The sequence below is a fragment of the Mustela lutreola genome, chromosome 1 (genome assembly GCF_030435805.1).
Source record: "Mustela lutreola isolate mMusLut2 chromosome 1, mMusLut2.pri, whole genome shotgun sequence".
Lineage (NCBI taxonomy): Eukaryota > Metazoa > Chordata > Mammalia > Carnivora > Mustelidae > Mustela > Mustela lutreola.
Window position 1 is genome coordinate 154743909 of NC_081290.1, and position 72089 is coordinate 154815997.

At 39.1% G+C, this 72089-nt stretch overlaps 2 protein-coding genes, 1 non-coding gene and 1 pseudogene across 3 annotated transcripts; 3 read left to right on the forward strand and 1 right to left on the reverse strand.

Annotated features, from left to right (window-relative positions):
* The first annotated feature begins 3091 nt into the window (after window positions 1-3091).
* On the forward strand, window positions 3092-3223 carry LOC131823003 (small nucleolar RNA SNORA72). The gene has a single exon (XR_009350454.1). It is a non-coding gene; the product is annotated as a small nucleolar RNA SNORA72 (small nucleolar RNA).
* Window positions 3224-18871: 15648 nt separating this feature from the next.
* Window positions 18872-19031, forward strand: LOC131822792 (U4 spliceosomal RNA; annotated as a pseudogene).
* A 21909-nt stretch (window positions 19032-40940) lies between these two features.
* DEFB135 (defensin beta 135) lies at window positions 40941-42709 on the forward strand. Its single transcript, XM_059155506.1, has 2 exons — window positions 40941-40998; window positions 42540-42709. The coding sequence occupies exons 1-2, from the start codon at window positions 40941-40943 to the stop codon at window positions 42707-42709; spliced, it is 228 nt and encodes a 75-aa protein (XP_059011489.1).
* Window positions 42710-66296: 23587 nt separating this feature from the next.
* DEFB134 (defensin beta 134) lies at window positions 66297-69492 on the reverse strand. Its single transcript, XM_059155517.1, has 2 exons — window positions 69435-69492; window positions 66297-66439 (listed from the first exon to the last, which is right to left on the reverse strand). Exons 1-2 carry the CDS (start codon window positions 69490-69492, stop codon window positions 66297-66299), a joined length of 201 nt encoding a protein of 66 aa, XP_059011500.1.
* Window positions 69493-72089: the final 2597 nt, after the last annotated feature.

Below are 72089 nucleotides of genomic sequence, written 5' to 3' on the forward strand. Positions count from 1 at the left end.
AAAAACGGGAGGAAAAGTGCCTATTTTCTTACTACTTTGTTTCTCCTTTCCTTTGGAGTCCCACTGAGAACACAGGAGACCAGAGAAGTGATGTTATAAACATGGGCTTAATTTAAGATCAGAAAGGCTGTGAACAAGAACTTGCCAAACAAAGGGTCCCAAGGTGTCAACAGTTGGTCTGCCCAAGAGTTAGGTAGGGGCTCAGCCATAGCAGAGAAGAGTGGCCTTCTCTTTGGGCAGCAGATTTTTTCACCTGGCTAGAGGAAGATGGTACAGGGAATCTGTCACCAAAAAAAATTCACTATGGGGCTTCATTTTCTAAATGACTAGTATGAAATGTTGCCTAGTATTTGGAAACTTTGGGGGTTCTGGTAAAGGTACTCATCTTGGAATGGGTGGGTTGGAACTCTCTTCTGGTCTTTCACAGGAAGAGCCAGATCAGCACGGTGTTCAAGGGTGGATCCCCAGTGTTCAGAGTAGAGCAGGACACCACTTTTCTGGAGCAATAGGGACATAGCTCTGGGGAAGATTCGTTAGGTCGGTCTTCCCTGGAGTGGTGGGTGGAGGACCGGAAGTTCAAGAGACACTTAACTTTAGTTATATTCTTGCTCTTTGAGGAAGGCTTGTACCCAAGTAGCCCACGACTACAGGATTGAGTTTGTAAAGTGTCAGTAGAGCATAATTGGTTATACTCCATTTTGCAGTCATATACCCTTGGATAAATTATTTAGCATCTCTGAGCTTGAACTTCCTCTTCTCAAAAGGGTATTATAAAGGAGTTTTCTGATGGTGACAAATTACAAAGTGCATTGCACTCATTCTGGTAGAAATTAGGTTATTCATTTCCTTCTCTTCTTCCCCCCACGCCCCCTCACCTAAGACCACCACCTGCTCCTCCTTCCCCCTTTCCTCCTCCTCCTCCATTATTAAATTCCACCATTATAGCTGTGTTTCTTTCTTTTTTTGCACACTCTCTCCAAAAGATCTCTTAGCGAATGCATAAAACAGCCGGGCAAGTTTTATTCTGGGTTCCAACAATGTGTGTTGCTGGGAGCATGGAGTGGGGAAGAGAAGGGGTGCTAGTGGACTAGAAATAAGTAGTTCAGTACTAGATCAGGGGCTGTAGGTTCCCTTTCATGGCGCTGTGGAAGACTCCCAGGAGACTCTGCACAGGGCATACAATTCCTGCCACAGAATGCAAGCCACAGGCTGACCATCTGCTGCCAAGACACAGCACAGACTCAGTGGTACCTTCTCATTCTTTCAGAGATGGAGGCCACAGGGCTTGAATGGGTGAATGGGTGAATGGGCTTGCACAAGAAAAGAAGCAAGTGGTGAGCTGTGCTGGCATAAAATATTCAGCTCTTTTGATTCTCAGTTCAGACTCTGTCCTTCTCCATGTATTTTAAATTGATAAATCGTGCATTTGGAAATTTGGAAAGAATGGACCTAACATTTTGCAAATACTTCTGAACCTCTCCTATATCCGTTTCTGGAAAAGCAAATCTACAATGCATTTGGAGATTAGCATGTGCACAGGATGGACCCTTTCCTCTCCATCTGTTCGTGTCCTGATTAAATCACATCCCAACCTCTGGGCAGGAGCTTTTCCTAACTGTGCTGAGTGTTCCCACCTCCTGCCTGAGGTCTTGTTGGGGAAAAGTGCCAGGGAAACACAAACAACTTTATTGTTTGCCCTGTTGGTACTTTCTTCCTTTTTTAGTTTCCTAGAATTTTTGTGCTCTCTGTATCATGTCTGACTTCAAAAAAAAAAAAAAAAAAAAAAAAGAAAAAAAGAGAGAGAGAGAAAACCAAACACAATGACTACACAATTTATGCTACATTAATAGATTAACCTATTGAAGGAGAAAACCTCTTTCCCAGCTGCCTCATTCACTAGTCAGTTCTTCAGTGAATTACTTCACTGCATTTTTTTCTCTATGTAAAAGTTTATGTTTTACCCATTGCTCTTATTTTTAAATTTTAAAAACAGGCCACTGTTAAATGATGAAATTTAATACACATAAGGAAAAATAAGCAAATCACATCCATAGCTTAGTGATAGAATATACAGCAAACACTGTAGCCAGCACGTAGATCAAGAAAACATACCTTTTCCAGCATCACAGAATGTCCCAGGGAACCCTTAAGTGACCACAGCCCACTATGTACCTTCACAAGGCACTGGTGCTCTGACTTGGATAATCAACAATTTCTTGCTTTGTTTTGTGGTTTTCCCTTCAGTAAGCATCACTAAATAGGGTGGTTTTTTTTTTTTTCAAGATTTTATCTATTCATTAGAAAGAGAGGGAGAGAGAGAGTGCAGAAATGGGCAGAAGGGCAGAGGGAGAAGCAGACTCCCCTCTGACTGGGAAGCATGATGTGGGACTTGATCCCAGGACCCTGAAATCATGACAGAGCCAAGGCAGAGGCTTAACTGACTGAGCCACCCAGGTGCCCCAAACAGGGTGGTTTCATTTGCTTCTTTTTGACCTATTTATAAATGGCAGCACAAAAGTTTTATTTGTGGCTGATTTCCTTCTTTATTTTGTTTTTAAGATTTGTCTGTATTTCTCGAGCAGCATTAGTGTTTACCTCAGTGTATTGGCTACTTAATGTATTTATGACTGCTGACAAGCATTTGAGTTGTTTCCATGGGTTATAAAGAGCGCTGCTGTGGACATTTTTATTACTTACATTCTGTGCACCCAGGCTTGCTTTTTAGAGAAGAGATAACTTGGAGTGAAATTGCTAAGTCACAGGGTTTGCATAACATCATTGTATCCTAAATGCCTAAATTGTTTACTAAAGTCCTTTTTACTAACTTGTACATCCACCAGCCATGTATAAGGATTTTGGTTATTCCACATCCTTAGCACTACTTGGTACTGTCAGACCTTACACTTTAGACGACTTGATGGTTATCTAGTGGTTCCTCATGGCGGATTAATACAATTTCTCTGATCACAACTAAGTTGGGGTATCTTTTCATATGTTTATTAGGTATTTGGATTTTCTCTTTTGTTAAGAGTCTAGTTAAGTCATTTGTCCTTTTTTCCCTATTAGTTTGTTCACTAATAATAATTTATACGGGTGACCATTCTTGCTATTCTGATTTCTTAATAATCAGGGCAGGCTCAGCATTCACTATATTAAGACCATGCATGTGTCCCCAGGCCTAGTTCTTTCCCTAGGTCTGGTTTTATAAATTCTGGTGATAAATCAAATCTGATTTATATGATGCATCTTATATGGGAAATGTCTGTGACTCTAGGTGTTTGCTCATACAAAAAATGATGAAAATGATGGCATAGCTAGTGTAAAAACTTCTGAAGATAACCATTGCTAATTTGATGATTACCAGCTGTCATTGAATGAATTGTAAAACTACTGTGTTTTATTTTCTAGGAAAAAGAAGAATAACTTGTAAATTATGCAGTGGTTCAAGATGGCAGCTAGAAAGATCCTAACTCACCTCCTTCTACAGACGTATCAAATCTACAATAACATATAGAATAATTCCTGTTGAAAACTGAAAACTAGCTGAAACTTGGGATATCTTCACAAGGGATGAAAGGACCACATCTAGATTGGGAAGGAGAAGCAGAGACACAGTCTCACCAAAATCCGGTCTCTGGCTCTGTGACACACAATAGGGAAGGACCTCACTCCCAAGACTTTCCCTGAGAAGTGAGGGATTTGTGCCCCACTCTGGGCATCCCAGTCCTTGAGACCTGCGCCAGAAAGACCATACCCTCAAAATGTCTGTCTTTGAAAACCAGTGGGGTTTATATCCAGGGAGCCTGTAAACTATGGGATCTGAGATACTTCTTTTGAGAGCTAGTGCATGGACTCACATGTCTCAGGAACCAGTGCAAAGGCAGCAGATTGAGAGGATTTTATGTGATGCTGATTCAGTTGGTCATATTAAAGAGTGCTGGAGGGGCAGGGGTTTGTTAAGATTTGTCTTGGGATGGAAGTGTTGGAGTGTGCCTTCTTTTGTGCTCTTCTCTACCTTGCTAGCGGAGGTGGGCACGTGAAGACACAACCTCCTTAAAGCCAAGGGCATGGCCCACACCCCGTGCTCATTCATTTATTTGTAACTTCTTTTCCTTCATTTCTTATTTATTTCAGTCTTCTCTCCTTTTTTTACCCCCTGATGAGTGTGGCTAAAACCTTATCAATTTTGTTTATCTTTTCAAGGAACGAGTTCTTAGTTTCCTTCGTTTTTTTCTATTGCTATTGTGTTTTTTCTTTTTTTTAATTGTTTTGTTTTGTTTTTAGTTTCTCTATCATTTATTTCTGCTCTGATCTTTTTTTTTTTTTACATTTAATTTTTTATTTTTTATAAACATATATTTTTATCCCCAGGGGTACAGGTCTGTGAATCACCAGGTTTACACACTTCACAGCACTCACCAAAGCACATACCCTCCCCAATGTCCATAATCCCACCCCCTTCTCCCAAACCCCCTCCCCCCAGCAACCCTCAGTTTGTTTTGTGAGATTAAGAGTCACTTATGGTTTGTCTCCCTCCCAATCCCATCTTGTTTCATTGATTCTTCTCGTACCCACTTAAGCCCCCATGTTGCATCACCACTTCCTCATATCAGGGAGATCATATGATAGTTGTCTTTCGCTGCTTGACTTATTTCGCTAAGCATGATACGCTCTAGTTCCATCCATGTTGTCCCAAATGGCAAGATTTCATTTCTTTTGATGGCTGCATAGTATTCCATTGTGTATATATACCACATCTTCTTGATCCGTTCATCTGTTGATGGACATCTAGGTTCTTTCTTTGTTTGGCTATTGTGGACATTGCTGCTATAAACATTCGGGTGCACGTGCCCCTTTGGATCACTACGTTTGTATCTTTAGGGTAAATACCCAGTAGTGCAATTGCTGGGTCATAGGGCAGTTCTATTTTCAACATTTTGAGGAACCTCCATGCTGTTTTCCAGAGTGGCTGCACCAGCTTGCATTCCCACCAACAGTGTAGGAGGGTTCCCCTATTTCTGCTCTGATCTTTTTTATTTCCTTCCTTCCACTAACTCTGGGCTTTGTTCTTTTTTAGTTCCTTCAGGTGTAAGGTTAGATCATTTATTTGAGGGTTTTTTTGTTTTGTTTTGTTTTGTTTCTTGAGTGAAGCCCGTATGGCTGTAATTCTCTCTTAGAACTGCTTTTGCTGCATCTCAGAGATATTGAACTGTTGTGTTTCCATTTTCATTTGTCTCCATGTATTTTTTTTTTAAAGATTTTGTTTATTTATTTGACAGACAGAAATCACAACTAGGCAGAGAGGCAGGCAGAGAGAGGGGGAAGGCAGACTTCCCACTGAGGACAGAGCCTGATGCAGGGCTTGATCCCAGGACCCTGAGATCATGACCTGAGCTGAAGACAGAGGCTTTAACCCATTGAGCCACCCAGGTGCTCCTCTCTATGTATTTTTTGATTTCTCTTGAAATTCTTTGTTGACTTTTGTTGTTTAATAGCATCTTGCTTAGCCTACATGTGGTTTTTTTTTTTTTCTCCATTTTTTTCCCCTTGTAGAGGATTTCTAGTTTACACTGTTGTGATCAGAAAAGATACCTGAGGGGTACCTGGTTGGTTCAGTTGGTAGAGCATGCAACTCTTGATCTCAGGGTCATGAGTTCAAGACCTATGTGTGGCATAGAGTTTACTTAAAAAAAAAAAAATAAGATAAAATCTCTTAAAAAAAAGAAACAAAAGATATTGATATGATTTCAATCTTAAATTTATTGAGATTTGCCCAACATATGATGTGTCCTAGAGAATGTTCCATGTGCACTTGAAAAGAATGTATTTTTGAGGTTTTTAGATGGAACGTTCTCTATATATCTGTTAAGTTCATTTTGTCTAATGTGTTGTTCAAAACCACTGTTTCCTTATTAATTTCCTGTCTGGATTATCTATCTACTGATGTAAATAAGGTGTTAAAGTCCCCTACTATTATTGTATTGCTTTCAAGTTCTCCCTTCATGTCTGGTAATATTTGCTTTATATATTTAAGTGCTATTGTGTTGAGTGCATAGATATTTACAATTGTTTTATCCTCTTTGTTGGATTGATTCCTTTATCATTATGTAATACTCTTCTTTATTTCTTATTACAGTCTTTATTTTAAAGTCTATTTTGTCTTATGTAATTATTGTTATCCTAAATGTCTTTCTGTTTCCATTTGCATGAAATATTTTTTTCCATTCCTTCACTTTTAGTCCTTGTGTGTCTTGAGATTTGAACGGAGGCTCTTGTAGGGAGCATGTATTGTTTCTTGTTTTGTGTTGTTTTAACTATTCATCTACCCTTGTCTTTTGATTAAAGCATTTGGTTAAGTTATGTTAAAATAATTATTGAGAGATATGTACTTATTGCCATTTTGTTAATTGTCTTCTGATTATTTTTGTAGTTCTTCTCTGCTCCTTTGTTCTTCTCTTGCTCTCTTCCCTTGTGACTTTTGAAATTTTTTAGTGTTATATTTTATTTTTTATGTACCTAATATATGTTTTTAGTTTGTGATTACCATGAGGTACATATATAATATTCTACCTATGTAGCAATCAATACCGAGTTGATGGTCACTTAAGTTTGAACACATTGTGAAAGCACTATATTTTTATTTCTTCTTCCATGTTTTATGTTTATTATATCATATTGTATGTCCCCTCATGGCAGGAGTCTCTCTGGAGAGATACCAGAGGTCATGCAGTGGGAGCTTCTTTGGAGGGGAGCCTGTTGGGGTGAGCGGGTTGGATGGGGCAAGTGGTGCTAGCAATGTAGATGGAAAGTGTCAGAACTGGTTCCTGCAGCTAGACTAAATGAGGACTCACCACCACTTCTGTTCCCAGGGAAAGTTCCTGCAGATTCCTGCCCCTTTGGCATATGTCCTGAAATTGATCAATTAATCTCCTTCACATATACCCAGGCCCTTTAAAAAATATTGCTTCAATGCTAAGTATCATGCTGAATGATACAGTTTGCTGGCCTTTCAAGGGTAGAGATGGTTTCCTACAGTCCTTTGGCTCTTCCAGAGTTAAGCCCCAAAGATGTTCAAAGGGAGATGTTATGGGAGCTTGTTTTCCTGGTGCAGATCTCCAGGACTGGGCTTGCCTCTGTGGGTTGATCTCCCCACTCCTTCATGCCTGTGGTATTGTCCTGATTCTAGGTCACTGTGTGGAGGACTGCGTTCCCAACTGCATCTCTGTCCTTCCTATCCCCCTCCTCCTCTTTCCTTTTTTAAAGGACTTTATTTGTTTATTTGACAGAAGAGAGAGAAAGAGAGAGAGAGAGAGAGGAATAGCACAAGCAAGGGGAACTGCAGGCAGAGTGAGAGGAAGAAAGCAGGTCCCCCACCTAGCAGAGAATCTGACACAGGGTTGGATCCCAGGACCCTGGGACCATGACCTGAGCTGAAGACAGAGGCTTAACTGATTGAGCCACCCAGATACACCACCACCACCACTACTACTACTACTACTACTACTACTTCTTCTTCTTTAAAAGATTATTTATTTATTTATATGACAGAGAAAGGGAGAAAGTACACAAGTAGGGGAGAGGAAGAGAGAGAGAGAGAGAGGGAGGGAGGGAGGGAAAAGCAGGCTCCCCACTGAGCAGGCAGCCCAGCATGGGGCTCCATTCCAGTACCTTGAGATCATGCCTGAGCCAAAGGCAGAGACTCAATAACTGAGCCACCCATGTGCCCCAGTACTCTCCTTGATGTGGCTTTCTCTCTATGTCTTTAGCTCTACCAATCTTCCAGTTGTTTTCAGAGTGAGTTGCATTACACGTAGCTGTTGCCTTGGTGTCTGTGGAAGAAGGTGGACTCAGAATCCTTCTACTTCATCAACCATTTCCCCTGCTTCTTTCAGCAGTTTGAATATATTATCTCATTTTCTTCTGGCTTTTAAAGTTTCTGTTGAGAAATTTGGTGATGTTCTTATGGGGGCTCCTTTATACGTGACAATCTCTTGCTGCTTTCAAAATTCTTTATTATTGACTTATGACAACATGATTATAATATGTCTTGTTTGGACTTTGGATTCTTCCTTCTTGGGTTCTATTAGGCTCCAGTAATCTGGAAATTCATTTATTTTCCTCAGATTTGGGAAGTTTTAGCCATTGTTTCTTCAAATAAGCAATCTGTTTCTTTCTTTCCCTGTTTGTCTGAGACTCCAATAATGCTTATATTGTCTGGCTTTATAGTGTCCTATAATTCCTTTTCTTTCTTTCTTTCTTTCCTTCCTTCTTTCCTTTCCCCCTTCCTCTCTTTCTCTCCTTCCTTCCTCTTTATTCCTTCCTTCCTTCCTTCCTTCCTCTCTTCCTTCCTTCCTCTCTTTTTCTCTTTCTTTTTTTCTTCCTTCCTTCCTTCCTTCCTCCCTCCCTTCCTCCTTCCTGTCATTTCTCTCTCTCTCTTTCTTTTCTTCCTCTCCCTTCCTCTTTTTCTTTCTTCCTTTCTCATTGATTTTTATTTTTCCTCCTCTGACTGGATAATTTCAAATGGCCTAGTCTTACATTTGCTGATTCTTTCTAATTCTTAATCCAGTCTCCTTTCTAACTTCTCTATTTAATTTTTCTTTTCTTTCTTTCTTTTTTTTTTTTAAAGATTTTATTTATTTGACAGAGAGAGATCACAAGTAGGCAGAGAGGCAGGCAGAGAGAGAGGAGGAAGCAGGCACCCTGCTGAGCAGAGAGCCCGATGTGGGACTCGATCCCAGGACCCTGAGATCATGACCTGAGCCGAAGGCAGCGGCTTAACCCACTGAGCCACCCATGTGACCCTCTATTTAATTTTTCTATTCAGTTGTTTTGTTCTAAAATTTTGTTCTAAAATTTCACTTTGTTCCTTTTTTTTTCTTTTAAAAGATTTTATCTATTTATTTGACAGAGAGAGACACAGCAAGAGAGGAAACACAAGCAGGGAGAGTGGAAGATGCAGAAGTAGGCTTCCCGCCGAGCAGGGTGCCTGATTTGGCACTCGTACGCAGGACCCTGGGATCACGACCTAAGCTAAAGACAGATGCTTAATGACTGAGCCACCCAGGTGCTCCCAGTTTTGTTCTTTTGACATATTTTCTAGATCGTTGTTGATAGTCTCATTTGTTAATGGACTGTTTCCTGTACTCACTGTCCATCTTTATGGTAGTTTGTATTCTTTGTGAGATAAGTCATATACCTCTGTTTCATTAGGGCTGTTTTCTGGAGATTTGTTTTGTTTCTTTGATTGAATCATGTTTTCCTGTTTTTTCGTGTAGTTTGTAACTTTGTTTCAGGTCTGCATGTTTGAAAAATGACCACCTCTTCCAGTCTACCTAGACCAGCTTTATACAGGAAAATATCTTTTCAAACAGCCTTGCTAGAGATTCTCGGGACTCCTGATCCTTTTCTGTGGATACATCTTCTGTTGACCTGCACAGTCAGATTTACAGTTAAACATATTTGCTGACATCTTTTTTCAGGAGCTTTACATTTTTTGGTCCCTGTGGTTTTTATCTGCAGCACTGCAGATTCTTTGGGGCTACCACAAATTGCCTAGCTCTCTGTTTTCAGTAACCTCCAGGCTTCTAGAGGATGCCAGATTCTATTAACTTTCTGTGTTAGGTAAGACAAAAACAACTCCCATGTGAAGTAGAATGTTGGATGCATGCTCTACCATTCTTCCCCCATTGAGGAAGAGGTTGCTGAGCTGTACAGGCCTCTGTCTGCTTTACCTTGAGTCTCCTGGACCAGCATTAAGACTCCTAGCTCTCTTGTTCTCAGTAACACCTAGCTATCTGGAATTTGTGGGTCCCTTTCAGTGATCTGAGACAAATAAGACAGAATCCAGTCCTTCAGGCATCCCCCAGAAAGGTCAGAACATTGGATGCATGCTTCAACTCTTTTCCTACCCGGGAAGAAATTGGGAGTTGGGAATTTTCTCTCACTTATCCAGTGCTGAGTTGGGAAGAGGGACTGTGTTGAATGAGTGCTCTAAATCATTGCCTTTGTTCTCAGTGACTCCTAACCTGGCACCTTTTCCGTTCAGTGCTTAGATCAGACAAGACAAAAGCTAGTTCCTTGGGTAGTCCCCCCAAATTTTGAACATTGGATGTGTGTTTCAGCTTTCTCTTTCCTTCATCAGAGAGAAGCCAGGATCTGGGAGTTTCCCCCCTGATTGTGCCATGCTAGACTGTGGGAAGGGAAAATGTTGACTGAGTTTTACAAATTTTCTAGCAGGTTTGATGCAGCTATTTTCATGCTCACCTGGGTTGCAGGAGGCTTTTAACTGGTTTCTGGATTTATCATGAAGGGAACTGGTTTGTGTATTATTGTTGAGTCAGAGTCTCTGTGGGGGCAGGAGGGTCTGGAGATTCCTATGCCATCATTTGTTGATGTCACTTCCCAAGAAAGATCATTATGGTTACAAAGAATTAGACATCAAATTGGTTAAGCAGGTACAATTTTATAGAAACCAACAAGTGACCATCAATGACGTAGTGAGTTGTTTTCAACTGTAAATCCTAAAAGTAAAATATCATAGTTGGTTAAAACTTGGTCTTAAGGAAGCACTTTCTGTGCTGAAAACAACTTAGCAGTAAAAATTCTACTTCTAAATGATTTATGCCACATTAGGAAAGCTGGAGTTCTGGAACAGGGGCACAAAGTGCCTGATGGGAAGATCACAACAGTAGCTAATTGTCAACTTACATGGAAGTATTTCAGCATTCTAGCAGTCAGGTGGATGTTGGCTGAATATCAGGCCTTTGGCTGCAAATTCTTGAGGGAAAATGGAAGAGATAGACAAATATCTTATTGGCTGCTTTTGCTACATGGATCTCCCCAACACCTCTGTCCTAAGCTTGCCCTGAGGGTATAAACTCTGGGTGTTCCAACTCTATCAAGTGTTTTAGCATCAGTTCTTCCACTTTGCTAAGACCCAAAGCTTAGTCTCCTGTCCTTCCTCAACTGGTGTTACTACTCAAAGCTGTTGGTTCCTGACATCAGCATTTGGCACCAAGGCAATCTCAGCGTCCGTGTTTATTTGTCACTCTAGATCTAATTTATTCATTCTTCCTTATTTTATTTTTGTTTTAATTGCTCGTTGGTAATTTCCATTATTTTCTTTCTATGAGGGTAATATGCATTTAAATATTATTTGTGTAATTAATGAAGCATCTAATTTATTTTGTCTGTGGATAGGGAATATTTCAGAATAATTGGTTCACCATATTCCAGAAGTGGAGATTTCTATTTAAGTATTCTTTGTAATACGCTATGTTTTCTACACTTGGAGTCTTAGTGGGCTTTAACTAAAATCTTGGTAAAAAGTCATCCATCATTGATGCTGGTATCAATGTTGTTAGTAGTATTCCTTACAAAGTCTTCCCAGAGGAGCAGAGACCTCTTATTACTTTCCTAGTATGGTACAAAATAAAAGCTAAGTGAATTTTGTTGAAAGGCATTCCTGATTGTATTCTTTTATGTCATGCCTTTCAGTGCTCCCAAGATATACCCTTACTTTTAGACAAGAGACTTAGTTTCTCCAGGGACACAGTAGAACTTTTCTATCACATCTTTATGCGTGCTTCCTCCCACCCAAGAACCTTCCTATAGTTCAGGGTCCAGTTAGAGTTCCTTTTTTTATCACTAAATCTTTTGTATTCACTCAGTTTACATTTCCTTTTTTAATCAATTTAAGAAAAGACCATCAACAAAATGTCACTGGGTATAGCAAATCTGTCAAACTGCCAACCAGAAATCTTGAATTTGTCAAAACAATCTCTTTTGAATCATTCTATTGCATTTTCAAGCCATAGGTTCTCAAGTGGAATTTAGAATTTGTTTCCATACTTCCCTGACCTCAAAGTCTTCATCTAAAAAAAATAAAAGAATGTCATCTTTAAGGGGATACAAGGAGAGAAAGTTATAAAATGAGTAGTGATTTCCTGGCACATAGCAGAGAAGACACAAGTCAGTTTCCTGCCTTGGTGGCCTGTAGTGATTATATTGTTACAATTATTCTCCCATTTAATTAAATATTGCCTTTAATTTTGGCACTATTCTGCAACCTCCTGTAAGTCCTATTTTATTAAGCAGTGTGTAAACTTAGATAGGGTTAGATCTAGTCTTCCACTTAAGTAGGTGCTCTCTAGTTTCAGTGTAGTGCTATGAATGGAGTTCAAAACATACTTACTCACTTAAATTTATTATGTGTTCTGGAATTGGAAGTTAACATTCCTTTTCTTTCTTGCTGCCATTGTTGAGGGTTACTGTGAATTTGGCACTGTGCTAAGTGTTTTTATACAGGTGCTCCTTTAATCTTCCTAATGCTCTGAGGTGGGTCATTTTATAAATTTTTAATTTTGAGATAATTTCTAAGTTACAGAAGAACTTCAAGAATAGTAAAAAGAGTGTTTATTTATCCTTCACTCAGAGCCCCTGTTCAAGATTCTCCAGATGCCCAAATAATGTCATTTGTAGCAGAAGAAAGTATAAGACCATGCATTACATTGTTTTCATGTTATTTATCTCTTTTAATCTGAAATAGTTCTTCAACTGTTCCTTGATTTTCATGGCCCTGGTCTTTTTTGAAGAGTATTGGTCATTTTGTAGAACATCAATCAATTTGAGTTTGTTTGAATTTTCTTCGTGATTGGATCATGATGATGCATTCTCCCCAACCAACCACCCCCTTTTTTGTCAGAATATCATAGAAATGAAATTGTGTTCTTATTGTCAGGTGATTTGTCTCATCACTAGTGGCATTAATTTGCTCCCTTATTAAGGTTGTGTCTTGCAAGTTTTCCATTCTGAAGTTACTTTTTCCTTTTTCATAATTAATAAGTATTTTGTGGGTGGAGAAATGTTAAATGCACTTTGGGGCAATGTAAAATACTGTTCTTATTCCACTTTTGCTCACTAGCTTGCACATCCATTGATTTTTTTTGCATGAATTATTACAGAATGGTTACTAAATGGTGATCTTAAAAGTTCTATTATTTTGTCTACATTTATTGGAATTCTACTGTGAGAAAGGCATTGTCTTTTCCATATGTATGTATCATGAATTGCTATTTTACTCATTGGGGCTTAATCTGTTTTTATCACTATTTATTTTGATGTTTACATTTTCCAAGTTCAGCTAGTCCCTGTTTCCTTTTGACATGTCTCTATTATTTTTTGAGCATTTTATTACTTTCTGACACTACATATTTTTCCCAGGCTTATCTTATCTTTTTCTTTCCCTGTCCTAGATTTTTAGTCAGCCAACTATTTAAGATTCTCTCCTTTTGTTTGGTGGAGACTGGTATTTAGAAGCCAAGATCTGGGTTCTCGATGTGCTCATTATTATTAGAGTTCTCTTTGTCCAGACCCTCTCAGTGGACTGAACTAAGATATATATATATGTATCACATATATAACACACACACCATACATACATACCACTTTTTATTTATATTATCTTCAATTCTAATGCAACAGTCCTAGTGTTCATTCTAGTTTTCCTCTTGCCGTATTTATATATGGTAAGCATATTTTAATCCATAATTTAAAGTTGAGGAAATTGATGCTTGGGGAGAGGAGATGCAATCAAAAGAGCTGTGATTTGAACCAAAGTGACCTGACTCCAAATTTAACATTCTTACCCATTAATTACTATTATTGTTGGCCACAGAGGTTGGCCTTCTGTTAGAAATATCTGTCAGGATCTTCAACTTACCCAAGAAAAAAAGATTTTCAAGACAAATAGTGATGAAAAAGGTAAAATAATAAAGAAGTCATAAACATTGCACCAGAAACATGAAGGCTGTGCTATACCAGTGCTTGACTTCCAGGTGTGGAGACATGTGGAAACTAAGTTTCATTCAACAGAAAAACTCAAAGAATATTCACTCTGTATAGAGTCCATGCTCAGACACTTAAATGAGGTGATCCGAATGGAAATAAATGAGATAGAATGGTCTTTTTACAAACGCCAAAACTTTTCTAACAATGTTCCATTGAAGGAGGCCATATGATATAGTGGAAAGAACATAAATCTTGGCTTCTGCTAGATTTGAATGGGCATCTAGGCTCTGCTACTTGTGAGTTACATGTTACTAGATAAATTACCTAGTTTCTCTGCATCTAGTTTTATTTATCTGTAAAATAAAAATAAATGTACCTTGTTATAAGATTATCATATGGAGAAATGACAAATTAAAAAAAAAAAGGACCATGGGCTCTTGGTAATTGTTAGTTCTGCTTTTTCCTCTTTATTATGAAAAGAGAAGGGGCTTGGCCATATTGGCATACTCCTATAAGTCAAAAGAAGTGTGTGAAGAGGAGGACAGGGAACAGGACAGACTCAGGCATATTGGTGCTTCCCTAATTTACTACTGTTTTTCTTCAGTCTGACTTATAGAGGGTGGGCGCCTCTGCCAATTTCCTCCTCTCCCAATGCCCCTTTGGCCTGTACTTCCCAAATCCTGATAGAATTACCAAGAACCTGATGGTTCTAGCAGACATATCACTTTTCCTTTGGTGAAATTTCAGATAAGGTTTGGATATGGATATTCAGCCAGTGTGCACTAGGTTACTAAAATGTTGAAATACTTGCATATCAATTGACAGCTCCTGCTTTGATCTGCCCATTAGGCACTTTATACCCCTGTTCCAGATTCCCAACCATCCCATAGTCTTATATGAACTATTTAGAAGTAGTATTTTGATGAGTAGTCTTCAGACAGCATTTTAACCAACTGTGGTGTTCTATTTTTAGGATTTAATGTTGAAAACAACTCACTGTGCCATTAATGGCCATTCATTGGCTTTTATTAAATTGGATCATCCCTATAGAGCTGATGGTGGAACCCACTGATGTTAGAGGATGAGAGTACATTACCGCCTGCTGCTTAACAACTGGAAGGTTTTCAGACCAGAGCAATGAAGGGCCTGAGCACAACAACACCTCTGTGACTGGTAAAACTGTACTTAAAAATTTTGGATCTTCTAGAGCATGGTCCAGAACACTTTACTCTGTTACTGTGTTTCCCTAATTGTATATTGGAGCAGGGTGTAGAGTGAGGGTAAGATTATAGTTTCAGTTTCTCTGAGACTCCATAGGCTCTGAGAGATGACTTCAGACCAAACCCAACTTCCAACCTAAGCAGGAAGAATGTAGCTGGTTCCACATAGCAGCTCCTTCAACATGAGGATAATAAGGAAATCACTCTCTGCACTTGCAGAAGTTCAGAAAGGAAAACTAGACCTGGTTGTTCCAAGTGATCAAGAGACACATCTGCTTGGAAGGGGCTGTGTGATCAGGTGAATCCATTTATTACCGTCAGCAAAATTTGATTATGCTTAGAGTCTTAGGACATTCTGTGAGGAGGTGTTGGCTTGGAACTGGTCCCTTGCCACACACAAGGAAGAAAAACTTCAGTGCTTGCTTTCAATGGGAGGCCTTTATGACACTAGTGCTTGCTTTCAGTCACAGGCCTTTATGCCACTGGGACTAGTGCCCAGAAGTCCCCAGTGATAGTTTGAATTCTTCCTTAGTCTCTGTCAGATTGTCTACAAAACCCCTTGAACAATTAAATCTCTTTCTCCTCAAATTTCTTGGCGCCATTGTAACAATCTGGGATGTCCTTATCTCCATGGGTTTCTGTAAAGCACTGTGGAGAAAGGCACTTCAGCAACACTGGTCTAGAATCTGGCATGTGACAAATATTCAGCCTTACTTATAACTGTGAGCAAATCCTCAGCCCACTTTTCCTTTTCTCACTTATATCTGTAAGAAGTGAGGCACAAACCCAATATGGGGAAACAAGCAAGGGCCATCACTGTGAGTGAGAAGGAGAAACCCAGTAAGTCCATCTCTTTCCAGCATGGAAATAGAGGGCTCCAGAGAGCAGCAAAGGGGAAATTCGGTTCAGTTCAGTGTGGTCAACATTCGTGGCACTACTACTTCATGCCAGACCCAGTGAGGTATTCCAGGGACTCACAGTAGAGGTCATATTTTTGCCCTCACAGTTATACAGGTTATTAGATTATAATTTTAATATAATGAGAAAGAAGCTACAATAGTTTGATGTACAGGATGTTTTGGAAACAAGGAACAATTTGAATTTTGGGGGAAACAGAGAAAGGATTCCTGGAGGAGATGATACCCTGGAGTAGAATCTTTAAGGATAAACGGGATTTAACCAAGAACTACAAGAAAGGGGGCTCCAGGAAAACTCAGCAGATTCACAGGATTGGGGCACAAAGGTATAGAAGATTATGGTGTGTGCAGATATCAACACATATTTAAGTATTGCTAAAATGTGGGTGTGGTTAACATGGAGCTGGAGAGGGAGGAAGAGCCAAGTTATGAAAGACCATGAATGAAATTTTAATCAGTGTAGACTCAATATGCTATAGAAGCACTACTGAAGGGAGTACAAGGAAATGATATGGTCTGATATGCCTTTTGGATAGATCATCCAGCAGCCTTGTGCAGGGGATTTAAGGGGCAAGATTAGAGGTAAGGAAGTTAGAAGGCTTTAACCTGGGACAGTCAGCTCTTTAGGTGACACCTCTTTTGGCTTACCTCTTATGCTGAAACATCACTCAAGCAGGTAGTACTCAGTATAGAGTTATTAATAAGAAAATGATACACAAGCAAAGCTATGTAGAGGTTGAAGGGAGAGGTAATGTTACTATCTGAAGAAGATAGTAACAACAATTAATGACAACTCTGGGGTTGTCATTAATCCAGTGGAATTACCATAATCTAATGTTGATTTCTTGGTTTTCCAGTTTCCAAAAGCTTATCCATTCCCCAGGGTCAGAATCAAATAAAACAAGCTCATAAGATTTATCTATGAGAGAACTATCACAATATAATTTGTGATGAAAAGGTCGCTATGGGTTTGAAATACTCTTTAAAAGTTTTTTAAATCTAAATTTAATTTAGTCAACATACAGCGTATTATTAGTTTTAGAGGTAGAATTTAGTGATTCATCAGTGGCATATAACACACAGTACTCATTACATCATGTGCCCTCCTTAATGTCTATCACCCAATTACTCTGTCTCCCCACCCTCCTCCCTTCCAGCAACCCTCAGTTTGTTTCCTATAGTTAGGAGTCTTTCATGGTTTGCCTCCCTCTCTGTTTTCATCTTATTTCATTTTTCCTTCTCTTCCCCTATGTTCATCTGTTTTGTTTCTTAAATTCCACATATGAGTTGAATTCATATGGTATTTGTCTTTCTCTGACTAACTTATTTCACTTAGCATAATACCCTCTTGTTCCACTCACATCATTGTACATGGCAAGATTTCATTTTTTAAAAAATTTAATGTAACTTTAATTTAATTAATTAACATAGAGTAAATTATTAGTTTCAGAGGTAGAGTTCAGTGATTCATCAGTTGTATAGAACACCCAGTGCCCATTACATCATGCCCATCACATCACATTACTTTAATGCCCATCACCAGTTTTCCCATTCCCCCATCCACCTCCCCTCCAGCAATCTCCAGTTTGTTTTCTATAGCTAAGAGTCTCTTATAGCTTATCTCCCACTCTGATTTCATCTTGTTTTATTTTTCCCTCCCCTCCTCTATGCTCCTCTGATTTGTTTCTTAAATTCCTCATAGGAGTGAAATCATAATTATCTATCTCTGACTGACTTATTTTGCTTAGCATAATACCCTTCACTTCTATCCACATCATTGTAAGATTTCATTTTTTGATGGCTGAATAATATCTTTATCCATTCATTGGTTGATGGACATCTGGGTTCTTTCTATAGTTTGGCTACCAAGGACATTGCTCTTATAAACATTGGGTTGCATGTGCCTCTTCTGATCACTACATTTGTATCCTTATGGTAAAAACCTAGTAGGTTTTTAGTTTAACTAGTAGTGCAATTCCTGTGTCATAAGGTAGCTTTATTTTTAACTTTTTGAGAAACCTCCACACTGTTTTCCAGAGTGGCTGCACCAGCTTGCATTCCTACCAGCAGGGTAAAAGGGTTCTCTTTCTCTGCATCCTTACCAACATTTGTTGTTTCCTGACTTATTAATTTTAGCCAGTATGACTGCTTTTAGGTGGTATGTTATTGTGGTTCTGATTTGTATTTCCCTGATGCTGAGTGATGTTGAGCATTTGTTCATGCGTCTGTTGGCCATTTGTATGTTTTCTTTGGAGAAATGTCTGCTCATATCTTCTGCTCATTTCTTGATTGGATAATTTGTTCTTTGGGTGTTCAGTTTGATACGTTCTTTATAGATTTTGGATACTAGCCCTTTATCTGATATTATGTCATTTGCAAATATCTTCTCCCATTCTATCAGTTGTCTACTGGTTTTGTTGACTGTTTCCTTTGCTGTGCAAAAGCTTTTGGTCTTGATGAAATCCCAATAACTTGTTTTTGCTTTTGTTTCCCTTGCACTTAGGGATGTGTTTAGCAAGAAGTTGTGGCCAAGGTCAAAGAGGTTGCTGCCTGTGCTCTCTTGTAAGATTTTGATGGATACCTGCCTCACATTTAGGTCTTTCATCCATTTTGAGTTTATTTTGTGTATAGTGTAAGAAAATGGCTTCATTCTTCTGCATATGGTGATCCAGTTTTCTCAAAACCATTTGTTGAAGAGACTGTCATTTTTCCATTGTATATTCTTTTTCTGCTTTGATGAAGATTAGTTGACTATAGAGTTGAGGGTCCATATCTGGGTTCTCTATTGTGTTCCATGGATCTATGTGTCTGTTTCTGTGCCAGTACCATACAGTCTTGATGATTACAGCTTTTTAAAAATATATTTTTAAATTTTTTATCTTTATTATGATATAGTGTCCTTCTTCATCTCCTATGTATGTTCTTTGGTTTAAAAATCTAGTTTGAAGCTTTGTGCAGTGGCAGTATTGTAGCCAATGAGGTTTATCCAAGGTGCGATTATTGCTAATTGAAAACTTTTCCCAATACCCCCCGTGACGACTTAAAATCTAGTTTGACTGATGTAAAGATGACTACTCCAGCTTTCTTTTGACATCCATTAGCATGATAAATTGTTCTCTATGCCCTCACTTTCAATCTGGAGGTGTCTTTGGGTCTAAAATGAGTCTCTGGTAAGCAGCATATTGATGGGTCTTGTATTTTAAATCCATTCTGATACCTTATATCTTTTGATTGGAGTATTTAGTCCATTTACTTTTGGAATAATTATTGAAAGGTATGAATTTAGTGACATTGTGTTACCTGTAAAGGCCCTGTTCCTGTAGATTGTCTCATTCCTTTCTGGTCTTTATTACTTTTCATCTCTCTCTCCACTCAGAGGGTCTCCTTTTAAAATTTCTTGCATGGCTTGTTTAGTAAACTAAATTCCTTCAGTTTTTGTTTGTCTAGGAAATTATCTCTCCTATTCTGAATGACAGCCTTACTGGATAAAGTATTCTTGGCAGCATATTTTTCCCAGTTAGCATGTCGAATATATCATTCCCATCCTTTCTGGCCTGCCAGATCTCTGTGACAGGTCTGCTGTCAGCCTTATGTGTCTACCCTCATAGGTTAAGACCTCTTGTTCCGAGCTGCTTTCAGGATTTTCTCTTTAGCTTTGTAATTCTCAAGTTTCATTATAATATGTTTAGGTGTTGACCTGTTTTTGTTGATTTTGAGGTAAGTTCTCTGTGCCTCTTGGACTCAAATGTCTATTTCCTTCCCCAGATTAGGGAACTTCTTCTATAATTTGTTAGAATAAAACTTCTGCCTCTTTTTCCTTGTTCTTCATCTTCTAGGACCCCTATATATGGATATTATTTCGCTTTGCTGAGCTCCCTAAGTCTACCATTATGATCTAATAGTTTTCTTTTCATATTCTTTTCAGCTTTCTTATTTTCTACCATTTTATCTTCTATACCACTGATTTGCTTTTCTATTTGATATCTCCTCATTTTAGTGGCCTCTACTTAGGACTGGTTCTCAGTAATAGCACTTGTAATTTGTGCCTGGCTAGATTTTAGTTCTTTTGTCTCTGTAGTAAAGGGATTCTCTAGTGTCTTCTATGCTTTTTTCCAAGCTCAGCTAGTGTCTGTATAATCATTGTTTAAATTCTAGTTCAGACATGTTAACTTACATTTGTATTCATTAAATCCCTGGCTGAGAGTACTACCTCCCATTCTCTCTTTTGGGGTGAATTTCTCCATCTTGTTATTTTGTCCAGAATAGAAAAAGAAAAACAACAAAAACAATAACAACAACAACAGAACTAAAAAAGTTTTGGTTCACTTGTTAAAAGAAACCAGAACCCCAAATAAGAAAGAAAAACATGTATGTAAAATAAAATGAAAGGAAAGAAAAAAATGTAAAGTAAATATAAAAATACAAAATAAAAATAACAGAAAATTTGAAAAAATAAAATAATTGAAAAAAATAATACAGAAAGAGTAAAGAATAAAAATACAAAGAATTCTACATACTGTTTACCCCTAGAGCTGAAGCTTTTCAGCCCTCTATGATCAGTAAACTTGATGTGAAGTAGTTGTTTGTGCTGGTCTTCTGGGGGAGGGGTCTGTTAAACTGATTCTCAGGTAGACTTGCCTAATGGCAATGCTTCTCCAGGGTACAAGGAAGCAGGGCTTGGTGTAAGCAGCTCTGGACTTCACTAAGTGGAGCTGTTTTGCTCCCTGAAGGCTTTCAGGACTGATGGGTGGGAGGAATATGGCCCAGCCCAGATCTCTAGCCCCAGAGCTAAAAATTTGCACCCTCCAGCTCTCCTTGGTGAGCCCTCACAGAAAAGTAATCAATCACTCTTGTGTCCCTGGTTTCTCTCAAAACTCTGTGTTCACCCAGCCTGGGACAGAACTTTTTTTTTTTCTTTTTTCTTTTTCCCCCTAATCTTGGACATGTGACTGAGTTTCAACTCCAAATTTTTGGAGCAGTGTGGACTGGCACTGTAATTGCAGGTGGGGTTGGGGGAAATCTCCCCAAGCTTCTGCCTTTTGTTGGACCCATCCCAGGAAAGTTGTCTCACAAATGTGCAGTGGTTCACAGTTTATGGCAACACCAAGCAGAAAGCAGGCACCTAGACTTAATTGATTCTCATCTGGCTTCCTTGCTCCAATGCCCAAGAGCTCTGCTGCATTCAGGCACCACCCGTTCTTCTTGCTCCCCGAAATATCCCAGATGTGCAACGGTGATTCCACCCACTATACCACCTAAACACCTTTAAGCCAGGCATGACCCTCACTGTAGCAGACTTCTAAAAGTTCCAATTCTATGCTCTGCTGCTTATAATACTTTGTAGTAGCCTCCTAAAGCAGGCTATCTTCTCTCTGCCACATCCTAAGTTCTACCACACCAGATTCAAGCTTCTGAAACTCCTACCTTCCAAACTGTGGCCACTTTTCTACTTGTAGACTTGTAGCATTTGTTTGCTCAAGTCTCTGATTGATTTCTCAGGTGTTCAGAACAATCTGACCACTATCTAGTTGTATTCAAGGGATGGGACAAGCTTAAGGTCCCCCTACTTTTCCACCATCTTAACTCCTCCTCCGGGTTTGGAATATTCTATGTCAGCTTGGTTGCAGCAAGGGTGATTCGGTGGGAGCCTCTTATGCCCTGCTGGAGTGTATACACAGTTGGAGTATTCTATGCTGAGAATTACACTGGTGAGGGTTCGTCCAGAGAATAGTGTTTCCAATTGATATGAGCTTGAGGTCCACACATCTTACATTGATTTCCCTTGGTTTATGTCCTAATATGTACTACCCAAAGTTGAAATAATATTAATATTGAGACTTATCTGGTGGATGGAGTGCACTTCCCTGGTGATATATCTTAAAGTTGGGAAAGCTCCTCATGATAGCTCATGATAGCTCAAGCTCCCTCAACAATGTCTTTATCGTAGGGTGCTGTGGGATGTGCATGATCTCTTCCTGGGCTGAGCTGAGCATGCTTTGTGATTTCATAACAGTCTTTTATTATTCTTTGTATTTCTGTGGCATGAGTTGTGATGTCTCCTCTTTCACTTATAATTTTATTTTAGTTCTTTGCTTTTTTCTTGATTATTCTAGATAATGGTCAATTTTGTATATCTTTTCAAAAGACCAACTCTTAGTTTTGTTATTTTTTCTATTGTTTTTATAGTCTCTGCTAATATTTTAATATTTATAATTTCCTTCCTTCTGCTGGCTTTGGGTTTACTTTGTTATCCTTTTTCTAACCCCTTAAGATGTAAAGTTGGGTTGTTTGATCATATTATTATTTAATGATCTTTTGCTTACTTAAAAAACCTTTTAGCATATTTTGGAAGGCAAATCTAGTGGTGATAGTCTCCCTCAGACTTTGTTTGTTGATGTCTTCTTCATTCCTAAAAGGAAGCTTTACTGGTTATAATATTGGTTAGATGTTTTTGTTTCCTTTCTGCCCTTTGAATATGTTATTCCACTCCCTCTTGTCCTAGAAGGTTTTTGGTGTGAATCTGGTGGAAGTCTTATGGGAATTCCCTTGCAAGTCACAAGTCATTTTTCTCTTGCTGCTTAAAAAAATTCTCTCCTTGTCTTTGATTTTTGAAAATTTGATTACAGATGTTGGGGTAATTTTCATCAGATTGATTTTGTTTTGGGCATTATAAGCCTCAACCAGCTGAATTTTCATCCCTTTCAAGATTTGTGAAATTTTTAGCCTTTATTTCTTTAGATAAACTTTTTACCCCTTTCTCTTTCTCTTCTTCTGAGACCCTCATAATTCATATATTTATTCCCTTAATAGTGCTTCATATGTCCCATGTATTTATTCATTGTTTTTTATTTCTTTCTTTTTATTTCTCTAACTAGTTTCAAATGACCTATGTTCGAGTTCACTCATTCTTTCTTTTGCATGGTTGAGTCTCCTTTTGAATCTCTCTATTGAATTTTGCATTTCTGTCACTGTATTCTTCAGGTCCAAGAGTTCTGTTTGGTTCTTTTTATGATTTCTATTTCTTTCCTTTTCTTCTTAGAAACTGTTTATTTCCCATCAACCTTATTTTCATTTCATTTGTCTTTGCAGAAGAGCAACTTGTGACCACTTTTATGGTTTCTCTTTCTGTATTAAACTTCTGAATTCATTCATGCATTGTTTTTCTGTTTTCATTTAGTTGTATGAGTTTGTTTTTTTTTTTTTTTTTTTTTTTTTTTTTTTTTTTTTTTGCATCTCATTGATTAAAGATGATTAGTTTGAATTTTTTGTAAGGCAATTTGTAGACCTACATTTCCTTGGGGTTGGTTACCAAACCTGTGTTACTATCTTTGATGGTGACCTGATTCTTTGTGATCCATGTAGACTTGCATTTGTATTTGTGCCTTTGAAGGAGCAAACACCTCTTCAAGTCTTTATAGACTGTTTTTGGTGGATAAAGATTTTTTCATTTGGAGCCTCAGGGTGGTGGTATTGTCTTCAGGGTCAAAGTTGAGCACCAAGCAGTTTACATGGTTGCTTTTGGGTGTATAGTGAGATGCATAGTTGGCAGGCCTGTTACCCCGTGCTTAGATGGACATGTCTGGTCCCTGGATGTCTGGTCCCTGGATGGATAGGTCTGCCTGCAGGAATTTAATCAGTGGGCTTGTGCTGATCCAAGAGTCAACTTCAAGGTCCACAGATGGTGGGATTATCAGGTATACAGATGGTGTGACTCCCTTATCGTTCCTGAGGGGAGCTCCTGGTAGGTTACTGAGTAGGTTACTGCATGGGAAGAATTTGTTGTGGACCACGGCTGAGAGGACCTGAACTGAGTAACAGGGCTGCTTCATTGTTGATAGCTGGGACCCAAGTCTGTAGGCCTGTGTCCAGGCCATAGACTGGCATGCCTCCTACTAGGTTTCTGGGTAGACAAAACTTCTCTTCGACTCAGTAGGTGGTTCTGGAACCTGGTCACACAGCTGCTTCTGGATCTGCAGTCAGACTGATGTTGGTAAGCCTGGCTACTTGGGACACATATGGGTGTGTCTCCCTCTGGGTCCCTGTGCAGGCAGGATCACTCTTGAACTATGTCTGAGAGTGACTGGATCTGGCTTATAGGACCCCTTTAAAATCCACAGTCAGACTGAATCATGAACTTATCTCCCAGGGCACAGATGAATCTGTTCCCTGGTGGGTTCCTAGTGGGCTAGCAGAAGGGTTCCCAGCCCTCTTCTATTGGAGGCTGGAACTGAGTTATAGTGCCATAACTTGTTTTAGGATCTATAGTTGGATTGACATTGGGAAGTTCACCTTGGGACATGGATGGGTGCTTGTGAAGTCAGGACTTGTGGCAAAGAGGGATTGGCGGTGAGTCATGAGTCACCTCAGGTTTCACAGTTGGGATTGCAATCAGTAGACTTGTAACTTGGAGCATGGGTGTGCATGACTCCTGCAGGCCCCTTGGTAATGGTGTTAGTTGCAGGACTAAAGTCAGATGGAGCTGTAGCTGAGATCCCAGGAGTACGGGGTCATTTCCAGGTCTGTAGTTGGGACTGCAATCAGTGAGGCATGGGCCTGCTTTCACAAATATAGCCCTCCTTGGTCTAGGGCTCCATTTTCACAGTCTACCACTTGGATCCCAGAGCTCCCACAAAGGTACTTTTCTCTGTGACTGGCTGCTTGCCAAATTGTTGTTGCTGTGGGATGACTGCAGCAGGGGAGCTCCAATTCCCCCATCTTGCTGAGTTCACTCTCACTTATGTGCTTTGTGAGTCAGGGTATGTTTTTTCGGTCTGGTTTGTATTTCAATTCTTAGTCACCTCAACCAGCTAGCTAACAGTATGGAAAATTTTCACTTTACTGCCTTCTGTCTTCCCTTCCTGCTGGTCGCTTTATCATTCCAGGTCCCATACAGATTACCACATTACACTTCCTAAAGTCTGTGACTTCATATAACCCTGGAGGAATGATTTCTATTTATTTTATCTCCCTTACTAGATAATAAGTTCACTATAGTCATGGAATCAGTATTGCTCTGTCTCTTTCTTTCTTTCTTTTTTTTTTTTTAAGATTTTATTTATTTATTTGACAGAGATAACAAGTAGGCAGAGAAGCAGGCAGAGAGAGAGGAGGAAGCAGGCTCCCTGCTGAGCAGAGAGCCCGATGTGGGGTTCGGTCCCAGGACCCTGAGATCATGACCTGAGCCGAAAGCAGAGTCTTTAAGCAACTGAGCCACCCAGGTGCCCCAACTCTGTCTCTTTCTAAATGCATGTAATGTAATATGTAAAGATCCAACAATTTTTTTTAAGTAGGTTCCATGCCCAGCATGGGGCTCAAACTTACAACCCTGAGGTCAAGAGTCACATGCTCTAGGGACTGAGGCAGCCAAGCAGCCCAAGAAAAAAGGTTTTTTTTTTTTTTAAATTAATTTTTTTTAACCAGTATCAATCGTTAGAATATTTTAGATGTATAAGAAAGTTGCAAAAATAGCACAAAAAGTTTCTACCTATTCATTTTTCAACTATTTCTTGAGCTTTTATCATGGGTAAGTAAGGAATGGTTCAGAGCTATCAGGCTGATAGGGACAGAATAAATTAAAACATGATGGGTAAGTACATTGTTTGAGGCTTGTATGACTGCTTCAGGAATATAAAGGATCATTGTCTAACCATGTGGGTGATAGGGTCTGGAAGGGGCAGGAGAGTCTTAAAAAAGCATCACCAACCTGCTACTCAAATTTGAGTTTTAAGGTAAATTTTGGACCAGCAAAATGATGATTGCGAGGGTAGGGAGAAAAGCACTTGCACCCAGAGGCGTTGTATGTGTAAACTCAGAGAAGGAAGAAGGTATGGAGGATTTGGGTGAGCGAAGGTGAAGGGAAGTCAGGTAGCTCTTGTTCATGATTCTAAAGAAGGGATTTTGCTCTGTCATACAGAACAGTAGGACACAACTGAAGGCTTCGGACCAAGAAGCAAAGTATTCAGATGTATTAAAGGGATCACTGTGTCTGGAGAATGTGCTGTGGAGGTCAAGGGTGGAGTTAAGAAAACTCGTTAGAGTCTGCTACAGTAATCCAGGAAGCAGATCTCTTGACTTGGGCTAGGGTAGGGCACAATGGAAATAAAAAACCCCAAGTGGACAATGTCCAGAGACATTTAAGGGCTTGGGTTTTGACTTAAAATGGGGAGAGTGATGGGGCGCCTGGGTGGCTCAGTGGGTTAAAGCCTCTGCCTTCGGCTCAGGTCATGATCCCAAGGTCCTGGGATCGAGCCCCGCATTGGGCTCTCTGCTCAGCAGGGAGCCTGCTTCCTCCTCTCTCTCTCTGCCTCCCTCTCTGCCTGCTTGTGATCTCTGTCAGATAAGTAAATAAATTCTTAAAAAAAAAATGGGGAGAGTGAGGAAAAGGGAAAACTTGGGAACAGTGTTCAAGTTTCCAGCATGGGTAATTGAGTGGATGGATAATGGTTCGTTCATTGATTAGAGGCAGGGGGAGCAACAGTTTTGAACAGGGAGAAGTTAGTTCTGTTTTGGACTTCATACAAACCATAGTTGGTTTTTTTTAAAATATTTTATTTATTTATTTGACAGAGAGAGATCACAAGTAGGCAGAGAGGCAGGCAGAGAGAGAGGAAGGGAAGCAGGCACCCTGCTGAGCAGAGAGCCTGATGTGGGACTCGATCCCAGGACCCTGAGATCATGACCTGAGCCGAAGGCAGCGGCTTAACCCACTGAGCCACCCAGGTGCCCCACCATAGTTTTCATAATAGCTAATGTTAAGGACACTGACCATGGGGCCAGCAATTTTGCCTCAACAACATCATCTTATTTAATCCTTTAATAATCCTCCCCTCAAACTCTTAATCTCACAAAACAAACTGGGGGTTGCTGGGGGATGAGGGGGAGGGATAGTTTGGCTGGGTTATGGACATTGGGAAGGGTATGTGCTATGAAATGTGTAAGCCTGATGATTCACAGACCTGTACCCCTGGGGCAAATAATACATTATATGTTAATTAAAAATAATCCCCTCTAAAGGATAAAATAAAAATACCTGAAAGTACAGAAGTATAAAGTGGTTTTATTTGGTACACAAACATTATTTGGGGGCAAGTGTTACACTCAACATAGCCTGTTTAATGCCCAGACTCTTCGCACAAGTCTGGGAGCAGATGGGCTGGCTGACAATCAGGAAAGACACTGGGATATGTGGTATGACTTTGGAAGTTGTGGGGCAAAAGATGAGGGTGGAAATTCTCTTGAGTGAAATTAGAATCAAGGCCTCGAAGACAACTTTGAGGAATTCTAACAGTTAAAGGACAAGCAGCAGCAGAGGAGTCTACAAGGGGATCTAAGAAAGATTGTTGAGAGGCAGGAGAAAAACCCTAAGTATGGGTTCAGTAATCAAAGATCAAGTTAAGGTAGCTAGAAAGGATAATCAATATTGGTAAATACTGCTATGAGGTTGGGGAAAATGTTTATTGAAGTTGGTAGAAAGAGGATATTGGTGACTTTTTTTTTTTTTTTTTGGTGATGATGCAAAGAAGAGATGGTAGTAAGTGGGAAGTGAACTGTTATGCTGAAAAAAAAAAAAAAAAGAACAAATGGACACAGTTCTTTTCAGAAACTGGCCTGTGAAAAGGAAAGGTGAGCTAGGGCAGAAATGTTTAATCTTTCTTGTGTCTGGCTTTAGTGTTAGAAATGTTTTCTGGACCAAGTGGTCATTATCATTATTGTTTATATTCGACTGAAAATAATATAAATATAAAATTGATTTTGACAGGTAGTTCAATTTAAAAGTAAAACTTGATTGGAAATGTATATCCAATAAGATGGATAAATTTTTTTTTCAATTGGTTCACCTATCTTTAGATAAATATTTCTTATTACTAGAGTAAGATTTTACAATGAGTTCCATTCCTGTTTTTAGATGAAGTTCATTAAAAAAACTTGCTTGAAAAATGAGTGGATGGATATAGGAGTTTTGTGATAGCACTTTCCATTCTTTAAATTCTGAGTTATATGCCAAAAAATTATTAGTGATCTAAAATTTTAAAAATGCCATATCAGTTGACAAGTAATTATGTCTCTGCTCAATTTTGCTGAAATGAAAGAATTACAAACAACTGACTTATGAACAAATTTATTACTCAGGCCTTAGAGTCATTGCTTTCTTAACTTCTAAGTTTACCAAAAAGGCTTTGAATTACGTAGAGTCATCCCATTTAACCCTGTTTTCATAAAGAGTTGGGAAATTAAAATATTTTTAACTTCTATAGGTTTGCCAATATGATTTTTTAAAAGATTATTTATTTATTTATTTGACAGAGTTCAAAAGTAGGCAGAGAGGCAGGGGAGGCAGGCTCCCTGCTGAGCAGAGAGCCCGATGCGAGGCTTGATCCCAGGACCTGAGCTGAAGGCAGAGGCTTAACCCAATGAGCCACCCAGGTGCCTCGCCAATATGATTTTTTGATAGCTGCTTTTAGCTTATCATGTGATTTAAATGCATTTCATTGAAACTGAGAACTTCAGCTTTAACTCATTTATCCATGGAGAATATCCACCATAGAGACTAATCAAATCATTAAACACAACATCTGAAACTAATAATGTACTATATGTTGGCTAATTGAGTTTAAATTAAAAAAAGAAAGTAATCAAATGAATCAGCTTAATTAACCTTACTTTCCTTCAGAAAAAAAATCTGATTTTATTTTTTCACTCAAATGAGCAAGTTAATTTGTGACCTCTGTCACAGTTGTTACTTCTTTAAAAAAAAAAAAAAATTCATTGGGGCGCCTGGTGGCTCAGTGCCTTCGGCTCCAGTCATGATCCCAGGCTCCTGGGATCGAGCCCCACTTTGGGCTGTCTGTTCCGCGGAGAGTCTTCTTCCTCCTTTCTTTCTCTCTGCCTACCTCTCTGCCTACTTGTGATCTCTGTCTGTCAAATAAATAAATAAAATCTTTAAAAATGTATTTTTATTAACATACAATGTATTATTTGCACCAGGGGTACAGGTCTGTGAATCAACAGGCTTACACATCTCACAGCACTCACCATAGCCCATACCCTACCCCATGTCCATAACCTAGCCATCCTATCCCTCCCCTCACCCCCCGGCAACCCTCAGTTTGTTATGTGAAATTAACAGTCTCTTATGGTTTGTCTCCCTCCCAATCCCATCTTGCTTCATTTTTCCCTTCCCTACCCCCACAAATCCCACCCGGCATCTCAAATTCCTCATATCAGAGAGATCATATGATAATTGTCTTTCTCTGATTAATTTATTTTGCTCAGCATAATACTCTCCAGTTCCATCTACATTGTTGCAAATGGGAAGATTTCATTTCTTTTGATGGCTGCATATTATTCCTGTGTGTGTGTGTGTGTGTGTGTGTGTGTGCGTGTATACCACTCTTCTTTATCCATTCATCTGTTGATGGACATCAAGGGTTCTTTCCATAAACATTATATAAACATTGGCTATAAATGCTATAAGCATTTGGGTGCACGTGCCCCTTTGGATCCCTGCATTTGTATCTTTAAGGTAAATACCCAGTAGTGCAATTGCTGGGTCATAGGGTAGCCCTATTTTTCCACTTTTTGAGGAACCTCCATCCTGTTTTCCAGGGTGGCTGCACCAACTTGCATTACCACCAATAGTGTAGGAGGGTTCCCCTTTCTCTACATCCTCACCAACATCTGTCATTTCCTGATTTGTTAATTTTTAGTCATTCTGACAGATAGGCTTTTTTTTTTTTTTTTTTTTTTAAAGATTTTGTTTATTTATTTGACACAGAGAGAGAGAAATCAGAAGTAGGCAGAGAGGCAGGCAGGGTAGGGGGGAAGGAGGCTCCCCACCAAGCAGAGAGCCTGATGTGGGGCTCCATCCCAGGACTCTGAGATCATGACCAGAGCTGAAGGCAGAAGTTTACCCACTGAGGCACCCAGGTACCCCTTGACTGGTGGTTTAGATTTGTATTTCTCTGATGCCGAGTGATGTGGAGTATGTCTGTTCATGTGTCTGTTGGCCGTCTGAATGTCTTCTTTTTAGAAATGTCTGTTCATGACCTCTGCCCATTTCTTGATTGGGTTATTTGTTCTTTGGGTATTGAGTTTGCTAAGTTCTTTATAGATTTTGGATAATAGCCCTTTATCTGATATGTCATTTGCAAATATCTTCTCCCATTCTGTCAGTTGTCTTGGTCTTGTTGACTGTTTCCTTTGCTGTGCAAAAGTTTTTGACCTTGATGAAATCCCAATAGTTCATTTCTGCCCTTGCTTCCCTTGTCTTTGGCAATGTTTCTAGGAAGCAGTTGCTGTGGCTGAGGTCAAAGAGGTTGCTACCTGTGTTCTCCATAAGGGTTTTGATGGATTCCTGTCTTACACTGAGGTCTTTCATACATTTTGAGTCTATTTTTGTATGTGGTGTAAGGAAATGGTCCAGTTTGATTTTTTTTTCATGTGGCTGTCTAATTTTACCAACACCATTTTTTAAAATAAATGTATTTTTCTTATGATTTTTAAAAAAAGATTTTATTTATTTAGCAGACAGGTATCACAAGCAGGCAGAGAGGCAGGCAGAGAGAGAGGAGGAAGCAGGCTCCATCTGAGCAGAGAGCCTGATGTGGGGTTTGATCCCAGGACCCTGGGATTGTGACCTGAACCAAAGGCAGAGGTTTAACCACTGAGCCACCCAGGCACCCTACCAACACCATTTGTTGAAAAGACTATCTTATTTCCATTAGACATTCCTTCCTCCTTTGTCAAAGATTAGTTGGCCATAGAGTTGAGGGTCCATTTCTGGGTTTTCTATTGTGTTCCATTGATCTACATGTCTGTTTTTGTGCCAGTACCATGCTGTCTTGATGATTACAACTTTGTAATAGAGCTTGAAGTCTGGAATTGTGATGTTGCCAACTTCGGCTTTCTTTTTCAACATTCTTTTGTCTATTTATGGTCTTTTCTGGTTCCATATAAATTTTAGGATTATTTGTTCCATTTCTTTGGAAAAAAATGGATGGTATTTTGATAGGGATTGCATTAAATGTGTAGATTGCTTTAGGTAGCATAGACATTTTCACAATATTTTTTCTTCCAATCTATGAGCATGGAACATTTTTCCATTTCTTTGTGTCTTCCTCGATTTCTTTCATGAGTACTTTATAGTTTTCAAAGTACAGATTCTTTACCTCTTTGGTTAGTTTATTCCTAAATATCTCATGGTTTCAGGTGCAATTGTAAATGGGATTGTTTCCTTAATTTCTCTTTCTTCTGTCTTTTTGTTGGTGTATAGAAATGCAACTGATTTCTGAGTATTGATTTTATATCCTGACACTTTACTGAATTCCTGTATAAATTCTAACATTTTTGGAGTGGAGTCTTTTGGTTTTTCCACACAAAGTATCATATCATCTGCAAAGAGTGAGAGTTAGGCTTCTTCTTTGCCAGTTCAGATGCCTTTTATTTCTTTTTGTTGTCTGATTGCTGAGGCTAGGATTTCTAGTACTATGTTGAATAGCAGTGGTGATAGTGGACATCTCTGCCATGTTCCTGACCTTAGCAAAAAAGCTCTCAGTTTTTCCCTATTGAGAATGATATTCACTGTGGATTTTTCATAGATGGCTTTGATGACATTGAGGTATGTACCCTCTGTTCCTACACTTTGAAGAGTTTTGATCAGGAAGGGATGCTGTACTTTGTCAAATGCTTTTTTTAGCATCTATTGAGAGTATTATATGGTTCTTGTTCTTTCTTTTATTAATGCATTGCATCACATTGATTGATTTGCAGATGTTGAACCAACCTTGCAGCCCAGGAATAAATCCCACTTGGTTGTGATGAATAATCCTTTTAATGGACTGTTGGATCCTATTGGCTAATACTGTGGTGAGAATTTTTGCATCCGTGTTCATCAAGGGTATAGGTCTATAATTCTCCTTTTTGATGGTGTCTTTGTCTGGTTTTGGGATCAGGTTAATGCTGGCCTCATAAAATGAGTTTGTAAGTTTTCCTTCCATTTCTATTTTTTGAAACAGTTTCAGGAGAATAGGTATTATTTCTTCTTTAAATGTTTGGTAGAATTCCCATGGGAAGCCGTCTGGCCCTGGGCTCTTGTTTGTTGGGAGATTTTTGATGACTACTTCAATCTCCCTACTGGTTATGTGTCTGCTTAGGTTTTTTTATTTCTTCCTGGTTCAGTTTTGGTAGTTTATACATTTCTAAGAATGCATCCATTTCTTCCATATTGTCAAATTTGCTGGTGTATAGTTTGCTCATTATATGCTCCTATAATTGTTTGTATTTTTTTGGTGTTGGTTGTGATCTCTCCCTTTCATTCATGATTTTGTTAATTTGGGTCCTTTCTATTTTCTTTTTAATAAGTCTGGCCAGGGGCTTATCAATCTTATTAATTCTTTCAAAGAACAATCTCCTAGTTTTGGTGATTTGTTCTATTGTTCTTTTGGTTTCTATTTCATTGATTTCTGCTCTGATCTTTATGATTTCTCTTCTCCTGCTGGGTTTAGGCTTTATTTGCTCTTCTTTCTCAACCTCCTTTAGGTGTAGGGTTAGTTTGTGCATTTGAGACATTTGTTGTTTCTTGAGAAGGGCTATATCTCTATATAATTTCCTCTCAGGACTGCCTTTGCTGTGTCCCACAGATTTTGAACAGTTGTATTTTCATTTTCATTTGTTTCCATGAATTTTTTCAATTCTTTAATTTTCTGGTTGACCCATTCATTCTTTAGAAGGATGCTCTTTAGCCTCCGTGCATTTGGATTCTTTCTAAATTTCCTCTCATGATTGAGTTCTAGCTTCAGAGCATTGTGGTCTGAAAATATGCAGGGAATGATCCCAATCTTTTGGTACTGGTTGATACCTGATTTTTGACCCCGGATGTAATCTATTCTGGAGAATGTTCCATGTGCACTAGAGAAGAATGTGTATTCTGTTGCTCTAGAATGGAATGTTCTGAGTATATCTGTGATGTCCATCTTGTCCAGTGTGTCATTTAAAGCCTTTATTTACTTGTTGATCTTTGCTTGGATGATCTGTCCGTTTCAGTGAGGGGTTGTTAAAGTCCCCTACTATTATTGTATTACTGTCAAGGTGTTTCTTTGATTTTGTTGTTAATTGGTTTATATAATTGGTTGTTCCCATTTTAGGGGCAGAGATATTTAAAATTTTTAGATCTTCTTGTTGGACAGGCCCTTTAAGTAAGAAACAGTGTCCTTCCTCATCTACTATTATAGTCTTTGGCTTAAAATCTAATTTATCTGATATAAGGATTGCCACCCCAGCTTTCTTTTGATGTTCATTAGCATGGTAAATTGTTTTCCACCTCCTCACTTTAAATCTGGAGTTGTCTTTACGTCTAAAATGAGTTTCTTGTAGACAGCATATTGATGGGTCTTGTTTATTTTCTTTTTAAAAAATTATTTATTTATTTGACAGGCAGAGATCACAAGTTTGCAGAGAGGCAGACAGAGAGAGGAAGGGAAGCAGGCTCCCTGCTGAGCAGAGAGCCCAATGCGGGGCTCGATCCTAGGACCTGATTACATGACCTGAGCCAAAGGCAGAGGCTTTAACCCACTGAGCCACCCAGGCGCCCTCAATGGGTCTTGTTTTTTATCCATTCTGATGACCTGTGTCTTTTGGTTGGGGCATTTAGAACATTTACATTCAGTGTAAGTATTGAAAGATATGAATTTAGTGTCATTGTATTGCCTGCAAGGTAACTGTTACTGTATATTGTTTCTCTTCCTTCCTGGTCTACTACTTTTAGGCTCTCTCTTTGCTTAGAAGACCCCTTTCAATATTCCCTTTAGAGCTGGTTTGTTGTTTGCAAATTATTTTAATTTTTATTTGTCCTGTAAGCTTTTTATCTTTTTATCTTACCTGGATATATTATTCTTGGCTGCATATTTTTCTCATTTAGTGCTCTGAATATATCAATGCCAATCCTTTCTGGCCTGCCAGGCCTCTGTGGATAGGTCTGCTGCCAATATAATATTCTTACCATTGTATGTTACAGACTTCTTTTCCTGAGTTGCCTTCAGGATTTTCTCTGTCACTAAGAATTGTAAGTTTTACTATTAGATGACAGGGTGGAAAATCGCCATTAATCTTGCCACCTTATATATATATTTGAATTTGAAACATCAATGGCACCCAAAGCATTTCGTCTTAAACTGAAGACACTTTTCCAAAACAAGTTTTAATTGACATTCTGTTGCCTAGGAGATTTTATATCTTAAGCTGTTGCATCAGAGCAAGATTCAGGATAAGTGCTTTTGGGTATGCTTTTCATTTTATTTATTTCTTTCAGATTTTATTTATTTATTTGAGAGAGGAAGAGGGTGGCCGGCACAGGGAGAGGGACAAACAGACTCTTGCCTGAGTGTGGAGCCCCATCTGGGGCCAATCTCTTCGTCCTGAGATCATGACCTGAGCTGAAATCAAGGCTCAGATGCTTCGAACACTGAGCTTCCCAGGTGCCCCTGATTTTAATTTATAAAGGAGGAGAAAGTGGGGATGTGGGAAGAACTGGCATGATGCCTCAATTTCAGGCATGTTGAAGTAAATACAGAAGTTGGGGAAATGCGGCTCTTATATCTTTTTTGTTTTATACATTGTGTTTTATTGCTAACACCAAATTGTACAGAATCACATTTGCAGAGATGGCAGGGCAACCCTTCAGGGGTTCTGTGAGCTCCCACCCACTGCCTTCCACCAGAGGCCCACCCTAGACCTACTGTGCTTCCTGAGAGGACCAGCTTTGGGTCTGGCTCCAGCCCTTCCTCACAGACTGCCTGCAACCAGCACTGCCTCTCATGGGGGAACAATGGGCCACCAAGAAAGGTGGCAGGAAGCAGGGAGGTCATAGCAAGGATATGTCCCAGCAGGAAGGAAGTGAGACAAAGCCATCTAAGATAGAGGTGGAGAATGGACACTGAGGAGGTGGGAAACTCAGGAAGAGAGGAGAAAGCAAAGAGGCAGCAGGGTGAAGGATGCTGTGAGCAGAGGGGAACCCCGAGATACACAAGTCCTGAGACGCAAGGTCTGGAGAGAATAGGGCGCTGAGGCACAAAGAAATGGGACCTTGAGGCAAATGAGGCCCAAAAGGACCAGAAGCCCCAAGATATGGTAGTGACAGATGAGTATGAAGTGGGGACGCTGAGGTTACAGGAACTGGAGATGGGTTTGAGGAATTAAGACATTGTGCAGCGAGGGGCTAGAACTCCAAAGCAGGAATGGACAGGGGAAGAGGCAGGACAACCACCAGGTGAGTCTCAAGTGGAGTCAGCTCTGACTGCTGAGCGGGCCTCTCCACTGCTTTCGTGCGGGTGCCAGGCACTCTGTTCCATGGGTGGTGGAGATGCAGGCACCCAGACCTGGGCTGGTGGGTCAGGGAACTCATGTCTTGCTGTTGAAGGCATCCAGGATCTAAATATTTATTATTTCTTTTTCAGAAGCTTTTTAGTTTGAAGTAGTTCCACATGTTTTTTAATATTTATTTATTTATTTATTTATTTTGCTTGTGATTTAGGTGTCATAGCTAAAAAATCATTAACAAGACCTGTGTGAAGAAACTCTTTTATTATTATTATTATTTTTTCTAGGAGTTTTATGGTTCCAGGTCTTACATTTAAGTCTTTAATCCATTTCTTGTTAATTTTGTGTGAGTGGCATAAGGGTCTAGTTTCATTCTTTTACATGTCAATATACATTTTTTCCTTACTACTATTTAATGAAGAAACTGTCCTTTCTCTCTCTTTTTAAAAATTTTATTTTTTTAATTAACATATAATGGAGACTGTCCTTTCTCAATTTAATGTTTTGACTTCCTTGTCAAATATTAGTTGAACATGTATGTCTGGGTTTATTTCTGGGCTTTTGAGCCTGTTCCATTGGTCCACATGTCTGTTTTTATACCAGTACCATGTTGTTTTGATTACTATAGCTTTTTAAGAATTTGAAATCAGTAAGTGACATGCTTCTAGCTTTGTGCTTTTTCAGAATTCCTTTGGCTATTGGATGTCTTTTGCAGTTTCATATACATTTTAGGATTGCTTTTTCTATTTCTGTAAAAATACCATTGAGAATTAGAATACCACCCTTTTCAATGAATTCCGGAACACTGAAAAGAAAAAAAAAAGAATACCACCCTTTTGCAACTCTTGATGAATGAATGGATCTAGGCTTTGGGTAGCAATGTTTACTGAAAGCACAAAAAGAGAGTTAAGGTGGGGCACCTGGGTGGCTCAGTGGGTTGGGCCACTGCCTTTGGCATGGGTCATGATCTTGGGGACCTGGGATCAAGCCCTGCATCAGGCTCTCTGCCCAACAGGGAGCCTCTGCCTGCCTCTCGTCTACTTGTGATCTCTCTCTGTCAGATAAATGGATAAAATCTTAAAAAAAAAAAAAAAAGAGAGATAAGGTATTATGAGTCTTCTGATGAAAACACACAAGAAAACCTATAGTCCTGCTAAACTGATTAAACCTGAATCTGATGAACCCTCAGGAACTAGCTGCCAATTTTCAGAAAATATTTGGGCAGACATACAAGTGAAACTGTACCATGAGTGAGTGTATAATTAGCAAAATCCACGTTGTGGGGGACTCTGCAGGTTAAATGTCCAAAGCTTGTCAACTGATAAATTTTAAGAAATTAGGAGGGAGAACATATAGATAAAATGATACCCCCTCCAAATTAAATTAAAAAAATGGGCAAGATGAAATTTTAGCTTGCAAGGAGACATAATTGGCTGAAAAACTATTTAAAAATTTGGTGAAATCAGAGTAATGGTAACTTGGGAGGGATACCTAGGTAGCTCAGTCAGTTAAGCATCTGCCTTCAGCTCAGGTCCTGAGAACCCATGAGCTCAGGTCATGATCCCAGAGGCCTGGGATCAAGTCTCTCATCAGACTCCTTGCTTAGCAGGGAGGCTGCTCCTCCCTCTGTCTGATGCTTCTCCTACTGTGCTTGCTTGCTCTCCCTGACAAATAAAAGTCTTTTAAAAAATAGTAACTTGGGGGACACCTGGGTGGCTCAGTGGGTTAAAGTCTCTGCCTTCAGTTTAGGTCATGACCCCAGGGTCCTGGGATTGAGCCCCACATCCAGCTCTCTGCTCAGCAGGGAGCCTGCTTTCTCCTCCTCTCTCTCTTCTCTCTGCCTGCCTCTCTGCCTGCTTGTGATTTCTGTCTGTCAAATAAATAAATAAAATCTTTAAAAAAAATTAGTAACTTGGGGGCATTATGATTGGAATGGGAGTATGGAAGTGGTTTTTGGGGTGGCTGCAAAGTTCTGCTTTATGAACTTGGTGGTGTTTATTGTGGGGTTAATTTAAAATAATTTGTGAAACACCAAATTTGTTTTGTGTTTTTGTACATGTGTTGTATATTTTACAATAAACACATTTATTTTATTTTTTTAAGAAGGGATTAATTGCAAAGCAATATAACTTAAGAGATGGGTGAGAGTGTGCTAACAACATGGAGGGGAGGATAAGATTTGGGCAAGAGAATCAATACTTATTCCTTGGAAGTGGAAAGAAAAGAGGAAAAGTACATATGCATTTATAAGTAGATGCTTGCTTGGTGGGTGAGTTGGGTAGGAAAAGAGTGTAAAGTTGGGTGATTTAAACCCTCTGACATCTATTTTTTTTCTGAAATACAAAGAAAAATCATCTGCTGAAGTTAGGATGGCCTGTGGTGGGTGGTGAGAGCAGTTAACATCTAAGCTTGACTAGGATACTTAAAAGGAATGACCTAATTTCTAAACTCCACCTGACTGCAGAATTGTGTGATGTTCCCCAACGGCTTTCAGAAATCCAGGAGTAGAAGCAGTTTTGTGGAGGACTTTTCATCTGTGTAGTGTGTTGGAAGAAAAATGAGAATTAGTGTTCAAAAAAATTATTTGATATGATATCACTTGGGTCTAGATATTACCCAGAAAGATGGAGAGTTAAGACTTATTATGGATTGAACTGTGTTCCTCCAAAAGACATTGAAGTTCCAACCTCCATTCCACCTATGAGTGTGAATTTATTTGGAAGTAGGGTCTCAGTAGATAATCAAGTCAAGATGAGGTCATTGAGGTGGACCCTAATCCAGTATGACTATATCCTTCTAAGAAGGAGGAAGGGCAAAATTGGACACAGGCATAGACACATACAATGGGAAGACAATGTGAAGACACAGAGAACACTATCTACACTATCTACACTATCCACTCACACAGCATGGAATGCCTGAGGCTACCTGAAGTTAGGAGAGGGGCCTGGAACAGATCCTTCTGTCAGGGTCGCCAGAAGGAACCAATCCTACATGCATCTTGATTTCAGATGTCTAGCCTACAGAACTGTGAGACAATACATTTCTGTTGTTTAAGCCACACAGTTCACAGTAATTTGTTGTGACAGTCCTTGGAAACTAATACAGCATCCCAGAAAAAAAAATTGGGTTTGGAGGAAGTAATGTCATGTATATGTGGTATGCATGGTCCATGCTCTTACTGAGCTTGTAGTCCAGTAGAAGAAAGTTCATTCTCTGGAAGAGGCTGAGGCCATCCCTTTAATTGAATAAATGCTGGATGAAGATTGGTAGGAGGAGAAGCTGATGCATATTTCTAGAATGTATGAATAACATGCATGAAAAGTGTTAGGTAGACATATTTGAAAAAAAGCACAGTCCTTTGGCTTGGAAGATAGTGAGGGAGTGGATAAATGAAAGGAGTTGGGCTGGGAGAGGCAACCAGGGTCCAGATCAGGGTGGACCTTGTCCTCCATGTAAGCACTTTGTATTTTAGCCCAACTGGAAGCCAATAAAAGGTTTTAGGCACAGCAAAGGCATGACCCAATTTCATGACCCTTTATAAAGGTTATTCTGGCTACTGCAGGAATGCTGAATAGTAAATATGTAAAAATAATATGGAACACCAGTTAGGAGGATTTAATTAGTTTAATTAGCTTAATCATGGTGGTGCCTTGAGTTGATGGTGGTAGTGGAGATGGAGTGAAATGGTTGGGTGTGAGCTGTGTGTCAGAATAGAATTGGTAAGATTTGGTGTGGGTGGGGTGAGGGAAAGGAGGTGTCAGGGGCATGCCTGTTATTGTTCTGGAAAGAACCTGGGGTTCTTAGGAGATTGTGAAATGCTGCTTGCCTGTCTCATGGTATGTGGAGCCTCAGCAGAAGAACTGCCTCCCTTCACCAAGGCTACTAGTAAGTAATGTCCTCAGAGGAGAGCCCAGCGTTTTACTGGGACCCAAAGGTGGACAGGTATGTTGGGGGAAAAGATGTAAAGTAGAAGGAACTGAGATTCTGGACGGCACTGTGAAAAGAGTGAAGTTAGACGGTGGGTAGGTTGGTTGGATAAGAGGAGGTAACGGGAAGATGGTGTGAGAGAATGTAGGTCTAGCTGTAGCTAATGCTCCAGGTTAGAATGTGATCCTTGGGAGAGTGTCCTTTAGTCGCCTTATGCTCGCTTGATCATTCCCCTGTGGGTTTCCTGTTTTCTACTCTTTCTGTACTTACTGATTTTTTGCTTTGTAATTCTTTTAGGAGTCTTCCACAGATCTATGATCTTAATCACATCAGAAACTTTTTGAAGTGAAGTGATACACACACACACACACACACACACACACATACACACACACACTATGGTGAAAAACCATGAGAGTAATGGAAAACTCGGTTTTTGTTCTGGCTCTTCTGCTCACTAGTTGGAGGAGCACTATCTCCACTATATCCAGTTTCAAATGTCTTCTTCTGTTATATGGATCTAACTGTACCAGAAATGTACATTTTATAAAGGACTTTTCACAATTGCCTCATCTGACCTCCTAGCAAGCCTTCGGAATAGGTAGCACTGATGGTGTAAGATCTATTTTACAGGTGAGAAAACTGCCATTTGAAGAGGTAAAGCAGGTGCCTTATTAGAAGCTCATCAATCTGAGTCCAGATCAGAACTCAAATTTCTGATTCTGGGTTCTGTACTCTTTGTATAATATCCGATAGAGCTTTTGTAAAGCTTAAAACACTTTGTGAACTGTCAAGCACTCTTGACCTTCATTATCTTAAAGCAGGAATTCTATTAAAATCTCATGTTGTGTATCTCACGTTGCCCGAAACAAAGGGTGTGCTCACTGGGAGCCGTAGCATGTAGTGTACTCTCTAGATTCCTGTTGGTGGTGTTAGAGGGATTTTCCCATGCTCTCTGGGAAGCTCTTATGTTCTGTAAATAGATTATGTTACACTAGAAGTGGTCTGGGCAATACTTTAATTCTTCTGTAGACAGGAGTCAGGAAAAATTATGTTGTTGCCATATGCAATCTGTGTCAACTGGGGAAAGTCATTTATTCTACCTGAAACGCATGTTATTTGCTTTTAAAATGGGAAAATAGGGCACCTGGCTGGCTCAGTGGGTTAAAGCCTCTGCCTCTGGCTCAGGTCATGATCCCAGGGTCCTGGGATTGAGCCCCGCATCGGGATCTCTGCTCAGCAGGGAGCCTGCTTCCTCCTCTCTCTCTCTGCCTACTTGTAATCTCTGCCTGTCAAATAAAATAAATAAAATCTTAAAAAAATAAAATGGGAAAATAATAGCTACTTGTGCATGTGTGTGTGTGTGTGTGAGAGAGAGAGAGAGAGATTAAAAACAACCTCTGAAAACATTTTGTTTTGCAAAACATTTTGTTTTGCAGCCTTATAGTTCTCTACACATTGCAGGTGCTTGTTAAATGGATGTACAGTGAAGATACAAAGATATTCACACAGCATCCTACCAGGGCTAGACTAGGTCTGTTCACACAGGGTGTGTTCCGTTGCCAGCATGTAAGTGGCACTAAGGAAGTAGATTTTAATGATGAGATATCATGTTCTAAGCCAGACCTTTAGTTTTTTGGACTGTTCAGTGGAGCAAGCAGATGTTCTTATTCCTGAAAGTTTCACTAGCCATGCAGGTCCCCATGTCTAGAGTGCTACATATAGAGTGACTCTCTCTTACCTTCCAGTTTTCTCTTTCCCTATTGGTTTAGCTATGAAGAGCTTACTCATGGTCCTTGTGGTCCTTGTCTTGCTTTCCTTTGTTCCACCAGGTAAAATGAAATATTCTCCCTGTGCATTTACAAACAATGAAAGGAGAGGGAATGAGAAGAAAGCAGGACTTGGATGAAGGAAGCTGAAACAGGAAGGCATGTGAACAGAGATGGACACTTTGGACTGTTCCAGAAAATAGAGAGAAGACACACTTAAAGGACACATGGCAAAGGTCAAAGGTCATTCTCTCCTGTGAAGAAGATGGTTCTGGATTTTGGTCTGGGGAGTCTGTGAAGTTTGAGAGGAAAGTTGGACCTATGATATTGGCAGAAGTGGGGCAGAGAAAAAGCACAAGACTTTTAGAAGACAGGTAGGATTTGGGAGTGGGAGGGAGACCATTCCTTCAGGACTCTTAGAATTTGCACTCCTAAGCAGAATTAACAAACCAAGCTGGTTGCTCCAAAGTTTTAACTTACCGCATGATGGGATCCTTGGGAACACCCGTGGGAGGGGTCTGAATTTACCTCTGCACAGAATTTACCCTCTGCCCAGAAACTAGCAACTTGGTAATTTGAAGAAGGTCTACTGAAGTCACTGAAGTGGAGGTTCTCAAACACTTTTTGTTCGTCATTTGCTGGGGTCTGCAGAAAGCTGCCCAGACCTTCATATTCAAAAGGTATCACTTAAAGGTCAAGTGTGAAGTACTCAAAAGACAGGCCCAGATGAGGATTGTGTTGAGACTGCTGCCGTTCTGGGTGGGAGGACATGGTGCACTGTATTGCTGCTGGACTTCTCTGTGCCCAGAAGGGTGCCTCAGGACTAACGGGCACATGGCAGGCAAGTTTGCTTGCCAGTGGACTTTGGTCATACCTCATGGATTATTCTTGTACTGCAAAGGCCCAACAGATGGGTCCATGAACCTGCTGAGTGGATACCTTCCTACTAACCCTTTCCACCCCTTAGCTTCCAGAGGTACCCTGGTCTTAGGGTTGGAGAAAAGACTAGCAAAAGATTTAGGAATGGGTTTCAGGCATTGTACACTGTTTCACCTCATTATCCCATGTCATGCTTTCAAGTACCCAGTGGCAAAGCCAAGGCAGGTAATAAGGTACTTGGCTAAAAATCACACAGAATGCTGTTGGGATGCAGGGCTAGAAGCATGGGCTTCTCTAATTCCAGGTCAGTGATCTTTTTCTTCTTCAAGCTGAAACTTTGATGATCTCAAACTGCCTTGGTACTATTTAACAGATTCTGGCATGCTTCCTGGTATAGGGCCTCTGCAGATTCCTGGGACTTCTCTAATGTTCTTTCCATGGCAAAGAGTCCCAAGCTGAATGTGCTGGGCCCTGGTACCTGCATATAGTTGATTAGTGATTCAAGTAAGTGGGGACCATGGGAACTGATGACTTATAATAAAAAGGGGCTTTGGAAAGTAAGAGCCACCGAGAAGAAGTCACTCAGCTATAACATGACTGGGATGTTTTGATCTCATCCAATTTAACATTAAAAAGTAATAAAACATAATCTGATTTGTTATGTTTTATCCATGGTATCACGACCCTGCAGAACTCTGTGCATTGACCCTTGTTTCTGTTGACAGTTAGAAGTAGACCGAATATGTATTTAAGAAGAGTCTTTTCTACATGCTGGCGAAACAATAGAGTTTGCAGGAAATCATGTGGAAAAAAAGAAAAATATAATATTTTTTGTAGTAGTGCATATCTGTGCTGCATTGACAAAAAGTATTTACCTGTAGAAATTGGAAAATAGGTATCTGAGTATCTGGGGCTCCTGATAATTTGCTCTGGGGACCCAGGTCTTTCTCAGTTGTACTAACCCATTAAAATGATGGTTTAGCCTGTGTTTCTGTGTCTGCATTGTTTCTCTTTATTTAGAAGCAATTTAGTGTCTCTTCTGTGCAAATAATCTCATGGTTAAATTCTTTGTCTGCATGATTTTTCTTTTGATTAATTTATTCCTTATTAAACATGCCCTAAAAACTTTTTTTCAAGTGTATGATACAACCAGAAAAATATACTGATCATACACTGATCATCAATTAATAATTTCACGATTTTAATGCTCCCACGTAACCTGCATCCAGATGGAAAAGAGATTATTACAGTAACTTGGTCACTACTGGTCACTGTTTCACAAAGGTTAATCCCTAGCCTGGCTTCTAATACCATAAACCCTGGCACCTATTATTAAACTTTATATAAGTGGAATCATATAGTAGGTACTCCTTTGTATCTGGCTTCTTCTAAAGATTTATTTTTTAATTTATTTGACAGACAGAGATCACAAGGAGGCAGAGAGGCAGGCAGAGAGAGAGTGGGAAGCAGTCTCCCCGTTTGAGCAGGAAGCCCAATATGGAGCTCGATCCCAGGACTCTAGGATCCTGACCTGAGCCAAAGGCAGAGACTTTAACCCACTGAGCCACTCAGGCGCCCCTGGCTTCTAATCTACATTATTTTATGACATTAATTGATATTGTTTGATGCAATTATAGTTTATTCATTCTTAATGCTGTATAGTATTATATTGGGGAATATTTGAATATTCTTTTTTTCCCATTTTATTTATTTATTTATTACATGTATATAAAGGCACTTATTTATTTTTATTTTAAATTCAGTTTAGTTAACATATAGTGTATTATTAGTTTCAGGAGTAGCATGTAGTGATTCATCATTTGCATATAACACCCGGTGGTCATCCCAAGTGCTCTCCTTAATGCCCATCAGCTATTTACCCCACCCCTCACCCACCTCCCCTCCGAAAATCCTGTTTGTTCTCTAAAGAGTCTCTTATGGTTTGCCTCCCTTTCTTTACCTTACTATATTTTTCCTTCCTTTCCCCTATGTTCATCTGTTTTGTTTCTTCTTTTTCATTTTATTTTATTTCTTTTCAGTGTTCCAGAATTCATTGTTCATGCACCACACCCAGTGCTCCATGCAATACCTGCCCTCCCCAACACCCACCACCAGGCTCACCCATCCCCCACCACCCTCCCCTCCAATACCCTCAGTTTGTTTCTCAGAGTCCACAAGTCTCTTCTTTGTTATTTATTAATAAATTATTTATTATAATTATTTAATAATTACTAATTATAAATTAATTAAATATATTCCATTTAGTTATTTAGTTCTTTTTAGTTATTTTTTTGACCGTTAAAGTAAATTACTCAGAACAAAAGAGTGACCCCCTACACATGCCAACTCACTACCTTCTTTCTGATTTTAAACAACTATTTTAGGGACCGTGAGGAAGTAGCCTAGTGTGATTAAGGGTTTCCCGTACCTAAATCACTTACTGTGGATGATTATTTAGCGCAAGGAAGCTAAATATACTGCTTATAGCTAGCATTAGAGACTGAAGCTTGTCTTTGAGGGAATCTCAGAGAGCTCATTTCATTTCACAGAAGACACTAAGAAAACCTTAGAATATAAAAGCAAAATGAAGTTTCTCTATTGGTCTGTCTAAATTGGGATCAAATTTCACATATCATGCCTTCCCGTCACATAGCTCTGTCCGGCCATATCTGCTCTATGCCAGCTGTTTCTAGACACTCAACAGCCTCTTTCCAACAATACCAAGTTGCCTCCAGGATAACATGTTTGGGACAATTTCCCTTGTTTGTTTTTTCATGAGTCTAGAGCTTCTGCTTCCTTAATCGGCCCATTTGACTTAGGTCAAAAGTCAGTCCTGTGTCCTTCTCTCTACCTCCAGGGTAGTTGTACATTGTAACAATAGTCTTCCCCCTCAAGTACCATTTGCTTTTGTCTCTCCTCTGGCAGCCTTTGGGTGTACATTTCAATAGCTTCTCATTCTGAGGAAGGGGGAAAAAAAAAGATGAAATCCTGCTTTTCTTAGATACCTCTCCTGTATAAACATGAATTTTCCATTTACTAAAAGATGTTAACTTTTTATTACAAAATATGTTAGCTAGTTCTATCCTGAATTCACTGATAGTAGGTGTAAGAGTTTCCTCCTCCAGAAATGGTTCCACATGTTTTTTTTTCTTTGTACTCTGATTTCCTCTGAATAGCTGACATTTCTATTTAAAATATCATTTTGTTCATTTTAGGACTTGGAACATAGAAGCAGATGCCATAAACTAAAACAGTTAATGATGAAATCAAGAAAGATAAAAGCCTTGGTGCTTTCCCCCACAGATATTGTAGTTTAGGTCTTTTCCTAGCCAGTGACAATTTCACTTTTTGTTGAAAGAGCCTTGAATGATTTGAAAGGAGGTAAGGGGATATCTGATGGAGTGGAACCAAAATGAATTGTTGTACTAATTCAGGAGCTGTGCATTCTGTGGAAAGAATTTATATGCCTTTCCTTTGAAGTTTCTTTATGCCATGTTATGCTTTTTATTAATCTACTACATTTTCTTACATTATTTGATGAGTATTCCATGTGAATAGACTTCAGTAGACTTTGGTGAGATGGAATTGTGCAATGCATAACTCAATCTTTTGAGTTAAGATGACGCTGGTCATCCTGCCCTATGTGAAATGTACCAGCTTAAAAAAAATTGATTTCTTTGAATGGTCTTTTTGCTATAAATATTTTTATTATGTTTTGCTTAGTTGGGAACACAGTGAATGATCTCATTTTTGAATGGCAAGATGAAACACCTGTGCAAGTGGCTGAAGGACTCACTTTGCCCCAGTTTCTGCTGAAAGAAGAGAAAGATTTACGATACTGCACTAAACATTACAACACAGGTAGGGGTCGAGCTTGCTTTATTACACTTATGACTTCTGGTTTTATGATATTGTTTCTTAATTACAGCGGTTGGTTAGTTATTTTAAGTATTTATAGCTCAGTGTGTTTCATAGTCATAGAGCAGAAAATGAATGCATATGAAATTTATGAATATTTGGACTCAGTGCATATTATTATATAATTGATTTGTATAGTATCAAGGAAATGTTTGGTATTCAATTATATTTATTTTTCTTTTTGCCAAAAGGCCATAGTTATATACTAATGATGTTTCCAAAAAAGTTCCTTTAATTTTTCTTAATATTTTATTTATTTATTTGACAGAGAAATTACAAGTAGGCAGAGAGGCAGGCAGAGAGAGAGGGGGAAGCAGGCTCCCTGCTAAGCAGAAAGCCCTATCCGGGCCTCAAACCCAGGACACTGAGATCATGACCTGCACCGAAGGCAGAGGCTTAACCCTCTGAGCCACCCAGGTGCCCCTCAAATTCCCTTAATTTCTATGTGAACAATAAAAATGTAATTTTTAGCTTATCTTGGGCAATATATACTATGTTTGGTAACAAAATGAAGCAATTGCTTTGTCTTTTTTTTTCTTTCAAGGCTTCATCTGCCTAAACCTTCTTGGCTACAGTTTCATGTATTTCAAGTTATTGTTACTTAAATACCTACTACTCACACTGACACAGTAGCATTTTACCTTTGAGGACAGAGAAAAGATAATGCTGTCAAGGACTTACAGACTTAATGGGATATTTGCACATTCAGGAGGTCTGTTCACTTCTCTCAACCAGCGCTGGCTATTCTCATAGTATCTATTCTCGCTGCCTAACCTATTCCTACAAAACCTGTTAAACCACCCACAAATGAGTCATCACTTCAGTGCGGTTAGTCCCCAACATCTCAGTAGCATCAGCTCCTGCTCTTATTATTTCCTTACGACAACTGTGATTCCTCTTTAGCTCATCCTTTTCCAGGACTATGACCTGACCTTTCATTGTAAAAGGTCTTTAATCTCTTTTATCAGTCACAATACCTAGTGAAAAAGTCACTGCCATTTCCTAACCCAGCAGTGAGAGTGATATTTAATTAAGTGGGGAGTTCAAGGTTCATCTCAACACAAGGACAAAGGCAAGCAGGTCCATACCAGTGTCTTTGCTCAACTCCTAGGGGCAGTTACAATGACAAGCAAATTTTAGAGAGATGCTAAGAAGCCTCTAGAGGTAGTTTAAGTTGGTGAATTGGTTTCCCAGGGCTGCTGTAACACAGAATCACAAACAGTGGTATCCCTTGCCCATCTCCCTGAGACCCTCTTCTCTGTTGTCCCCTTACTCTGTAATTTGGCCACAGTGGTTTCTTTTCTTACATATGCCACACTGATTCCTGCTTCAGGGCCTTCATAATTGCTCTTCTTTTTCTTCTTTTGTTACTTATTTTTTAAAATTAAATTAAATTTTTTTGGTATGTGTGTTCCAAAATTCATTGTTTATGCACCTCACCCAGTGCTCCATGCAATACGTGCCCTCCTTAATACCCACCACCAGGCTCACCCAACACTCCACCTCCTCCCCTCCAAAACCCTCAAGTTTGTTTCTCAGAGTCTACAGTCTCTCATGGTTTGTCTCCCCCTCCAATTTCCCCCAACTCACTTCTTCTCTCCATCTCCCATGTTATTCCTTATGCTCCACAAGTAAGTGAAACCATATGATAATTGACTATCTCTGCTTGATTTATTTCACTCAGCATAATCTCCTCCAGTCCCATCCATGTTGATACAAAAGTTGGGTATTCATTCTTTCTGATGGAAGTATAATACTCCATTGTATATATGGACCATATCTTTATCCATACATCTGCTGAAGGACATCTTGGTTCTTTCCACAGTTTGGTGACTGAGACCATTGCTGCTATGAAGATTGGAGTACAGGTGGCCCTTAGTTTCACTACATCTGTATCTTTGGGAAAAATACCTAGTAGTGCAATTGCAAGGTCATAGGGTAGCTCTATCTTTAATTTCCTAAGGAATCTCCACATTGTTTTCCAAAGAAGTGGCTGTACCAACTTGCATTCCCACCAACAGTGTAAGAGGGTTCCCCTTTCTCCACATCCTCTCCAACACTTGTTGTTTACTGTCTTGTTAATTTTAGCCATTCTAACTGGTATAAGGTGGTATCTCAATGTGGTTTTGATTTGAATCTCCCTGATGACTAATGATAAACATTTTTTTCATGTGTCTGAGAGCCATTTGTGTGTCTTCATTGGAGAAGTGTCTGTTCATGTCTTCTGCCCATTTTTAACGTGATTCTCTGTTTTGTGTGTGTTGAGTTTGAGAAGTTCTTTATAGATCTTGGGTATCAGCCCTTTGTCTGTAGTGTCATTTGTGAATGTCTTTTCCCATTCCGTGGGTTGCCTCTTTGTTTTGTTGACTGTTTCCTTTGCTGTACAGAAGCTTTTGATCTTGATAAAGTCCCAAAAGTTCATTTTCTCTTCTGTATCCTTTGCCTTTGGAGACATATCTTGAAAGAAGTTGCTGTGGCTGATGTCAAAGAGGTTACTGCTTATGTTCTTCTCTAGGATTTTGATAGATTCCTGCCTCACATTGAGGTCTTTTATCCACTTTAAGCTTATCTTTGTGTATGGTGTAAGAGAATGGTTGAGTTTCATTCTTTTACACATAGCTGTCCAATTTTCCCAGCACCATTTATTGAAGAGACTGTCTTGTTTCCACTGTATATTTTTTCCTGCTTTGTCAAAGATTATTTGACCATAGAGTTGAGGGTCCATATCTGGGCTCTCTACTCTGTTCCACTGGTCTATGTGTCTGTTTTTGTGTCAGTACCATGCTGTCTTGGTGATCACAGCTTTGTAGTAAAGCTTGGAATCAGGGAACTTGATGACCCTAGTTCTGCTTTTCTTTTTCACATTTCCTTAGCAATTCGGGGTTTCTTCTGGTTCCATACAAATTTCAGGATTGTTTGTTCCATCTCTTTGAAAAATGCTGTTGGAATTTTGATCGTGATGGCATTGAAAGTATAGATTGCTCTAGGCAGTATAGACATTTTAATAAGTTTATTTTTCTGATCCACGAACATGGAATGGTTTTCCATCTTTTTGTGTCTTCTCCAATTTCTTTCAAGAGTGTTCTGTAGTTCCTCAAGTACAGATCCTTTACCTCTTTGGTTAGGATTATTCCTAGATATCTTATGGTTCTTAGTGCTATAGTAAATGGAATCAATTATCTAATTTCCCATTCTATATTTTCACTGTTAGTGTATAAGAAAGCAACTGATTTTTGTACATTGATTTTGTATCCTGCCACATTACTGAATTGCTGTGAGTTCTGGTAGTTTGGGGGTGGAGTCTTTTGGGTTTTCCATATAAAGTATCATTTCATCTGTGAAGTGAGAGAGTTTGACCTCTTCTAGTACCATGTTGAACAAGAGTGGTGAGAGTAGGCATCCTTGCTGTGTTCCTGATCTCAAAGGGAAGGCTGTCAGCTTTTTCCCATTGAGGATGATATTCGCTGTGGGTTTTTCATAGATAGGTTTTATGAAGTTCAGGAATGTTCCCTCTATCCCTATACTTTGAAGTGTTTTAATCAGGAACGATGTTGTATCTTGTCAAATGCTTTTTCTGCATCAATTGAGAGGACCATGTGGTTCTTCTCTCTTCTCTTATTGATTGTTCTATCACACTGATTGATTTGTGAATGTTGAAACACCCTTGATCCCATGGATAAATCCCACCTGGTCATAGTGGATAATCTTTCCAAGCATTGCTGGATCCTATTAGATAGAAACTTGTTGAGAATCTTAGCATCCATATTCATCAGGGATATTGTTCTGAAATTTTCCTTTTTGGTGGGGTCTTTGCCTGGTTTGGGGATCAGGGTAATGCTGGCTTCATAGAAAGAGTCTGGAAGTTTTCCTTCTGCTTCAATTTTTTGAAACAACTTCAGGAGAATAGGTGTTATTTCTTCTTTGAATGTTTGATAGAATTCCCCTGGGAATTTGCCGGGTCCTGGGCTCTTTTTTTTTGGAGGTTTTTGATCACTGCTTCAATCTTGTTACTAGATATTGGTCTATTCAGGTTGTCATTTCTTCCTGGTTCAATTTTGGGAGTTTATGGTTTTCCAGGAATGCATCCATTTCATCTAGGTTGCTTAACTTATTGGCCTATAACTGTTGATAATAATTTCTGATGATTGTTTCTATTTCCTTGATGTTAGTTGTGATCTCTCCTTTTTCATTCATAATTTTATGAATTTGGGCCTTCTCTCTTTTCTTTTATATTAGTTTGGCCAATGTTTTATTGATGTTATGGATTCTTTCAAAAAGCCAGCTTCTAGTTTTGTTGATGTGTTCTACTGAATCTCTAGTTTGTATCTCTTTGATCTCTTCTCTAATCTTGATTTTATCCCTTCTTGTGTGTGGAGTTGGCTTAATTTGTTGTTAATTCTCCAGTTCTTTAAGGTGTAGAGACAGCTGGTGTATTCTGGATTTTTCCATTTTCTTTGAGGGAGGCTTGGATGGCTCTGTATTTCCCCCGTAGGACCTCCTTTGCTGTATCCCATAGGTTTTGGCCTGAAGTGTCTTCATTCTCATTGGTTTCCATGAATTGTTTAAGTTCTTCTTTGATTTCCTGGTTGATCCAAGCATTCTTAAGCAAGGTGGACTTTAGCTTCCAGGTGTTTGAATTCCTTCCAAACTTTTCCTTGTGGTTGAGCTCCAGTTTCGAAGTATTGTGATCTGAGACTATGCAGGGAATAATCTCAATCTTTTGGTATCAGTTGAGCCCTGATTTGTGACCCAGTATGTAGTCTATTCTGGAGAAGGTTCCATGTGCACTCAAGAAGAATGAGTATTCTGTTATTTTAGGATGGAATGTTCTGTGTATTATCTATGAGGTACATCTGGTCCAATGTGTCATTCAACGCTCTTGTTTCTTTCTTTTTTCTTTTTAATTTTTAATAAACATATAATATATTTTTATCTCCAGGGGTACAGGTCTGTGAATCGCCAGGTTTACACCCTTCACAGCACTCACCATAGCACATACCCTCCCCAATGTCCGTAACCCCACCCCTCTTCTCCCAACCACCCTCCCCCCAGCAACCCTTAGTTTGTTTTGTGAGATTAAGAGTCACTTACGGTTTGTCTCCACAGCCCATCTTGTTTCATTTATTCTTCTCCTACCCCCTTAACCCCCCATGTTGCATCTCCACTTCCTCATATCAGGGAGATCATATGATAGTTGTCTTTCTCCACTTGACTTATTTCACTAAGCATGATACCCTCTAGTTCCATCCACGTCATTGCAAATGGCAAGATTTCATTTCTTTTGATGGCTGCATAGTATGCCATTGTGTATATATACCACATCTTCTTGATCCATTCATCTGTTGATGGACATCTAGGTTCTTTCCATAGTTTGGCTATTGTGGACATTGTGGCTATAAACATTTGGGTGCACGTGCCCCTTCGGATCATTACGTTTGTATCTTTAGGGTAGATACCCAGTAGTGCAATTGCTGGGTCATAGGGTAGTTCTATTTTCAGCACTTTGAGGAACCTCCATGCTGTTTTCCAGAGTGGTTGCACCAGCTTGCATTCCCACCAACAGTGTAGGAGGGTTCCCCTTTCTCTGCATCCTTGCCATCATCTGTCATTTCCTGACTTGTTAATTTTAGCCATTCTGACTGGTGTGAGGTGATATCTCATTGTGATTTTGATTTGTATTTCCCTGATGCCGAGTGATGTGAAGCACTTTGTCATGTGTCTATTGGCTATCTGGATGTCTTCTTTGCAGAAATGTCTGTTCATGTCCTCTGCCCATTTCTTGATTGGATTATTTGTTTTTTGGGTGTCAAGTTTGCTAAGTTCTTTATAGATTCTGGACACTAGTCCTTTATCTGATGTCGTTTGCAAATATCTTCTCCCATTCTGTCAGTTGTCTTTTGGTTTTGTTAACTGTTTCCTTTGCTGTGCAAAAGCTTTTGATCTTGATGAAATTCCAATAGTTCATTTTTGTCCTTGCTTCCCTTGCCTTTGGCGATGTTCTAGGAAGATGTTGATGCAGCTGAGGTCTGTGTTCTCCTTAAGGATTTTGATGGATTCCTATCTCACATTGAGGTCCTTCATCCATTTTGAGTCTATTTTCATGCATGGTGTAAGGAAATGGTCCAATTTCATTTTTCTGCATGTGGCTGACCAATTTTCCCAACACCATTTATTGAAGAGGCTGTCTTTTTTCCATTGGACATTCTTTCCTGCTTTGTTGAAGATCAGTTGACCATAGAGTTGAAGGTTTATTTCTGGGCTCTCTATTCTGCTCCATTTGATCTATGTGTCTGTTTTTTGTGCCAGTACCATGCTGTCTTGATGATGACAGCTTTGTAATAGAGCTTGAAGTCTGGAATTGTGATGCCACCAACTTTGGCTTTCTTTTTCAATATTCCTTTGGCTATTTGAGATCTTTTCTGGTTCCATATAAATTTTAGGATTATTTGTTCCATTTCTTTGAAAAAGATGGATGGTACTTTGATAGGAATTGCATTAAATGTGTAGATTGCTTTAGGTAGCTTAGATATTTTCACAATATTTATTCTTCCAATCCAGGAGCATGGAACATTTTTCCATTTCTTTCTGTCTTCCTCAATTTCTTTCATGAATACTTTATAGTTTTCTGAGTATAGATTCTGTGCCTCTTTGGTTAGATTTATTCCTAGGTATCTTATGGTTTTGGGTGCAGTTGTAAATGGGATTGACTCCTTAATCTCTCTTTCTTCTGTCTTGTTGTTGGTGTAGAGAAATGAAACTGATTTCTGTGCATTGATTTTATATCCTGACACTTTACTGAATTCCTGTACAAGTTCTAGCAGTTTTGGAGTGGAGTCTTTTGGGTTTTCCACATATAGTATCATATCATCTGCAAAGAGTGATAGTTTGACTTCTTCTTTGCCAATTTGGATGCCTTTAATTTCCTTTTGTTGTCTGATTGCTGAAGTTAGGACTTCTAGTACTATGTTGAATAGCAGTGGTGATAATGGACATCCCTGCCGTGTTCCTGACCTTAGCGGAAAAGCTTTCAGTTTTTCTCCATTGAGAATGATATTTGCGGTGGGTTTTTCATAGATGGTTTTGATAATATTGAGGTATGTGTCCTCTATCCCTACACTTTGAAGAGTTTTGATCAGGAAGGGATGCTGTACTTTGTCAATGCTTTTTCAGCATCTATTGAGAGTATCATAGGGTTCTTGTTCTTTCTTTTATTGATGTGTTGTGTCACATTGACTGATTTGTGGATGTTGAACCAACCTTGCAGCCCTGGAATAAACCCCACTTGGTCATGGTGAATAATCCTTTTAATGTACTGTTGAATCCTATTGGCTAGTATTTTGTTGAGTATTTTCGCATCTGTGTCCATCAAGGATATTGGTCTGTAGTTCTCTTTTTTGATGGGATCCTTGTCTGGTTTTTGGATCAAGGTGATGCTGGCCTTATAAAATGAGTTTGGAAGTTTTCCTTCCAATCCTATTTTTTGGAACAGTTTCTGGAGAATAAGAATTAGTTCTTCTTTAAATGTTTGGTAGAATTGCCCTGGGAGCCATCTGGCCCTGAGCTTTTGTTTGTTTGGAGATTTTTGATGACTGTTTCAATCTCCTTACTGGTTATGGGTCTGTTCAGGCTTTCTATTTCTTCCTGGTTCAGTTGTGATAGTTTATATGTCTCTAGGAGTGCATCCATTTCTTCCAGATTGTCAAATTTGTTGGCATAGAGTTGCTCATAGTATGCTCTTATAATTGTCTGTATTTCTTTGGTGTTAGTTGTGATCTCTCCTCTTTCATTCATGATTTTATTTATTTGGGTCCCTTCCCTCTCTCTCTCTCTCTCTTTTTTGATAAGTCTGGCCAGGGGTTTATCAATCTTATTAATTCTTTCAAAGAACCAGCTCCTAGTTTTGATGATTCGTTCTATTGTTGTTGTTGTTGTTGTTTTTTTTTTTTTTAGTTTCTATTTCATTGATTTCTGCTCTGATATTTATGATTTATCTTCTCCTGCTAGGTTTAGGCTTTCTTTGTTGTTCTTTCTCCAGCTCCTTTAGGTGTAGGGTTAGGTTGTGTACCTGAGACCTTTCTTGTTTCTTGAGAAAGGCTTGTACCGCTATATATTTTCCTCTCAGGACTGCCTTTGTTGTGTCCCACAGATTTTGAACCGTTGTGTTTTCATTATCATTTGTTTCCATGAATTTTTTCAGTTTTTCTTTAATTTCCTGGTTGACCCATTCATTCTTTAGAAGGATGCTGTTTAGTCCCCATGTATTTGAGTTCTTTCCAAATTTCCTCTTGTGATTGAATTCTAGCTTCCGAGCATTGTGGTCTGAAAATATGAAGGGAATGATCCCAATCTTTTGATACCGGTTGAGACCTGATTTAGGACCGAGGATGTAATCTATTCTGGAGAATGTTCCATGTGCACTAGAGAAGAATGTGTATTCTGTTGCTTTGGGATGAAATGTTCTGAATATATCTGTGATGTCCATCTGGTCCAGTGTGTCATTTAAGGCCTTGATTTTCTTGTCGATCTTTTGCTTGGATGGTCTGTCCATTTCAGTGAGTGGAGTGTTAAAGTCCCCTACTATTACTTTATTATTGTTGATGTGTTTCTTTGATTTTGTTATTAATTGGTTCATATAGTTGCCTGCTCCCATATTGGGGGCATAGATATTTAAAATTGTTAGATCTTCTTATTGGACAGATCCTTTGAGTACAAAATAGTGTCTTTCCTCATCTCTTATTATAGTCTTTGGCTTAAAATGCAATTGATCTGATATAAGGATTGCCACTCCTGCTTTATTCTGATGTCCATGAGCATGGTAAATTCTTTTCCATGCCCTCACTTTAAATCTGGAGGTGTCTTTGGGTTTAAAATGAGTTTCTTGTAGGCAACATATAGATGGATTTTGTTTTTTTATCATTATGATACCCCGTGTCTTTTGATTGGGGCATTTAGCCTATTAACATTCATGGTAACTATTGAAAGATATGAATTTAATGCCATTGTATTGCCTGTAAAATGACTGTTATTGTATATCGTCTCTGTTCCTTTCTGATCTACTACTTTTAGGCTCTCTCCTTGCTTAGAGGACCACATTCAATATTTCCTGTAGAGCTGGTTTGTTGTTTGCAAATTCTTTCAGTTTTTGTTTGTCCTGGAAGCTTTTAATCTCTCCTTCTATTTTCAATGATAGCCTAGCTGGATATAGTATTCTTGGCTGCACATTTTTCCCATTTAGTGCTCTGAATATATCATGCCAGCTCTTTCTGGCATGCCAGGTCTCTGTGGATAAGTCATCTGCCAATCTAATATTTTTACCATTGTATGTTAGAGACTTCTTTTTCGGACTGCTTTCAGGATTTTCTCTTTGTCGCTGAGACTTGTAAATTTTACTATTAGGTGGCGGGGTGTGGACCTATTCTTATTGATTTTGAGGGGGGTTCTCTGCACCTCCTGGATTTTGATGTTTGTTCCCTTTGCCATATTGGGGAAATTCTCTCCAATAATTCTCTCCAGTATACTTTCTTCTCCCCTCTCTTTTACTTCTTCTGGAATCCCAATTATTCTAATGTTGTTTCGTCTTATGGTGTCACTTATCTCTCCAATTCTCCCCCTTGGTCCAGTAGCTGTTTGTCCCTCTTTTGCTCAGCTTCTTTATTCTCTGTCATTTGGTCTTCTATATCACTAATTCTCTCTTCTGCCTTTTTTATCCTAGCAGTGAGAGCCTCCATTTTTGATTGCACCTCATTAATAGCTTTTTTTATTTCAACTTGCTTATATTTTAGTTCTTTTATTTCTTTCTCCAGAAAGAGCTTTTATATCTCCTGAGAGGATTTCTCTAATATCTTCCATACCTTTTTTGAGCCTGGCTAGAACCTTGAGAATTATCATTCTGAACTCTAGATCTGACATATTACCAATGACTGTATTGATTAGGTCCCTAGCCTTCAGTACTGCCTCTTGTTCTTTTTTTTTGTGGTGAATTTTTCTGCCTTGTCATTTTGTCCAGATAAGAGTATATGAAGGAGCAAGGAAAATACTAAAAGGGTGGCAACAACCCCAGGAAAATATGCTTTAACCAAATCAGAAGAGATCCCAAATCGTGAGGGGGGAGAAAGGGGATAAAAAGAGCTTCAGAAAAAAAAAAAAAGAAACAATTTTAAAAAGAAAACAAATAAAGAAAAAGTATAAAAAAGAAAAAAAATATATATATATTAGATAAACTTGTTAAAAAATGTTAAAAAAGAAAAGGGTAAAATTTAAATTTAGTAGAAGAAGGGAAAAAAATTGAAAAAGAAAAAAAATTAAATTAACTGCAAGACTAAAGAATCATGGGGAGAAAGCCATGAGTTCCATGCTTTGCTTTCTCCTCCTCTGGAATTCTGCTGCTCTCCTTGGTATTGAAACTTAACTTTTTGGTAGGTGAACTTGGTCCTGGCTAGATTTCTTGTTAGTCTTCTGGGGGAGGGGCCTGCTGTAGTGATTCTCAAGTGTCTTTGCCCTAGGCGGAATTGCACTGCCCTTACCAGGGGCCGGGCTGAGTAATCCGCTGGGGTTTGCTTTCCGGAGCTTTTGTTCTCTGAACACTTTCCATAGAGTTCCGGAGGATGGGAATGAAAATGGCGGTCTCCTGGTCTCTGGCCCAGAGGAGCCGAGAGCCCGGGGCCCCACTCCTCAGTGTACTCTCAGAGAACAGCTCCCAATTACTTCTGTCTCCCTGGCTTCCGGCCATGCTCCGAGCTCACCAAGCCTGCGACCGGTTCAAGGTAACCCCGAGCTGGGCGCTCACTCCTCAGCTCTGTCTCTGTAGCTGGCTTCCCCGTTCTAATACCTGCAAGCTCTGCGACACTCAGACACCCCCGATCCTTCTGTGACCCTGGGGACCTAAGGCCACGCTGACCCCGTGTGGGCTTCACCCTGGTTTAGCCTTTGGAGCGATGTCCCTCAGCAGAACAGAGTTTTAAAAGTCCTGATTTGGGCTCCGTTGCTCTGCCGCTTACTGGGAGCTGCCCCTCCCCCAGAGTCTGTCTTCCCGCACTTTGGATTTACTTCGCCAGTTGAACCTTTCAGAAAGCGGTTAATTTTCTGTTTCTAGAATTGCTGTTCTTCTTCTCTTTGATCTGCCGTTGGATTTGTAGGTGTTTACAATCTTTAGATAAGCTATCTAGCTGATCTCCTGCTAGCTGAAGTAGTCTCAGCCTGCTACTTCTCCGCCATCTTGACTCCTCTCCAATGCTCTTGTTTCTTTATTGATTTTCTGCTTGGATGATCTATTACTGAGAGTGGTGTGTTAAGATTCCCTACTATTAATGTATTCATATCAATATGACTCTTTATCTTGATTAACAGTTGTCTTGTGTAGATGGCTGCTCCCCTGTTGGGGGCATAAATATTTATAATTGTGGATAGTCCCTTTAAGAATGATGTAGTGTTCTTCTTTATTTCTGACTATAATCTTTAATTAAAAATCTAATTTATCTGATCTGAGAATTGATACCCCAGCCTTCTTTTGAGGCCCATTGGCATGAATGATGCTTCTCCATCCCTTCACTTTCCGTCTGATGTATCCTTAGGTTCAAAATAGGTCTCTTGTAGACAACATATGGATGGGTCCTGTTGTTTTATCCAATCTGCAACCCTGTGTCGTTTTATGGGCGCATTTAGGCCATTCACATTGAGAATGATTATTGAAAGATATGTTTTTATTGACATCATGTTACCTGTGAAGTCTTTCTTTCTATAGATTGTCTCTATATATTTCTGTTCAATGATATTCTTAGATTTTTCCCTCTTTTATAGAACTCCCCTTAATATTTCCTACAGTGTCAGCTTAGTGGTCACATACTCTTTAAAACTTGCTGGTCTTGGAAGCTCTTTATCTCTCCATCCATTTTGAATGTCAGTCTTTCTGGATAAAGTATTCTTGGCCACATTTAGTGCCCTGAATACATCTTTCCAGCCCTTACTGGATTGCTAGGTTTCTGTGGACAGGTCTGATGTTATTCTGATGGGCTTTCCTCTGTATGTAAGGAGCTTCTTTGTCCTAGCTGCCTTCAAGAGAGCCTGTCTACAGTTATGATTCATCATTTTCACTATCAGGTGTCTCGAAGTCTTTTCTAGATTCTATGATCTTGGGGGGAGACCTTTCTGCCTCTAGTACATGAACACTGGTTCCATTCGCGAGATTTGGAAAATTTTCATGGAGAATTTGTTCAACTATATCTTCTAGTCTTCTTTCTTTCTCCTTCCCCTCAATAATTCTGATGTTGGAATGTTTCATGGTGTCATTTATTTCCCTAATTCTGTTTTCATGGCTTCTAAGCTGTTTGTTCCAGGCTTCCTCCTGATCCTTTTTCTCTGTTTGTCCTCCAGATCACTAATTCTATGTTTTGCCTCAGTTACCCTAGCTTTTAGAGAATTTAGATTAGTTTGGAACTCATTGAGAACATTGTGAACATCATCCCTGGTGGCTTTCACTTCTGTCCTAATCAATTCCATTTTGTCATCAACAGCTTTCTCCAACCTAGCTATTGCCTGGATAATTGTTAGCCCGAATTCCCTTTCCACCTTACTGTCTATGTCCATATCCAATAGCTCTGATGCAGAAGGCCCAGTCTCAGAATTTTTCTTCTGTTGAGCATTCCTCCTCCTAGTCATTTTGGTGAGAGATGGCTGAATGGATGTGTAGCTGAATGTACTGACATGCTTCTGAGTAATCAAGAGTCCCCTCCAAAAAGAAAGAAAGGAGAAAAAAAGAAAAAGAGAGAGAGAGAGAGAGATAGGAAAAAAAAAAAAAGAAGATAAAATAATGGGCCCCCAAGATAAGATTTATGAAGTATACAAACAAAAACAGACAAACAAAAAGAGCAACAAAAGTAGATGACAAGAGGGGGGGGGGAAGAACCTTGTCAAAAAGAACCCCAAATATAAGATTTGTATACTACCAGGACAAAAACAAATACACAGAAACACTGACAGAAGAAAAAGATGAAAGAGTGGTTATAAATTCTCAGTGTTGGTGAGGAAGGTTATTTTGATTCTTCTTGGATGTATCTTGATATCTTTGTTAAAGGACTCAACTTTCCTAAGATAAAGGGGGGTTAAAACTGGTTTACCTATGGGGTAGCATTGATTGGGGAAAGGGGATTACCTTGAAGTTTATCTCTATTTGAATATTTAAAAAAAATTAAATAAAATAAAAATTAAAAAATAGACAAGCAAAAGAAATACACAGGTATATGTATCAATGAGTTCAGGTTAAAAGGTTATTATGGAATTTGATGTACTGAACCTCTCATTGTGAAGGTAAATAGGTTAAGAAGTTATAGTTATATATATATCTATATATCTATAGATATAGATATAGATATATGAAAAGAACCAGAATAGTGCAAATGAATTAAAAATAAAAGTTGTATATATGAAGTAGTGGTGGTTGTCCTCCTGTCTTTTTTTTTTTTTTTTGGTTGGCTTTCTGGGGGAAGGACTTGCCCTTTGGGTTTTCAGGCAAAAACATTCCTAGAGTTAAGTCCTCCTGTCCCCATCAAGGGGGTGGGCTCTGAGGAAACCGGTTTTTCAGGCTTTTGTTCTCTGGAGGTTTTTTGTTTGTTTGTTTGTTTGTTTACTTGCCCTTTGGCAGCTTTTGATAGTTTTTGGAGGTTTAGAGTAAAGCAAACTGCACCCAGACCTCCCTGTCAGAGAGAAACCTCAGTTTCTTCCCCCTCTGTGTGCTCCAGAGCACAGAAATTCTCCCTATGCCACTGGCAGAGCACATTCCCAGTCACCATCTCTGGGGTCACAGAACTCCTGCTTGTACCCAAAACCGGAGAGGTCTCAAGCAGCAATAGTGCACTGAGATTTTCCCGCTGGCCTGGGCTGGGAGTGCTCAGAGTCTCTGGGTCCAAGAGAGCACTGGCTGGTGCCTGCACGCACCTCTCTCAGGGGAGGGTGTAGGGCACGACTCAGACTCTTGTCCCGCAGCATGCTCGTGGAGAGTGCAAAAGGCTGTGGTTCTGCTGGCTGGCAAGGTTTCCTTACACTCACGGGCACAGCCACCCAGATGCTCTCAGGTGCTGGTGGCTCAGGGTCCAAGACCTGGCTTCTTTGCTGTACTCTCTCTGGCTCAGCGCCAGTGATGGCTGTCCTGGGTCGGCGGACTTAAGCGCCTGTCCCTAACTACCCGATCCCCGCAATTTCCCCCCACAATCCTTTGCTCTTTTGGAGTGCTTTCAGCCAGACTCCAAGTTAATGCTGGTCCCAATAACAGGGCACTCTTGTATTGGGGTATTACTTTCCAATGGGTCGCTTTTGGTGGCTCCCTCCCCCTTTTGTTTATCTTCTGGTATCAGTCCAATGTTCCCACTCTGCTTTAGCTGCCCACTGCCTGTAGAGATCCAGAAGTGTATAAATCTAATCTCAGGCTGATTTTATGGGTGATCAGAATTCTTTGGTAGGTAATCAGCTCACTTTAGCAGACAGGTTGAAATGGCACCTCCTCCTAGTTCTCTGCTGTCTTGTCCCAGGGCTTTTAAAATTTAACATAATGCACTTTATGGGGTGCCTGGGTGGCTCAGTTGGTTAAGCATTTGCCTTTGGCTCAGGTCATGATCCCGGGGGATCAAACCAAGTGTTGGGCTCCTTGCTCTGTGGGGAGCCTGCTTCTCTCTCTTACTCTGCTGCTCCCCCGCTAGTGTTCCTTCTCTTGCTGTCCCTCTTTCTCTGTTAAATAAATAAAATCTTAAAAAAAAACCCAAATCATAATGCATTTGAGATTTATCCATGTTGTAGCATATATCAGCAGCTGATACATCAGCATCATTCCTTCTTTTTTAGAAATATTAATAGATTGTAATTGTTTAGAGCAGTTTTAGGTTCACCAGAAAAACAGAGTGGAAAGTACAGAGATTTCCATTTACTCACTGCCCACTATCAACACCCTGCACGAGAGATACATTTATTACAACTGATTAATCTATATGGACACATCATTTTGCCCAAAGTTTGTAGTTTACATTAAGCTTCACTCTCTCTCTCTTTTTTTTTTTTAAGATTTTATTTATTTATTTGACAGAGATCACAGGCAGGCAGAGAGGCAGGCAGAGAGAGAAGGAGGGGAAGCAGGCTCCCTGCTGAGCATAGAGCCCAATGCAGGGCTTGATCCCAGGACCCTGGGATCATAACCTGAGCCTAAGACAAAGGCTTTAACCCACTGAACCACACAGGTGCCTTTTTTTTTTTTTTTTAAGTAAATTTTATGCTCAACATAGGCCTAGAATTCACAACCCTGAGATCAAGGTTGCACACTCGACTGACTGAGCCAGCCAGGCTGCCACTAAGCTTTACTCTGGAAGTTGTACATACCATGGTTTTGGACATATTGACATGTGTCCATCATTATGTATCATACAGAGTATTTTCACTGCCCTAAAAATCCTCTATGCTCCATCTATTCATCTTTTCCTCACCTTTAAACCAGTGTAAACCACTGATTTTTTTATTGTCTCCATAGTTTTGCTTTTTCCAGAACATCATATAGGTGGAATCATATAGTATGCAGCCCTTTTAGATGAGCTTCTTTTGCTTAGCAATATGAATATAAGTCTCCTTCACATCTTTTTATGGCTTGATGGCTCATTTGTTTTTAGTGCTGAATAATTCCATTGTGGATACTATAGTTCATTTATCCATTCACTTACTGAAGGATGTTACAGTTACCTTAAAGTTATGGCAATTATCAGAGCTGCTGATAACATGATTGTACAGGTTTTTGTGTTTTATCAATTTTTTTGGATAAATACCAATTAGTGTGATAGCTGGATCATACGATCAAAGTATGTTTAGCTTTTTAAGGACTCACAAACAGTCTTCCGAAATGGCTGAATTTCTGAATTTCTGCAGTTCTGAAATTGCATTGATTAGAGCAAGGATTAAAGTTCCTGTTACTGCACATCCTTGCCAGGATTGTTGTTGTCAATGTTCTGAGTTTTGGTCATTCTAATACATATACAGTGGTAGCTACCTGGCCTGCAGACTCCCCTAATTCTGAGTGCCAAACTCATATTTCCCCACTCTGTGGCTGTCTCCTTGTGTGTGTTTCTGAGGGTGGTGGCAAGAATGAGCCCTGGAAGAAGGGAGTGCACACAGTAGGGAAGCCAAAGTTTATGACAAGGAAGAAGTTACAATGCTGAGCCATAATTCTACCTTTGGGAGAAGAAGTTTTTTAGCAATCACCCTGGTGTCTTGAATTTTGAGAGAAGACACAAAAACTTAAGAATTTTGCCACAACAGGAGCACAGGTCTATCCACACCAGGTCAGAGAAAGTCCCAGAAATAAGCAAGACTAATGAAAAGTGTCTGCCATCTGAATGAAGCTAATAGCAATTGGAGGAGGATACTTGAGATGTGAGATCAGCAACACAAAACTCCAAGGAACATGAAGAATGAAGGAAATGTGACATCACAAAATGTCACAATAATCCTCCAGTAACTTTGGGTCCAGTAAACCCAAAGAAGACAAGGATATCTGACAATTCAAAATAGGTGTTAAAAATAAACTCAAAAAGAGAATGAACTCTTTGGAGTAAAGCAAATAATTCACAGGTGTTGACTCAGAAGAGCATGGATTGCACATTCAAGCAAATATACAAATAAATGGGGGCTTCCAGTATTTAAGTAAGCTAGTAGGATTTGAAATGCAAATCCTGAGTGATAAATGTTCTGAAATAGAAAGCAACAGAAAATCAACATCCTGTTCTTTATGGAATTCTGATCCAATTAAGCAAGGCTCACATGATCATTTTTATATTTTAAGTGATTTTAGGACACATTCAAACTAAGAAGCCTGTCCCACCATCCTATGATATATGAGAAGAGGAGGGAGATGAGGATGTCTCTGTCTTCCTGGATCATGGTCCCAGGAAGCAGTTGGCGAAGAAAGTCACTCAGAATACTAGGAAAAGCAATAGATTTTCTTTCTCTACGCTGTCTTGTGTCACTACAGAAAAACTGAGCAAAAGGAGAAGACCAGATAAAAATTGATCTCTGCGGTAGTTGCCTTGATTTCAGAATCTTTGAAGGCAGTTCTAGTTTATCAGCTCCTTGGTTAATTGAGAGAGGTCAGTTCTATTTCTTATTTAAGTCAGTTATAAGCAAAAGTGAATTTCCTTAAAAACAGAGCTTTTACTTGCTTTCGAGTCTTCTCAGAATCTCTATTCCAGCTTCTAGAGTAAAAGTGTCACTTTTATTCTTTCTTTATTTTATTTTCTCTTATTTATTATTGAAGTGTAATTGACACACAATGTTATATTAGCTTCAGGTGTACAACATATTGATTCAAAAATTCTGTACATTGCGCAGCGCTCACCATGATAAGTGTAGCCACCAGATATCTTGCAACATTATTACAATGTTATTGATTATATTCCCTCTATTGTATTTTTCATCTCTGCGACTTATGTATTTTATAACTGAAATTATATCTCTCTTTTTTAAAGATTTTATTTATTTATTTGACAGAGAGAGAGAGAGACAGCACAGAAGCAGCGGGAGCAGCAGGCAGGGAGAAGCAGACTTCCTGCTGAGCAGGAAGCCCAATGCGGGACTTGATTCCAGGGATCATGACCTAAGCTGAAGGCAGGTGCTAAACCAACTGAGCCACCCAGGCGCCCCTAACTGGAAGTTGTATCTCTTAATTACTTTCCTCTATTTCACCCGTCCTCCAACCTACCTCCCATCTGGCAAGCAGTTTGTTCTGTGTACTTAAGAATCTGTTTTGTTTGTTCATTTGTTTTGTTTTTTAGATTCCACATATAATAAAATCATATGGTATTTCTCTTTCTCTGTCTGATTATTTCAGTTAGGATAATACTCTTTAGGGCCAACCTTGTCACAAATGTTAGGATTTTATTCTTTTTTATGGCTAATATTCTGTTGTGTGTGTGTATGCAATGCATATATAACATATGCAGTGTAATTATTATATTTTATATATATAGGAAATGGTATATACATTATATATAATATGTATACTATATTGATAATATATAATAATATATACATTTTTATACAGACACACCACATCTTCTTTATCTATTCATTTATTGATGGAATCCATGTATTATTTTTAAAGAGTGTAGTAGTTTGTCACTGGATGAGTGGGATGTCAGGGAGTGATATCCAAAAAGAATTCTGAAGGAAGTTTGCTCTAAATTGTGAAAATACCCTTCCACATTTTGTTGCTTTACTGAGATATTTGGTAAGTACATTATTTTAAAGAAGGCTTTTGATCTTAGAATTAAGATTCTTTTGGATGTCTCCAGGTACAGAGACTAGCCATGGTTAGCCAATTTCCTTTCAGGTTCCATATTTACAGGAGCCCAGAAAAGCTAGAGGTTGCTTGGGTTACATAAACACTTTGCATCAAAAGAATAAAACAGTTTGCAGCTACCATTGTTAATAACAGAATTCATTTCCTGACATGGCATATGGATGTAAAGTTTTGGGTTTATGAACAGTAAGATAAGGAAGGTGTTGTGTTGGCTTACATCCATCTTTATTTTTTTGTAATAGTGGGAAGTTCTGTTTGTCCAAGACTTAACAGGATTCCTGAGAGTTTATATTGTTTCAGCAGAGAAAACTCAAGTTTTTTTCCCATTGTTTTGGAGATCACATCTCTGATGGGAGAACAGTGTCCTTTTACCCATTTGGCAAAAGAGGCTCTTCAGATAGTAAGCAGACTGAATTGCTTTCAGCAATTATATACCTGTGTGTATAGAGAGTGTACATCTGAAGTGAAAGAGTCAAATGAGAAGCAAGCCTAAGCCTCCCTGGATGCTGTAAGGTCACAGCTCCATAAGATTCGGTGCCTTTCATGGAAGGATTCTCCTGCCTCCTTCAGAGTCTGAGAGTTTTACGGGGACCTGTGTGGATGTATTCCTTACTTTGGATGCTTAATAATCATGACTGCCATTCCAGACTGTCTTTTTTTTTTTTTTTTAAATTTTATTTATTTGACAGAGAGAGAGAGATCAAAGGCAGGCAGAGAGAGAGGAGGAAGCAGGCTCCCACTGAGCAGAGAGCCCGATGTGGGGCTCGATCCCAGGACTCTGGGATCATGACCTGAGCCGAAGACAGAGGCTTAACCCACTGAGCCAGCCAGGCGCCCCCCAGACCATCTTTAATACCATTCCATTTAAACCATCTCCTACTGACTCCACAGGAGAGTTTGGGTCTCTGAGGGGAGGACACACTCTACTGTGTTTTTAACATCTTCCTCTCTAAAGATACCAACACTGGGTTTAATCAAAGGCCGAAGAGCATCTGAGTGGGTAGGACCTCTCACAACCCCTCATTTTTCTCATTTACTGTTCTCTTTTCATTGCTTCCAAAGATGGTACTGTCATTTTAAGTCAGGACTTAGGTATTGTTTCCTCAACCATGTACCAGGTCAGCAATCAGCTATTTGCAGCTAGAACTCCACCTTTTCAGAATTGCCAGAGTCCAAGCTGGATTCAACACTGAGGTTAAAAAGAATTGCTCCATGCCCAGAACCTACCCCCTTTGCTACTACACCCTCATGCTGAACTGCATGTGCAGAACGCCACACTCATGCATCTGTATGTGGGCTGATGGTATTGAGAAATTAGGCAGACATGCAACAGCATCGCTGTAGTTAGTAGGATAACGAGCACTATAAGAGAAGTTGTAGGTTTGCCCACCACACCTATATAATGTTGACCAGTAAAGAAAATAGTGAGTCAAAATGAACTGAGAAAATTTATTACTTACATACACATCAAAGCAAGATCAGCATGGTGTTAGCTCCTAGAGCTACAGATAAACCCAACCAAAGGGACCAGATGATGGGTAGCAGAGATGTTGGGTCACTGTGCTGCTGAGGAGTCAGCTGCAAACGATAGCCAAGTGGTCTGATAACTGTAGCTGAACCCAAGATGGTTGCGATGGAAATTCCCGTGCTTTCACTTCCTGAAAGGAGGTGGCTGAGAACCTGCTAAAGACTGCCCATTACAACATGATATTTTCCCTGTGTTTCAAGAAGAACTGTGTGGTCAGACTCAGTCAAGACTTGGGCCAGTGTGCAGTTATGCCTTGTCTATGCAGTCTATGTGAGAAGCATACAGGGTCATTAGGGGGCTAGGGCAGATCTGTTTCTCTAAGATGCACAGTCCAAAGAGACAGCTGAAGGGATGGTAGGGTAAAACCCAAGTGTAAAAAGATGTTTCTGTAACTTGAGGCCTTGATAAATACTTAAAACATCCTTTCTATGAGGAAAGAGAGAAATCAGCACTGAGAAGAACATGGATATCACTTTGAAATGATAAAATACATCCTAAGTTTTCATGAGAAGTTTAGCTGTCTTTAGGAAGGCAGAAGTTCAGCTTTTCAAATACAAAATCCTAAGATTCTGATGGCTTTTAAAAAATGCTAAAACCCACAGTCGTGGACACATGACAGGGTCACAGTATAATCTAAATTCCCTCGCTGTGTGAAAGACAGTGGAGAGGGTGTCAAAGACTTTGAAGTTCGTTGGTGTTCTCTGGCTTCTCTTGTCAGGGGTCTGGGTTTCCTTTGACACAGCACTCTAGCTGAAACCCACAGTAGTCAACTAACATTTCACTTGTGTAGCACTCAAGTCTGCAGATACCATTCCTGTAGCATTTTTTGTGTATTTCTGTTGCCAGTGGATTCAAGCCTAGAAAGAAAATGAATAAATAAATAATTCATTATGGGTCTTTTTGGACTATAGAATTGGTACTTCCATTTTTGTCAAACTGGATTCCAAGGAGACTTGATTATAATGTTTGGTTCTGTAATTGAAAAAAAAATACATCTTTCCTCCCTCTCCCCCTCCATTCATAAGTTGAAACTCTAAACTCCAGTGTGACTCTATTTTGGGAAAGGGACTCTGAGAGGTAATTATAGTTAATTGAGGTTGTAAGTGTGGGGCCTTGATTCTGTAGGACTGGTGGAGAGGTTGATTGTCTAAAAGCCAGGAAGATAGCTCTCATCAGAGACTGAATCAGCCTGCAGTTGATCTTGGGCTCTCCAGCCTCCGGAAATGTGATGAAATACATTTTATTTAAATCACACAATCCTCAGTATTTTGTTATGTTAGTCTGAGCTATGACAATTAATAACTTGGAAGTCTGCCCAAACTGGTCAGTTAATATACTTGGAACAATCAGATTACCTATGCATGTAGTCATTTGCTCATCATTTAATTCTGTATTCATTCCCAAACCAGTTTTCATAAATCCAGGTGCCGTTGGGGTACAGATTTGAGTATGATATATACCTTAAGAATTTTCAGTCTAGACAAAAAAAGAGAAGAAACACAAAATATCTGTGAGAGAGGAATAAAGATGACAAGTGCAGTGAAGCATAGAATGGTGTTATGAGTTTAGAGGAGGAAGAAATCTATTCTGAAGATTTACTATGTCTTATTGGGGTCCAAGGTATTTCGAACTTACGCTTTTATAGAACTGCTATTCTGTAGAATTATCAAAATATGAATATTTTAAATTTACATATGTAAGAAGGTCTTAAAAGGAAAAGGGTATCAAATATTTGGTCATCTGTAGAAATTTTGAGCCAACACATCCTGTTCAAGTTACCATGCTTTGGAAGATAATTATCCTATAAGGAGAGAAAAGGATCAGGGTTACTTAGCTGGCAAGATGAAAGCTGAGCAAGGATGCAGAGAAAGGGGAGGCCTCCTATGCTCTTGGTGGTAATACAAGCTTGTGCAGCTACTCTGGAAAATGGAGGTTCCTCAAAAAGTTGAAAATAGAACTGCCCTATACCCAGCAATTGCACTACTGGGTATTTACACCAAATATATAAATGTAGTGATCTGAAGGGGCAACTGCACCCCAATGTTTATAGCAATGTCCACAATAGCCAAATTATGGAAAGAGTCCAGATATCCATCAACAGATGAATGGGTAAAGAAGATGTGTATATCTACAATGGAATATTATGCAGTCATCAAAAATGAAATATTGCCATTTGCAACGATGTGGATGGAACTAGAAGGTATTACCCTAAGTGAGATAAGTCAATTAGAGAAAGACAATTATTGTATAATCTCACTGATATGTGGAATTTGAGAAATAAGACAGAGGGTTATAGGGGAAGAGAGGAAAAAATGAAACAAGATGAAACCAGAGAGGAGACAAATTGTAAGAGACTCTTAATCTCAGGAAATAAACTGAGGGTTGCTGTAGTGGAGGGGGTGGGAGGGATGGGGTGGCTGGGTGATGAACATTGGGGAGAGTATGTATTGAGGTGAGCACTGTGTATTTTGTAAGACTGATGAATCATAGACCCATACCCTTTAAACAAATAATACATTATATGTTAGTAATAAAAAAATACAAGGCAGTATGAAAATATGAAAGGTGTTCCTAACATGCAAAAAAAAAAAAAAAAAGATGAAAGCCTGAGAAGATGAAGCGTAATGGTCCACATAATAAGATAAGGAATTCCTATGGAAATGATGAGCTTTGGGAAGGTATAAGACACTAAAGGCAATATTGTATACTATCTTCTTGGCTATCTAGGGGCCATGAAACCATTGCCAATAACCAAAGCGGGATTGGTCCCATCAACAGCTTCAAGAGGCCTGGATTGTATGGATTCTTATATCCAGCCTACTGAGTCACATGACTCCAAAATGTGATTCATCTACCTAGGGATTACTTGAGGGAGAATGAGAAATTAAATGCGATCCTATAATATCTGAATTTGAGCTGATTTAATAGCCTTGAGTGAAGAGAATATTCAAGAAGGAGTTTTTGGAAGTATTTTTTTTTTTTTTTAATTTATTTGACAGACAAAGATCATAAGTAGGCAGAGAGGCAGGCAGAGAGAGAGGAAGGAAAGCAGGCTCCTCTGTGGAGCAGGGAGCCCGATGCGGGGCTCGATCCCAGGACCCTGGGATCATGACCTGAGCTGAAAGCAGAGGCTTTAACCCACTGAGCCACCCAGGCGCCCCCAAGAAGGAGTTTTTAAAGTCAGTAATGAATATGGGCAAGCTAAACTATGAGACCAGTCAGTGCTCTTTCTCATGTCTCCCTACCTGCTATCTCCTCTGATCAGACATTTCTTTTAGCACATAAAACTTATTAATTCTCTTGGGACATGCCATTCCAAATCTGTTTCCCCATGTATCTAAGACATCTACAAATAATAAACTAACTATAAACAATTTCAGCAAATTAGAAAGCTTAACAAATTGAGTTATCACATTTGCTGGTTTTGACTATTATGGCTGGACATGTTCCTCACTTAGGGACAAGACAATAGTGCCCAAAGAGGTTGGGGTATTGCTAATGATGATATAATGATAGCTCTCATGAGTCAGGTACCATATGTGTGGTGTACAGGTCTATTCTATATATATTATCACACTTAATCCTTGCAAGACTGAGGTTAGTATTATTGCCACTTTGTGAATGAAGAAACTAGGATTCAGGGACGATTAGACTTTTGCCTAAAGCTGCACAGCTAACACAAATTGGAGAGGCAAAATTCAAGCTCAGGTCTTGCTAATGTAAGACCAGTTGATGCTGATCCACTTTGAAAATAGAAGGGTCCACGGTGGTAAGACATTTATAGGTTTGCTTAGTGGAATTGCTTTTCTAGGCTAATGACTCACCCCCCCCCTCACCAAATTCCCATTTTACCTGCCAGTGCTGGGTCCCAAAAGAAGAGCAAAGCAAGCATGACAAAGAGCAGCTTCATGACTGGGAGCCTCAGTTGAGGAGACTGGTAGCAGTGTCTGACTCTGGCTGTCAGAGAGCAGCAAGGGAAGGTTGAGCACACCCTTTCATGCAAACTTCTCAGGTCTGGGGTATGCCCTGCTCCAGGTAGATATGCTACACTGATCTTCCCTGAGGCAGAGGAGCTGGCAATGCTTATGTGAGGAAAAAACTTGATGGCCCTTTCCTGTTTGACAGCTTTTCCTATTGACAGAGGCACTGCTCCCCGACCTGGATTTTCCAAAGGTACTAATGGAGAACTGAGAAATATACTTTTTCTTTTCTTAAGTAAATAAAACTTTTTGGTTTTTTTATGTTACTACAAAAATTAAATGCTAATTTTGGGCAATTTATAAAATTCTAAAAATTACAAAGAAGGAAGAGTTAACACTTGAGCTCCATCTCTCAGAAGGAACCAGTATATTTCTTAAGAAAATTTTATGTAAACCTAGTTTATTATTTAATATTTTGCTATAAGTAGTTCTAAACCATATACTTGTACTCAGATATCCTGCTTTTGTAACATGATATATACCATAAGTATTTTTTGTCTCTTTAAAGGCTCTTCATAAGTGATATTTTCCAAAGCTGCATAATATCCCATCAAGGTCATTTTTTATAACTATGACTATTAAAAAAAAAACTATTGAGATAGAAATGACATAAAAATTTAAATATTAAAGCATTAGATAAGTTGTGACAAATATACTTTTATGAAACCATCATCACATTCAAGATAGTGAACATATCTGTTACAACAACCATTCTTTATGACTTTTCTTCCCCAGGTTTATTGAGGTATAATTTTTAAAAAGTTTTAAAAAGATTTTATTTATTTGACAGACAGTGAGAGAGGGAACACAAGCAGGGGGAGTGGAAGAAGGAGAAGCAGGCTCCCTGCTGAGCAAGAAGCCTGATATGGGGCTCAATCCTAGGACTCTGGGGTCATGACCTGACCTGAAGGCAGATGCTTAATGACTGAACCACCCAGGTGTGCCTAGGTATAATTAACAAATAAAAATTGCTTATGTTTAAGCAGTCAAATGTAATGATTTGAAGTACATATACATTGTGAAATGATTACCACAATCAAACTAATTAACACATCCATCACCTCAAATAGTTCTAATTTTTTTTGTGATGAGAATATTTATATTATTTATATTATAATATTATCATATTAATATTAATATGATTTACTTTCATAGCAAATTTCAAATATACGGTATTTTATTAATTAGAGTCACCATACCATACATTAGAGCATCAGAACTTACTCATCTTATAACTGAAAGTTTGATTTGGCTAACATCTCCCCATTTCCCTTACTTTCCAAATTCTGGCAATTACCACTTTACCTTCTAGTTCTATGAGTTTGACTTCCTCGAGATATCACACAGAAGTGAGATCATACAATATTTGTTTATATATGGCTTTTTCACTTAGCATAATATCTTCTAGGTTTACCCATGTTGTTACAAATGGCAGGGTTTCCTTCTTTTTTATGGCTGAATAATATTACATTGTATATATGCCACATATTTTTTTAAGGCTTGTTTTTATTTGAGAGAGAGCATAGGGAAGGGTATGAAGAAGGGGAGAGGGAGAGAATCCCAAGAAGGGTCCCTACTGAGTACAGAGCCCCATGAGGACTAGATCTCACCACTCTGAGATCATGACCTGAACTGTAATCAAGAGTTGAATGCTCAACAGACTATGTCACCCAGGTGCCCGTCCAATATATTTATTGAAAAAAAAAATCTGTGTATTAAATGGAGCCATGTAGTTTAAACCCATGTTGTCAAGAGTCAATGCTATATGATCCATTAGAAGTGAGTGGCTCAACAGGAAAGGATTATAGAAAAGCATGGATACTAGGAGCCAGGAATCATTGGAAGCCATCTTAGAAGCTGCCTACATTACACCTGGATTTTATTTGGGAATTTCTTTTTTTTTTTTATTTAAATTTTTTTAGTTTTTATTTTTTATAAACATATAATATATTTTTATCCCCGGGGTACAGGTCTGTGAATCGCCCAGTTTACACACTTCACAGTATTTGGGAATTTCTTACTAATTTATTAGATTTTGATTTTAAGAATATTTAAAAAAACATATTTCATCTTCTTTTTTTCCTGTTTTCAAAAGTCTAAAACAATTCACCATTATCATATTCTGAACAATGTGTACTATTTCCCATTGAAAAGAGAGAAACAAACAGCAGACTTCTGCATGTCAAAAGATTATGCTCACAATAGCTAAAATATAGAAAGAGCCCAGATGTCCGTGGACAGATGAATGAGTAAAGAAAATCTGATATATGTATATATAGATATATGAAATATATGAATATATATTTATATATAATATGCATTTATATTTCATTTATGAAATATAATATATGAAATATATATTCCCATTATATTTCTTATATACCCATTATATTTACCCATTATATTTCATATATGAAATATAAATATATATTTCTTATATATAATAAAATATAATATATATCTCATATATATACTTATAGATAAATCTGATATATAGATATATAGTTGTATAATCAGCAACATTCCT

What these genes read in the sequence shown, in the direction of transcription:
- DEFB134 (XM_059155517.1), bottom strand. Translation starts at nt 69,492, where the DNA reads ATGAAGCTGCTCTTTGTCATGCTTGCTTTGCTCTTCTTTTGGGACCCA. An exon ending in TTGGGACCCAGCACTGGCAG is followed by an intron (nt 66,440 to 69,434) that starts GTAAAATGGGAA and finishes TTTTCTTTCTAG; the next exon opens with GCTTGAATCCACTGGCAACA.
- DEFB135 (XM_059155506.1), top strand. Translation starts at nt 40,941, where the DNA reads ATGAAGAGCTTACTCATGGTCCTTGTGGTCCTTGTCTTGCTTTCCTTT. An exon ending in GCTTTCCTTTGTTCCACCAG is followed by an intron (nt 40,999 to 42,539) that starts GTAAAATGAAAT and finishes TTCTGTTGACAG; the next exon opens with TTAGAAGTAGACCGAATATG.